General features: G+C 40.6%; 5 protein-coding genes across 5 annotated transcripts; all 5 read right to left on the bottom strand.

Moving 5' to 3' along the window:
* Window positions 1-5,516: 5,516 nt before the first annotated feature.
* Window positions 5,517-6,661, bottom strand: LOC133246863 (olfactory receptor-like protein OLF3). Its single transcript, XM_061415439.1, has one exon. It carries the CDS (start codon window positions 6,659-6,661, stop codon window positions 5,720-5,722), a length of 942 nt encoding a protein of 313 aa, XP_061271423.1. The 3' UTR covers window positions 5,517-5,719.
* A 19,356-nt stretch (window positions 6,662-26,017) lies between these two features.
* Window positions 26,018-26,953, bottom strand: LOC133246934 (olfactory receptor-like protein OLF3). Its single transcript, XM_061415478.1, has one exon. It carries the CDS (start codon window positions 26,951-26,953, stop codon window positions 26,018-26,020), a length of 936 nt encoding a protein of 311 aa, XP_061271462.1.
* An 8,752-nt stretch (window positions 26,954-35,705) lies between these two features.
* LOC133246862 (olfactory receptor-like protein OLF3) lies at window positions 35,706-36,659 on the bottom strand. Its single transcript, XM_061415438.1, has one exon. It carries the CDS (start codon window positions 36,657-36,659, stop codon window positions 35,706-35,708), a length of 954 nt encoding a protein of 317 aa, XP_061271422.1.
* Window positions 36,660-50,789: 14,130 nt separating this feature from the next.
* On the bottom strand, window positions 50,790-51,984 carry LOC133246861 (olfactory receptor-like protein OLF3). The gene has a single exon (XM_061415437.1). The coding sequence runs from the start codon at window positions 51,982-51,984 to the stop codon at window positions 51,031-51,033; it is 954 nt and encodes a 317-aa protein (XP_061271421.1). The 3' UTR covers window positions 50,790-51,030.
* An 18,248-nt stretch (window positions 51,985-70,232) lies between these two features.
* On the bottom strand, window positions 70,233-71,186 carry LOC133246860 (olfactory receptor-like protein OLF3). Its single transcript, XM_061415436.1, has one exon. The coding sequence runs from the start codon at window positions 71,184-71,186 to the stop codon at window positions 70,233-70,235; it is 954 nt and encodes a 317-aa protein (XP_061271420.1).
* Between the last annotated feature and the right edge of the window lie 903 nt (window positions 71,187-72,089).

Genomic DNA, 72,089 nt, shown 5'->3' with positions numbered 1-72,089 from the left:
GTTGCCTCACCAATTTAGGGAAAATGCCCCTTGTCAGCTCGGAAGTAGTTATGGAACGAGAACGATGCCCCTTTTCCCTAGGCAACATAATTCTCCTAAAAGAAAAGGCGGGGATGAGAGTCATTTCCTAGGCAGGTTGATAGGGAGTCTAGGGGTCCCCAAGGAGAGAGGGGTCTGGAATTCTCAAGGAGGAAGAAAGGACAAACCTTTTTTCTTTCTCCACAGTCCTTAGGATTATATAACAATAATGTATCCTGCCTAAGGACAGTCTTTGGATTCAACCTTCTGTTATCTTAAAATGTTAATCATGGGAGTAGACCTGGTCTTCACAAGGATGTATCTTGCCTGAGGACAGTGTTATCTTAAAATGTAAATTATGGGAGTAGGTCTGATGAGGTCTTTACAACCTCCAGATATTCTTTGGATTATATAACTTCATTATTAACACTAGCAAGCAGGTACTCTTTCTGCCCCCTTCTGATGCCTATGTCAGAAGCTTTTTCTATCTCCTTTATACTTTAATAAAACTTTATTACACACACACACAAAAAAAAAAAAAAAAAAACAGAATGATCTCTGTTCATTTCCAAGGCAAACCATTCAATATCATGGTGATCCAAGTCTATGCCCCAACCAGTAACACTGAAGAAGCTGAAGTTGAACGGTTCTATGAAGACCTACAAGACCTTTTAGAACTAACACCCAAAAAAGATGTCCTTTTCATTATAGGGGGCTGGAATGCAAAACTAGGAAGTCAAGAAACACCTGGAGTAACAGGCAAATTTGGCCTTGGAATATGGAATGAAGCAGGGCAAAGGCTAATAGAGTTTTGCCAAGAGAACACACTGGTCATAGCAAACACCCTCTTCCAACAAAACAAGAGAAGACTCTACACATGGACATCACTAGATGGTCAAAACCAAAATCAGATTGATTATATTCTTTGCATCCAAAGATGGAGAAGCTCTATACAGTCAGCAAAAACAAGACTGGGAGCTGACTGTGTCTCAGATCATGAGCTCCTTATTGTCAAATTCAGACTTAAATTGAAGAAAGTGGGAAAAACCACTAGACCATTCAGGTATGACCTAAATCAAATCCCTTGTGGAAGTGGAAGTGAGAAATAGACTTAAGGGCCTAGATCTGATAGATAGAGTGCCTGATGAACTATGGAATGAGGTTCGTGACATTGTACAGGAGACAGGGATCAAGACCATCCCCATGGAAAAGAAATGCAAAAAAGCAAAATGTCTGTCTGAGGAGGGCTTACAAATAGCTGTGAAAAGAAGAGAAGCAAAAAGCAAAGGAGAAAAGGAAAGATATTCCCATTTGAATGCAGAATTCCAAAGGATAGCAAAGAGAGATAAAAAAAAAGCCTTCCTCAGCGATCAATGCAAAGAAATAGAGGAAAACAACAGAATGGGAAAGACTAGGGATCTCTTCAAGAAAACTAGAGATACCAAGGGAACATTTCATGCAACGATGGGTACGATAAAGGACAGAAATGGTATGGACCTAACAGAAGCAGAAGATATTAGGAAGAGGTGGCAAGAATACACAGAAGAACTGTACAAAAAAGAGCTTCATGACCCAGATAATCACGATGGTGTGATCACTCACCTAGAACCAGACATCCTGGAATGTTAGGTCAAGTGGGCCTTAGGAAGCATCACTACAAACAGAACTAGTGGAGGTGATGGAATTCCAGTGGAGCTCTTTCAAATCCTGAAAGATGATGCTGTGAAAGTGCTGCACTCAATATGCCAGCAAATTTGGAAAACTCAGCAGTGGCCACAGGACTGGAAAAGGTCAGTTTTCATTCCAATCCCAAAGAAAGGCAATGCCAAAGAATGCTCAGACTGCCGCACAATTGCACTCATCTCACACGCTAGTAAAGTAATGCTCAAAATTCTCCAAGCCAGGCTTCAGCAATATGTGAACCATGAACTTCCTGATGTTCAAACTGGTTTTAGGAAAGGCAGAGGAACCAGAGACCAAATTTCCAACATCCACTGGATCATGGAAAAAGCAAGAGAGTTCCAGAAAAAAACATCTATTTCTGCTTTATTGACTATGCCAAAGCCTTTGACTGTGTGGATCACAATAAACTGTGGAAAATTCTGAAAGAGATGGGAATACCAGACCACCTGACCTGCCTCTTGAGAAACCTTTATGCAGGTCAGGAAGCAACAGTTAGAACTGGACATGGAACAACAGACTGGTTCCAAATAGGAAAAGGAGGACGTCAAGGCTGTATATTGTCACCCTGCTTATTTAACTTATATGCAGAGTACATCATGAGAAACGCTGGGCTGGAAGAAGCACAAGCTGGAATCAAGATTGCCGGGAAAATATCAGTAATCTCAGATATGCAGATGACATCACCTTTATGGCAGAAAGCGAAGAAGAACTAAAGAGCCTCTTGATAAAGGTGAAAGAGGAGAGTGAAAAAGTTGGCTTAAAGCTCAACATTCAGAAAACGAAGATCATGGCATCTGGTCCCATTACTTCATGGGAAATAGATGGGGAAACAGTGGAAACAGTGTCAGACTTTATTTTTTTGGGCTCCAAAATCACTGGAGGTGGTTTTTGCAGCCATGAAATTAAAAGACGCTTACTCCTTGGAAGGAATGTTATGACCAACCTAGATAGCATATTAAAAAGCAGAGATATTACTTTGCCAACAAAGGTCCATCTAGTCAAGGCTATGGTTTTTCCAGTGGTCATGTATGGATATGAGAGTTGGACTGTGAAGAAAGCTGAATCACTGAAGAATTGACGCTTTTGAACTGTGATGCTGGAGAAGACTCTTGAGAGCCCCTTGGACTGCAAGGAGATCCAACCAGTCCATCCTAAAGGAGATCAGTCTTGGGTGTTCATTGGAAGGACTGATGCTGAGGCTGAAACTCCAATACTTTGGCCACCTTATGCAAAGAGCTGACTCATTGGAAAAGACTCTGATGCTGGGAGGGATTGGGGGCAGGAGGAGAAGGGGACGACAGAGAATGAGATGGCTGGATGGCATCACCGACTCGATGCACATGAGTCTGAGTGAACTCCGGGAGTTGGTGATGGACAGGGAGGCCTGGTGTGCTGTGATTCATGGGGTCGCAATGAGTCGGACACGAATGAGTGACTGAACTGAACTGAACTGATACATAAATGTGGGCTCCCCCAGTGGCTCAGTAGTAAAGAATCCACCTGCAATGCTGGAGACCTAAGAGACGTGGGTTTGATCCCTGTGTCAGGAAGATCCCTTGGAGGAAGACATGGCAACCCACTCCTGTATTCCTGTCTGGAGTATCCCATGCACAGAGGAGCCTGGCCGGATACAGTCCGTAGGGTCACACAGAGTAGGACACAGCTGAAGCGATTTAGCTTGCCCACACGCACACTCACATACGTTACATATTATCTTTGCATCTTTCACCCTTGCCAAATTCCCTTATAAATTCCAAGATCTTTGTTGTCAATTCCTAGAGATTTTGTATGTAAATAATAATGCCTCCTGAGAACAAAGTGATTCTATTTGGTTTTTTTCTAATTTGCATTTCTTTTATTTCTTTTTCTGGCCTTATCCCTTTGGCCAGAATTTCCAGATAAGAAAACTGATGATCATGGACATTAAGCATTGTTCTCAATGAGAAAACGATTCCATTTTTTGCTAATAAATATTGATGTCAGCTGTAAGTTATTTGTATATACATTTTATTGGGTTAAGAAGTTTCCTTCTATACCTAGTTTGCAAAGATTTTTTTTATTAACATTAATACTTTTTGCCACCTATTGAAGTGCTAAACTGGTTTTCCCTTTTAGTCTATTGATACAGGGAAATATATACAGTGATTTATTTTAAGGTGTGGAACTAAATTAACTTATAAGCTATTATATTTTTGCAAAGTATTGGATTTTATTTGGCAATATTTTTAGAATTTTGTGTGGCTGTTCATGACTGTTATTGATCTGTGGTTTCCTTTCTATAATGTCTTGGCTTGGTTTGCTGTGAGGGTAATCCTGACTTCATTAAATAATGTGGCATTTACCCCTTTTCTATATTCTGGAAGAGTTTGAACTAGTATTAATACACACATATGAGAAGATACTTTATATCATGTGTTATCAGGGAAACACAAATTAAGTCAGTAATCAAATACCACTACACACTATTAGAACAGCCAAAATCCTAAACACTGGAGAATGCTGGAGAAATATGGAGCAATAGGAACTCTCATTCACTGTTGGTGGGAATGCCAAGTGGTACAGCCACTTTGGAAGACAGTTTGGTGGTTTTCTACAAAGCAAAGCATACTTTTACCATATGATCCAGCAATCACGTTACTTGGTATTTACCTAAAGGAGTCCTAAAGGAGTCAAAAATATGTCCACACAAAACCTGCACACAAATAAGCAGCTTTATTCATAATTACTGAAAATTAGAAGCAGACAAGAAGTCCTTCAGTAGGTGAATGAATAAACATGCAGACAATAGAATGTTACTCAGTTCCAAAAAGAAATGAATGACTAAGCCATGAAAAGACATGAAGGAACTTAAATGCAAATTACTAAGTGAAGGAAGCCAATATGAAAGGCTGTATACTGTATGATTCCAATTATAAGACATTCTAGACCCCTTCTCCCCAAGTTTGCAGTGACATATAATTGATGTGTACTATTTGGTATTTATATTTATAACTTTTTCCATTTATTGTAACTATATCAACAGAAAGACATAGTAAACAAATGGAATGAACTGGAGAATTAAAATTCAAAATAATCTAGGCAGGTTGGTGTGTGAAAATCAATAATGATTAGCAAAACAAAATGCACATACCTGTGTTTAAGTTTAAGAGAAAATGAGTACAGTGTGTGTGGAATCTTTGTAACCAGTTTATAGGAACCAGGTCTTTGAAAATTAGTTGAATAAAAGACTGTGGTAATGAATAACTTTGGAAATAGACAGTGGTGATGTTTGTACAAAATTGTGAATGTAATTAATGCCATTGAAGTACACACTTAAAAATGACTAAAATGACAAGTTTTATGTTATATATTATATGTTTTATCACAATAAAAAAGACTATAGTGAAGCCACAGATTTCTCATCTTCAAAGCAAATAAGATCCAGCATAATGATATGAACAAATATTCTGTCATATATTATTTACTTCAGAATATAATATCACAGTCCAGATTTAGGCATAGAGAGTATTGAAAGCTCCAAAATTGATGTTATTTTTTTTAAGGAGTTGAAAAAACCATTTGGAGGAAATAAAGCTGTTCTAAAAACAACTGGAGTATTGTCATATAGAAAGAGAAACAAACATTCTCTCTTCTAGTCCACAAAAGTGTAAGTAGACCTAATTGTCAGAATTCATCTATCCATTCAATCCACAGACCAGGTCTGCTTGATGAAGCCATGCATTATTCCTTTAAACATGGACAAGCTAATAAAATGTAAAAATGGGAGAAGAATCCTGAATACTACTAGATACTGAGATAAGATGATCTAAGAAAAGGCCCTTTCATGAATCACTGGTATGTAAATTACCTGGTATTAGCCTACAAAAGGAAATGCATTAATTATGTGGAGAAATTCTTCACTTGAAATCCAGGATCTGACTGTAATAGTCTTCTTTAGTGTAAATGTGGCAGTCCCCCCTTCACTTATCTGACCTTCTTTTTGATTTTGATGATAGATAACAAGAAGTTTTTATACTCTTTACCCTTTGTCTCTGAATTTGTCTAAAAGTTTACTGAGAGCAGCCATAACCTCTTTATTTCTCAAGCTGTAAATCAAGGGGTTCAGCATAGGGGCCACTACAGCATAGAAGAGAGCAACCATCTTCTCCCCTTCCACCGAGTAGGCGGACCGTGGCCCCAGGTAGGTGAAGATGGCAGTTCCAAAGCACATGGAAACCACAGTGAGGTGAGAGGCGCATGTCCCAAATGCTTTGCTACGTCCCTGAGCAGAATGAATGTGCAGAATGGCAGCAACGATACGACCATAGGAAAACAGAACCAGGAAAAAGGGAAGCATGATTACCAGAAATCCTGAGATGGCCACCATGACCTTGTTGAAAGAGATATCCACGCAGGCTAGCCGCAGCACTGCTAGGGTCTCACAAGCAAAGTGATTCATAACACTGTGACACAGGGGAAGCCGAAAGGTGATGACTGTCTCCAGCAGTGAATTCGTGAAACCAGCCCCCAAGCAGCCCACAGCCAGTCCCAGACACAGCGCTCCATGCATGATGACCGTGTAGTGCAGCGGGTAGCACACCGCCACATAGCGGTCATAGGCCATGGCCCCCAGCAATAGGAACTCAGATGCAGCCAATGCCAGGGACGTAGAGAGCTGGATCAGACAGCTGTAGAAGGGGATGGACTTCTGGACTGAGAGCAGGTGCGCCAGCATTTGAGGGACAATACTGCTTGAGTAACAGAGGTCCACAAGAGATAAAACACTAAGGAAGAAATACATGGGGGTGTGAAGCCTGCTGTCCAGTCTGATCAGAAGAAGGATGAGGGCGTTTCCCACAATGGTCACCAAGTACATGGCCAAGAACAAGACAAAGAGGGAGACTTGAGTCCCCCAGTCGCTGGATAGCCCCAGCGGAATGAACTCACTCACCCATGTCTGCGTTTTATTCCCCTGACCCATTGGTTTCTAAGAACTGAACTAAAGATGTCAAACTGACAAATTAAAGAAACTCAGAATTGGAAGATGGCTTTCATACCACATGGAGAACCTACCCTTTTGAACTTAAAGTTCTCCCTGAATGTCTCAGCCAGATCGTCATCCAGACTCTGCTTAACGTATCTGTAGAGGAAGAATCTAACAGTACCCAGTTGTGCAGCTGGAAATCAAGGGGAAAAAAAGGTTACATTCTTGAAATTCAATTTCTTAGAACATAAGTTTTCTCTCAAATATCTACTCTTAAATGGAGGAAGGAAATTAATGAAGTGTTTAGATTTAAAATTCTAGTTAACTTAGTAGTTATTAGAGGGGATCATTACTGTCTTTCTGGTGAGACAGTTTTTAGCCCACATGAAAGATCTTCTTCTGAATTCTACATGATGTTCAGTACCATTTAACTTTTTTGTTTTGTTTACTCTCTGGATGTCTCAGACACAACTGTACTCACCCCTCCTCAATGGAATGTATTCAGGAAATCCTGAATGTTTTAAGTAATATTCTCATACTTATTACCAAGGGATTTGGAATTTGTTTTCTATAATTTCCCTTTTAATCTGAGAGTGTCAGGTGGAAGGTCTCATCTTCACCTACCTCACACCAGTCGCCCAGGTGGACCTGTCTACCCACGATGGCCAACTTCAAGAATCAGGTGTTAAATGAAGACAAGGTATACCTACCTGTTGAAATGTATCTCTTATGCCCTCCAAGGGTAATTTAATAATGTGTTTAATGATGTCATGTTATCGTGTGTGCATGCTCAGTCACTGCAGTCATGTCCAACTCTTTGTGACCCTATGGACTATAGCCCACCAGGCTCCTCTGTCCATGGGATTCTCCAAGCAAGAATACTGGAGTGGGTTGCCATGGTTCATGGTTCAGGGGATCTTCCTGGCCCAGGGACTGAACCCGTGTCTCCTGCATTGCAGGTGGATTCTTTACCACTGAGACATCAGGGAAGCCCTTCATGTTATTACTTAATAACAATGTTTTCTCAAGGAAAGGACAACTCATTCATTCACCAATATAACAGGAATCACTCCTCACCAGTGAAGGCAGAAGGATATAAAATCACATCTTAATTATAGAACATGATAACAGAGACAGGAACAGTTTTTTTTTTAACCCCAAGACAAAACTTATTTTATGTTTACTACTTAAGGAAAGAAATGTATCCCTAAGTAAAATATGCAGGTGGGAGTTTGAAGTCTCTGAGATACTCCTGTGACAGTACCTGAAAATTGCACATGAGGGTCAGTATTCCAAAGGCTTATTTACTATTCATACAGCAGACGGGCAACAGATTACATTTATTAAACGTTTCCAGTTTTAGCATAAAAACTTTTAGGATGATTGTTACAGACTACACCACTTATAACACAGATGGCTGGAGGTCTTGCTATTATAGTTTATTTTCATATTGTTAACTATAATATATTCAGGATTTAGTATTGTTTTGAATAAGGTCCAAAATGTCAAGGAATTTATTAAAAAGAGAACTTTCAGAAAATGAATATCACACAGAAAGTACTAGAAATGATCATTGAACAAAGATACCACCTTCAAGTCTTTGCACTGAAAGCTTTCTGTCACTTACATCAGATTGATTGGAACAAGACACTCAGCTGCAACATTGGCAAAAAATGCACAATATTTAAAGATATAAGTAATATTCTTCACTGAAACACTTTTGCACAGCCAGAGTGCAAAAATCCAATGCAGTGGGAAAGATGGTAAAAGAAAAGCAATCATAATTGAATTTATTTTTATTTGCTGAACACTTACTCTGTACTAGTCATTACACTAAATACCTCCTATATCTACTAATATATGGGGCTTCCCAGGTGGTGCAAGTGGCAAAGAATCTGCCTGCCAATGCAGGAGACACAAGAGATACAGCTTACATCCCTGGGTCAGCAAGATCCCCTGGAGAAGGAAATGGCAACTCACTTCAGTACTCCTTGCCTGGGAAACCTCATAACGAGAGGAACCTGGAGGGTTACAGTCCATGGGGTGACAAAGAGTCAGACACAATGACTAAGCAACAGAAATATGTCTTCACAACAACACTGTGAGCTTTGGCTTATTAAGTCTGTTTTACAGATGGGAAAAAGAGCTGAAGTGACTAGACAATGGAGGAGTCAGCAGGTAAGTAGGATTATCTGATAAGCCGGGGCACCTCCATTATGCTGCTCCTATACATAGCAGACCCTGTGTATAGCACATGACAGTCATTTTTTAAAAGGCTATGGATACACCGAACATGAAAATCACGACACATATCAAGGAGACTATATGAGTTCCTACTTTCTATTTTTGAGCCCATTTACTTTAGAGTCCTAGTGGGCCAGCGTAGGTCCCTCTCATTTACCTGTGAAGTTGAGATCTGGCCTTCAAGCCACTCCAGCAATATAAGGAAGAGACACACAGCACATCTCCCCCAGTAGAGACTCTATTCTTGAAGTACGTGAAGACCTCTTTCATAAACTTGAAAAGGTGATCACGCTTCTACTCTGTGTCTGATATGGTGATGAACAGTGTCTCATAGTGGATCCATGACAGGAAGTCCTTTCTTCCTCTTCTAAGAGAAAACTAAGAGCTCTGAATATGAAAAATAAGGAAATAAAAATGATCCAGTATCAGAAATGAATAAATCAATTGCTTATTTTTTAAAATTAGCTTTCAAAGTTTCAAACCTAAGAATAGTTTTCTCTAGACAAAAGAATATCCTTAAAAAGTAAGAGGTGAGACAGGTCTGAGGGTATGAGTTTCATCTGATTGGGAAAATTTGTCCCGTCTGAGCTGACTCCCATGGGAAACTCAGAATCTCTTCTGTGCAGTGGTGAGTGCTTGTAAATTGAACCAACATATCCCCCACTGTTCATGTAAATGGTTACTATCACACTAATATAAAAAGTGGACTACATCCAGGTCACTTGGTAATCATTCCAAAGCCAGAGGTAAAAATTTGAGTAGCCATGTGGTTAAGCTAAAATCATTAAACAGGTAGAGGAGAGCCCAGAATTCTTTCCACTCATAGGATCACTTTCCATCATGGTCCCTTTAGAACCCACACATAAAGGCACTCAGTCATGCTTAAACTGTTCCCAAATTTCTTTTTAAACCTCCTTAGCTGTACGCTCACAAACATAATTTGAATAGCCAGAACATAATTTTTTGGATGAACTTCTACCAGAGGACAACTATATCAAGCCACTATACTCTGAGACTTGAAGAATACAGAAGAAGTCATGGATTTCAGGAAGCTGGTTTCACAGTTTATGTTGCGAAATAAGTGCTGAAGAAAGACTGGAAATGCCTGAGTTACCTCTGGAGAATGGAAGGGGCCATCCTGTGCCTCGGAAAGACGGCAGGACTGGGAGAGTTGTGGAGTTTGAAGCAAGTGCAGTTGGAACAGGTAACTTTCTATAACTTAGTGATAAAATCTCAAGGGGCCAATTATTTTTTGCTGATTAGATTTCTTTTAATTTTCCTCTCCCTCTGCCTGGTCACTTCTGCATCTAACACCCTAACCTACATTTCAACTTTGCAAATGAAAATTTTGTTTCCTTGTCTCTGGAGCATGAGAAAGAACTCACCAAAAGTTTCTCAGAAGTACATCTGAGTCTTCAGTGATACCAGCTTTGGATTGTACATGTATCCATGCTAAGTCACTTCGGTCGTGTTTGACTCTTTGTGAACCCCATGGATTGTAGCCCATGAGGGTCCTGTGTCCACGGGCTTCTCCAGGCAATACTGGAGTGGGTTGCCATTCCCTTCTCCAGGGGATCTTCCTGACCCGGGGATTGAACCCACGTCTCCTGAGGCTCCTGCATTGAGGCAGATTCTTTACCACTGAACCACCAGGGAAGCTGGATTGTTGGGATTTTTATCCCACATTTAGGACCATGGGTCCATGGGGTCGCAAAGAGTCAGACGTGACTGAACGACTGAACTGACTGAACTGTAGGACCATGGGAATTACATCAAAACTTCCCCCTTCCAATTCACCCATCACCATATCCCTTTGAGCAATAACTTCTAGATCAGCAACTCTGGGGACCACTGGGTGCTCTGTGGTACGTCACCTAATCTGAGGTCGGGCAAGAAGACATTTTTTATGCCAATACCTGACAGCTGTTACTTATTATTGGGCTGCTGTCCAGGCTTCCCATGTTGCTCACTGGTAGAGAATCTGCCTGCCAATGCAGGAGACACAAGAGACATGGATTTGATCCCTGAGTCAGGAAGATCCTCTGGAGTAGGAAATGGCAAACCACTCCAGTATTCTTGCCTGGAAAACTCCATGGACAGGGGAGCCTGGCGGGATACAGTCCAGGGGGTTCAATGAGTTGGACATGACCGAGCACACACACAGTCCGGATTTGTAATTCTACCATCACGTCCTGTAACCTTAGAACTTTTGCCTTTCACTTCACTTTAAGGAAGATGATCTTCCATATGTTGGTTTGTACTTAGGGATTTTTAGTATTCAGAATCTTTAATAAAACACCACTACCCTCTGTTAAAAATACTCTAGTGAGGATGCTAAGCATTGTGCAGCGAAACTTCTATTCCCCATTTCCCTTTCCCAAGGGTGGCAGGGGAGATTTCCACCATGTGCCTCATCTAAGTGAGCGTAACCAGTCTGTTCTCATCCTCTGCTCGGTTATGTGGCATTGCCCTGTAAAGGGCTTGAGAAAGATGAGCTATTTTTCCTGCTAAGGTGGTAATTTTTCCCAATATAATACATATTTTCCTAAATTAATTACACAATTATGATACACTAAATTCCCATGACAAAGGTTTCTTTTGAGTTTGTATGTTGATTTATTGACACGTCTTTTTCTACACCAATACTATAATTTTAATTGTAGTTGCCTTATGATATGCTTTGATATATTCTAGAGAAGCTACTCCTTTACTTTAACACACTTCAAACTTGAAAACTTAACTTAATTCAAATTAAATACCCAAATCTACAGAGAATATTGTATTTAATGGAGAATCTGCAGATTCCTGCCTTTAGATCAGGAACAAGAAAGAATACCAGCCATCATGGCTATTTTTTCATATGGCCTTAGAGGGTTTAGACTATGATACAAGACAAGGAAATAGATTAAGATGGATAAAAGATTATAAAAACTATCATTATTTATAGACAATATGACTATAAACCAGGAACATTTTTTCAACAATCTATAAAAGAGGACTAGATCAAGACCACCTTACAGAAATCAATAGCATTTTTGTATGCCAGCAATAACCAACTAAATAAGTAAAATAAAATACCCCATATAATAGTTGTGAAGTATTTAGGAATTATAAATTATAAAGTAATTAGGAATTTCTCAGCAGAGTATATACATGAATTCTATAGCACTCTCTGCCAATACTTTCAATCCTCCTGTGTTCTTTATCTCCTTTCCCCATTTTATTTTTCTCCATGGTAATTATGACACACTGTGTTGATTATTTATTTCCTATATTTACTGTCTATTTTTCTTTAAGTAAAACATAACAGTCAGACACAATTTAGAGACTAAACCCCACCACAATGTCCAAGAAGGCAGACATTTCTGTATGCTTTTCATTGTTGGATCCACAACACCCAGAAGATTGTCTGGCATATAACGTATGTTTAACAGATATTTATTTTAAAAATATGGAGAATATATGAAAACTCCAAATAAAACATTAAAGATTATCTGAACTAAAAATACATTTCATGCTTTGGATTGGACAATTTAATATTATAAAGATGTCAATGCTCCAAAATGAATCTCTAAGCTCAAAGTAAACCTAATCAAAATTTCAGGTAAATGTTTCTGCTGCTCCTGCTACTGCTAAGTTGCTTCAGTCGAGTCCGACTCTGTGCGACCCCAGAGACAGCAGCCCACCAGGCTCCCCCGTCCCTGGGATTCTCCAGGCAAGAACACTGGAGTGGGTTGCCATTTCCTTCTCCAATCCATGAAAGCGAAAAGTGAAAGTAAAGTCGCTCAGTCGTGTCTGACTCTTCGAGACCCCATGGACTGCAGCCCACCAGGCTCCTCCGCCCATGGGATTTTCCAGGCAAGAGTACTGGAGTGGGTTACCATTGCCTTCTCCCAAATGTTTCATGGAACTTTAAGAAATTACTCAAAATTTATATGGAATATGTCATGCTATAAATAGATAACTATAGAGAAAACATGTCAACATAACAAAGGCCATATATGACAAACTCACAGCTAACTTACTCAGTAATGAAAAGCTGAAAGTATTTCCTGTAAGATCAGCAACACAAGGGTGTCAACCATTGCCACTTTGATTCAACATAGTATTGGGCTTCCCCCATGGTTCAGCAGTAAAGAATCCACCTGCAATGCAAGAGATGTGGCTTCAATCCCTGGGTTGGGAAGCTCCCCTGGAGGAGAGCATGGCAACCTGCTCTAGAATTCTTGCCAGGAAAACCCCAAGGACGGAGGAGTCTGGTGGCCTGTGGTCCATGCATTCACAGAATCAGACACAACTGAAGCGACTGATCACACACATTGGAAGTAATAGCCGCAGTGATCAGACCAAAAAAAAAAAAAAATAAGAGCAAGAAAGAGAGATAAAAGGCACACAGGATGAAGGATAGAAGCAAAACTCTCACTATTTACAAACGGTATGATACTATATAGAAAACCCCTAAGCTCCCACTCTTCAACTATTAATACTAATAAATGAATTCAGTAAAGTTGCAGGATACAAAATAAAATATATAGAAATCTGTGACATTTCTATACACTAATAAAGAATTATCAGAAAGAGAAATTTAAAAACAATCGCATTTACTATTGCACCAAAAAGAAAAAAATATACCTGGGAATAAAAATACCAAGGAGACACTGATGAAAGAAGTTGCTGCTGCTGCTGCTGCTAAGTCGCTTCAGTTGTGTCCGACTCTGCGCAACCCCATAGATGGCAGCCCACCAGGCTCCCCCATCCCTGGGATTCTCCAGGCAAGAACACTGGAGTGGGTTGCCATTTCCTTCTCCAATGCATGAAAGTGAAAGTGAAGTCGTTCAGTCGTCTCCAACTCTTAGCGACCCCATGGACTGCAGCCTACCAGTCTCCGCCGTCCATGGGACTTTCCAGGCAAGAGTTCTGGAGTGGGGTGCCATCGCCTTCTCCAGAAAGAAGTTGAAGATGACACAAATAAATGGAAAGATATGCTGTACTCACTAATGAAGGGAATTATTGTTAAAATGCCTACACTACCAAAAGAAATCTACAGACTCTAGCTAGCGATAAACTAAAGAAATGCTGTGAACGGTGAAAGTAGAAAACTTAATTAAATAAAATAGAATGTTTTATGACCTAGATTTGAAGATTTTTTTTAGAAAAACAAAACTTCATAAGTTTAAATCATTGGACAAAGTATGATAAATTGGATAATATTAAAATGAAGACTTTTCATTCAACAAAGGACTCCATGAATAAAATTGACAGAGGTGACATATCAGAGGTATATATTTGCAATGGCTATAACAGAAAAGGATTCATCTCTATAATGTTCATACCAACAAGGAAATGGTAGAAAACAAAAGGAAAAGGAACACAGTGTATAGCAATAGAAATCCAAAAGGCTGACAATATGGTTCACTCAGAAAACATTTATTGTTTGGTAACTATGAAACAGACACTATGATATATTCTTGAACCAAACAAAGACCCCTATTCTTAAGGGGCTGATATTCTGAGGGCACTGGAAGGGTGACAGATAGACATTTAAAAATGAATTAATTGCAAATAGAATAGATAAGTTATTTAGGGCTTCCCTGGTGGCCCAGAGGTTAAAGTGTCTGCCTGCAATTCAGGAGACCCAGGTTCAATCCCTGGGTCGGGAAGATCCCCTGGAGAAGGAAATGGCAACCCACTCCAGTACTCTTGCCTGGAGAATCCCATGGAGGGAGGAGCCTAGTAGGCTACAGTCCATGGGGTCGCAAAGAGTCGGACACAACTGAGTGACTTCACTTTGGAAAAAATAAATACCAAGGTAAGAAGAAAGACTGCTCATGGGGTTCTCAAGGCAAGAATCCTGAAGTGGATTGCCATTCTCTTCTCCAGTGGACCACGTTTGGTCAGAACTCTCTGCCATGACCCATCCATCTTGGGTGGCCCTACACAGCATGGCTCATAGTTTCACCAAGTTAGACAAGGCTGTGGTCCATGTGATCAGTTTGGTTAGTTTTCTGTGATTGTGGTTTTCAGTCTATCTGCCCTCTGATGGATAAGGATGAGAGGCTTATGGAAACTTCCTGATGGAAGAGACTGGCTGAGGGGGAAACTGGGTCTTGTTCTGATGGGCGGGCCCATCAGTAAATCTTTAATCCAATTTTCTGTTGATGGGCAGGGCTGTGTTCCCTCCCTGTTATTTACCTGGGGCCTGGGACTAGATGTGATAGAGAGAGTACCTGATGAACTATGGACTGAGGTTCATGACATTGTACAGGAGACAGGGATCAAGACCATCCCCATGGAAAAGAAATACAAAAAAGCAAAATGGCTGTCTGAGGAGGCCTTATAAATAGCTGTGAAAAGAAGAGAAGTGAAAAGCAAAGGAGAAAAGGAAAGATATAAGCATCTGAATGCAGAGTTCCAAAGAATAGCAAGAAGAGATAAGAAAGCCTTCCTCAGTGATCAATGCAAGGAAATAGAGGAAAACAACAGAATGGGAAAGACTAGGGATCTCTTCAAGAAAACTAGAGATACCAAGGGAACATTTCATGCAAAGATGGGCTTGATAAAGGACAGAAATGGTATGGACCTAACAGAAGCAGAAGATATTAAGAAGAGGTGGCAAGAATACACAGAAGAACTGTACAAAAAAGATCTTCACGACCCAGATAATCATGATGGTGTGATCACTGACCTAGAGCCAGACATCCTGGAATGTGAAGTCAAGTGGGCCTTAGAAAGCATCACTACAAACAAAGCTAGTGGAGGTGATGGAATTCCAGTGGAGCTCTTTCAAATCCTGAAAGATGATGCTGTGAAAGTGCTGCACTCAATATGCCAGCAAATTTGGAACACTCAGCAGTGGCCACAGGACTGGAAAAGGTCCGTTTTCATTCCAATCCCAAAGAAAGGTAATGCCAAAGAATGATCAAACTACCACACAATTGCACTCATCTCACACGCTAGTAAAGTAATGCTCAAAATTCTCCAAGCCAGGCTTCAACAGTATGTGAACCGTGAACTTCCAGATGTTCAAGCTGGTTTTAGAAAAGGTAGAGGAACCAGAGATCAAATTGCCAACATTCAGTGGATCATGGAAAAAGCAAGAGAGTTCCAGAAAAACATCTATTTCTGCTTTATTGACTATGCCAAAGCCTTTGACTGTGTGGATCACAATAAACTGTGGAAAATTTTTCAAGAGATGGGAATACCAGACCACCTGACCTGCCTCTTGAGAAACCTATATGCAAGTCAGGAAGCAACAGTTAAAACTGGACATGGAACAACAAACTGGTTCCAAATAGGAAAAGGAGGACGTCAAGGCTGTATATTGTCACCCTGCTTATTTAACTTATATGCAGAGTACATCATGAGAAACACTGGGCTGGAAGAAGCACAAGCTGGAATCAAGATTGCCGGGAGAAATATCAATAACCTCAGATATGCAGATGACACCACCCTTATGGCAGAAAGTGAAGAGGAACTCAAAAGCCTCTTGATGAAAGTGAAAGAGGAGAGTGAAAAAGTTGGCTTAAAACTCAACATTTAGAAAATGAAGATCATGGCATCAGATCTGGGGACCAGATCTGAAATAGATGGGGAAACAGTGGAAACAGTGTCAGGCTTTATTTTGGGGGGCTCCAAAATCACTGCAGATGGTGACTGCAGCCATGAAATTAAAAGACGCTTACTCCTTGGAAGAAAAGTTATGTCCAACCTAGATAGCATATTGAAAAGCAGAGACATTACTTTGCCAACAAAGATTCATCTAGTCAAGGCTATGGTTTTTCCAGTGGTCATGTATGTGAAAGTTTGTTGAATCATGAAGACACCGGGATTCTTGGCCCCCGGAGGAGAAGAATTCAATCCAGGGCCAGTGACGAGGCTTGATTGCCAGAGCTTTTGTGTAATAAAGTTTTATTAAAGTATAAAGAAGATAGAAAAAGCTTATGACATAGGCATCAGAAGGGGGCAGAAAGAGTACCCACTTGCTAGTGTTAGCAATGAAGTTATATACTCTCCAATGAATCCAAAGAATGTCTGGAGGTTGTAAAGACCTCACCAGACCTACTCCCATAATTTACATTTTAAGATAACAGAATTAGCCAGAAGGTTTAATCCAGAGACTGTCCTCAGGCAGGATACATTATTGTTATATAATCCTAAGGAATGTAGAGAAGGAAAAAAAGTTTGTCCTTTCTTCCTCCTTGAGAATTCCAGACCCCTCTCTCCTTGGGGACCCCTAGACTCCTTATCAACCTACCTAGGAATTGACTCTCTCATATGGATGTGAGAGTTGGACTGTGAAGAAAGCTGAGCGCAAAAGAATTGATGCTTTTGAACTGTGGTGTTGGAGAAGACTCTTGAGAGTCCCTTGGACTGCAAGGAGATCCAACCAGTCCATTCTGAAGGAGATCAGCCCTGGGATTTCTTGGGAAGGAATGATGCTGAAGCTGAAACTCCAGTACTTTGGCCACCTCATGCGAAGAGTTGACTCATTGGAAAAGACTCTGATGCTGGGAGGGATTGGGGGCAGGAAGAGAAGGGGATGACAGAGGATGAGATGGCTGGATGGCATCACTGACTCAATGGACGTAAGTCTGAGTGAACTCCAGGAGTTGGTGATGGACAGGGAGGCCGGGCGTGCTGCAATTCATGGGGTCGCAAAGAGTGAGATACGACTGAGCGACTGAACTGAACTGAACTGAACTGAAACTATGGTGGAGGTAATGAAGATAATGGCGACTTCCCTCAAAAGGTCCCATGCATACACTGCCACACTGAGTGCCCCCAACCCTGCAGCAGGCCACCACTGACCCATGCCTCCACCAGAGACTCCTGGACACTCAGGCAAGTCTGGGTCAGTCTCTTATGGGGGCACTGTGCCTTTCTCCTGGGTCCTGGTACACACATGGTTCTGTTTGTGCCCCACAAGAGTCTGTTTGCCCAGCCCTGTGTAAGTTCTGGTGGTTCTATGGTGGAGTTAATGGTGACCTCCTCTAAGAGGGCTTATGCTACAGCCAGGTCTGCTGCACCCAGAGCCCCTGTGGCAGGCCACTGCTGACCCGTACCACTATAGGAGACACTCAGACACAGTTCTCGCTCAATCTGTGTGTTGGGCGTGTGTTTCGTGCCCTTCGCAGGTCTGAGAAGCTCAGGTAACTGAATGCTTGGGGACTGACTGTCCCACATGGGCCGTGCATCTTAATCACCTCCCCAGTCCTGAACACTCGGTTTCCCGGGCGCTCCACGAGAGAACCATCTCAGGTGTGCTGTATGTCTCCTCTGGAGAGCTGGCATCAGGCTGTGACCCTCCTGGCAGATGTCAACCATCCAGGATCTCAGGAAGATGTGGTTAGCAGCTGGGAGTCTGCTCACAGTTTCGTGGAAGATGCCATTTCTGGGGCTGAGATTGTATCAGCCCCTTGCCTTCTGGCTCTGGCTATCACAAGCCTGCCTCTCTGCCTCTGGGTGAGAGGGGAGCTGGCCAGCTCTCCTTTGGTATTTGCTCAATCCTTTGTTCTGTGAGTGGGCCAGGCTGTGCCTTAAGTTGTTAGGTTAGAGCCTTTCACGGGAAAAGTTCTCTTTTCTGCAGTTATGGTTAGGCATGTATTCTGTGGGTTTGTTGTTGTTTTTTTTTCTGTTATGTTGCTTTCTGAGATTCCAAAACTCCCCACACACCCGCCTGTGAGAGGGGTTCCTACCGTGTGAAATCTTCTCCTTCTTCACAACTCCCTCCCCAGGACAGGTCTCCATCCCTAACACTTTTGTCTCTCTTTTTCTTTTTTTTGTCTTTTATATTTTGTCCTGCCTCCTTTCAAAGAGAATGGGGTGCCTTTCTGGGTGCCCAGTGTCCTTCACCAGTGTTCAGAAGCTGTTTTGTGGAAGTTGTTCAGCATTCAAATGATCTTTTGATGAATTTGAGGGGGAGAAAGTGGTCTCCCTGTCCTATTCCTCCACCATCTTGGCATGGAAAAGATACCTGGAGTAACAGGCAAATTTGGCCTTGGAATACAAAATGAAGCAGGTCAAAGGATAACAGAGTTTTGCCAAGAGAATGCACTTGTCATAGCAAACACCCTCTTCCAATAACACAAGATAAGACTCTACACATGGACATCACGAGATGGTCAATACCAAAATCAGATTGATTATATTCTTTGCAGCAAATGATGGAGAAGCTCTATACAGTCAGCAAAAATAAGACTGGGAGCCGACTTTGGCTCAGATTGTGAACTCATTATTGCCAAATTCAGACTTAAATTGAAGAAAGTAGGGAAAACCACTGGACCATTCAGGTATGACCTAAATCAAATCCCTTACAATTATACAGTGGAAGTGACAAATAGATTCAAGGGATTAGATCTGATAGAGTGCCTGAAGAACTATGGATGGAGGTTCATGACATTGTACAGGAGGCAAGGATCAAGACCATCCCCAAGAGAAAGAAATGCAACAAGGCAAAATGATTGTCTGACAAGGCCTTACAAATACCTAAGAAAAGAGAAGCGAAAGGCAAAGGAGAAAAGGAAAGATATACCCATTTGAATGCAGAGTTCCAAAGAATAGCAGGGAGAGATAACAAAGCCTTCCTCAGTGATCATTGCAAAGAAATAGAGGAAAACAATTGAATGGGAAAGGCTAGAGATCTCTTCAAGAAAATTAGAGCTACCAAGGGAATATTTCATGCAAAGATGAGCACAATAAAGAACAGTAATGATATGGACCTAACAGAAGCAGAAGATATAAAGAAGAGGTGGCAAGAATACACAGAAGAGCTACACAAAAAAAAGATTTTCATGACCCAGATAACCACGATGGTGTGATCACTCACTGAGAGCCAAACATCCTGGAATGCGAAGTTAAGTGGGCCTTAGTAAACATCACGGCGAATAAAACCAGTGGAGGTGATGGAATTCCAGTTGAGCTATTTCAAATCCTAAAAGATGATGCTGCATCAATATGCCAGCAAACCTGAAAAATTCAGCAGTGGCCACAAGACTGGAAAAAGTCAGTTTTCATTTCAATCCCAAAGAAAGGCAATGCCAAAGAATGTTCAATCTACTACACAATTGCACTCATCTCACACGCTAGCAAAGTAATGCTCTAAATTCTCCAAGTCAGGCTCCAACAGTACATGAACCATGAACTTGCAGATGTTCAAGGTGGATTTAGAAAAGGCAGAGGAACCAGAGAGCAAATTGCCAACATCCAGTGGATCATCGCAAAAGCAAGAGAGTTCCAGGAAAACATCTACTTTTGCTTTATTGATTATGACAAAGCCTTTGACTGTGTGGCTCACAACAAACTGTGGAAAATTCTGAAAGAGATGGGAATACCAGACCACCTGACCTGCCTCCTGAGAAATCTGTATGCAGGTCAAGAAGCAACAGTTAAAACTGGACATGCAACAACAGGACTTGTTCCAAATCAGGAAAGGAGCATGTCAAGGTTGTATATTGTCACCCTGCTAACTTGACTTATATGCAGAGTACATCATGTAAAATGCTGGGCTGGATGAATCACAAGCTGGAATCAAGATTGCTGGGAGAAACATCAACCTCAGATATATAGATGACACCACCCTTATGGCAGAAAGCAAACAAGAACTAAAGAGCCTCCTGATGAAAGTGAAAAAGGAGAGTGAAAAAGTTGGCTTAAAACTCAACATTCAGAAAATTAAGATCATGATTCCCCATCAAATAGATGGGGAATCAATGGAAAGAGTGACAGACTTTATTTTGGGGCTCCAAAATCACTGCAGGTGGTTACTGCAGCCATGATATTAAAAGATGTTTGCTTCTTGGAAGAAAAGTTATAATCAACCTAGACAGCATATTAGAAAGAAGAGACATTACTTTACCAACAAAGGTCCATCTAGTCAAAGTTATGGTTTTTCCAGTAGTCATATATGGATATGAGATATATATATGGATATAAAGAAAGCTGAGTGCAGAAGAATTGATGCTTTTGAACTGTGGTGTTGGAGAAGACTCTTGAGAGTCCCTTGGACTGCAAGGCTATCCAACCAGTCCATCCTAAAGGAAACCAGTCCTGAATATTCACTGGAAGGACTGATGCTGAAGCTGAAGCTCCAATATTTTGGCCACCTGATGTGAAGAATTGACTCACTGGAAAAGACCCTGATGCTGGGAAAGATTCAAGGTGGGAGGAGAAGGGGACGACAGAGGATCAGACAGTTAGATGGCATCACTGATGTGATGGACATGAGTTTGAGTAGGCTCTGGGAGTTGGTGATGGACAGGGAAGCCTGGCGTGCTGCAGTCCATGGGGTCACAGAGTCAGACACGTCTGAGCAACTGAACTGAACTGAAGAAGAAATAGGAGTAGGGGGCAAGGAGAATGTTTGCAGGATCAAATAGGGCATTGATGATAGTTAAATGAAGAACTGGAGGAGATAAAGAAGTGCGTACCTGAGAAAGAGGCATTCCATGCAGACAGTATAGTTAGAAGAAAAGCCTGTGTTCATTGTAAATATTTGGGTTTTACTCTGAATAAGTGCAAGGTTGAAAGAGGAAGGACATGATTTGAGTTATGTTTTATTTATTTTTAATATAAATTTATTTATTTTAATTGGAGGCTAATTACTTTACAATATTGTATTGGTTTTGCCATACATTGACATGAATCCACCACGGGTGTACACATGTTCCCCATCCTGAAACCCCCTCCCACCTCCCTCCCCATCCCATCCCTCTGGGTCATCCCAGTGCACCAGCTCCAAGCATCCTGTATCATGCATCAAACCTGGACTGGCGATTCGTTTCACATATGATAATATACATGTTTCAATGCCATTCTCCCAAATCATCCCACCTTCACCCTCTCCCACAGAGTCCAAAAGACTGTTCAATACATCTGTGTCTCTCTTATGCTGTCTCTCATACAGGATTATCGTTACCATCTTTCTAAATTCCATATATATGTGTTAGTATACTATATTGGTGTTTTTCTTTCTGGCTTACTTCACTCTGTATAATAGGCTCCAGTTTCATCGACCTCATTAGAACTGATTCAAATGTATTCTTTTTAATGGCTGAGTAATACTCTTTTGTGTATATGTACCACAGCTTTCTTTATCCATTCATCTGCTGATGGACATCTAGGTTGCTTCCATGTCCTGGCTATTATAAACAGTGCTGTGATGAACATTGGGGTACACGTGTCTCTTTCACTTATGTTTTAAATGGATCACTCTGAATCCTGGGATATAAGAACAGAAGCAGGGAAACTTGATACAGGCAATTGCAGTAACTCGAGCAGGAGGAAGGGTGGCTCACACTGGGATGTGTGAGATGTGATGTTGAGGTGTGATCATATTATGTATATATTTTGAGAACAGAGACAACAGGCTACGCTTGCCCATTTAAAGCAGATATGAGAAAAAGACAGAAATGTCCTAATCACTGCAATGATGGAGTTATCATGAACTGAGCTGGGGAAGGCATGAATAGAATGGGGTGGGGTGAAGGTAGATGAAATCAGAAGTTCAGCATGTGAAGACATGTTCATATTGATTAATTATAAGAATAATGCAAAATAAAACAAATTTATACCTTCTAGGGTAGAAAAAATTTAAAACAAGCAGGCTGTGGATACATAAGAACCCTCCCACACTGAAGTAAGAGTGTGCTGCTGCTGCTAAGTCACTTCAGTCATGTCCAACTCTGTGCGACCCCAGAGACAGCAGCCCACCAGGCTCCCGCGTCCCTGGGATTCTCCAGGCAAGAACACTGGAGTGGGTTGCCATTTCCTTCTCCAATGCATGAAAGTGAAAAGTGAAAGTGAAGTTGCTCAGTCGTGTCTGACTCTTAGTGACCCCATAGACTGCAGCCTACCAGGCTCCTCTGTCCATGGGATTTTCCAGGCAAGAGTCCTGGAGTGGGGTGCCATTGCCTTCTCCGAAGTAAGAGTGTAGATAAAGCCAATCTGGAGAGCATTATCCATTACCAAGCTACTTGGTTCCTGTGTATATCCCCTAAATAAATCCCCATAGGTCTTTAAGTGCACATGTGTTATGGTGTAAATCATAGGGCCATATGTGGTGAGGGGGGGGTTGGGTACCACAACAAAGAATGGTAGCTAAAATATGGTATACACCATGGATTACTCTGTATATTAGTCTATTAGTCTATTGAAGTAATAGACTAGCAATAGAGGGTTTGGTTAAAAAAATAAATAAACTTAGACATTGTATTAGTTTATTGAGTAGTTAATATATTTCTAAATACATAAACATACTCTCAAACATCACTGCATGCATTAAACATACCAGAATAGTTGTCCACACAGCAAGGAAGAATTAAGAATAAAGAATGGGATAAAATAGAATTAATCAACTTCAGTTAATGAAAGAAGACTTGTATGGGTGATAATATTTCATCTACTGAGGAACAACACGGACCAGTTAACTCAGCACCTATTTTTAAAAGTCTTATTTACCACTATACTAAATTCTAATATGAATTATCTTTATATGTTTCATAAAAGGCAACCTCTAAAATAGTAAAGAAAGTTTCAAAGCAGGTATTTATTGGCACTGTTAAGGCACTGGGGAAAAAATGAGATAAAATACATAGTCCTTACATGAAGTTTATAGTTTAACTGGTGAACATAATATTTTGCCCTTTCTAAGGCAAACATTTGAATTTTCTCCTCTTAAAAAGTGGGAGATCAAAGTATCTTTACTCTTGAGATTTTACTCATAAATTTGAGCCCAGATATTCATGATACTAATTGATAGGATTGAGAATTTCCAGTGAAAGGTAGCATTTATTACTAAACCTATGAGTGCTTATTAGTAAATTATTAATACATTGGGTAAGTCTCAGATTTCACATAGAAAAATCTAACAGGTCTACAATTATTTTTTCATGAATTCATATGACTTGTAAAAAAATAAATTTTCCTTTTATAGAGACAGTCCTTTTCTTCCAACCCTGATAGACAAACGGTGTGCCCTGAGAACAATCATAGAGAGGAGGAGGGAATCAGGATGCAGATGAAGAAGCAGGCACACACAAGGCCATATCAGGCCCTGCACATGTGGAGTTTGGATTTTATTCTAAGCAGGAAAAAGATGTGACCTGATTTGTTTTCTAAGATAAAGAAGCCTTCTACAGGTCAAATGGCCCAGATCACTCAAATAAACTGTAGGGAAAAAACAGAGTTAGAGGGGCCCTGTAGAGTAAAGAGATTTCTAAGCATATCAAATTGAGAAAACTGGGCAAAATTCAACTACAGTGACTAGGGATGTTTGCTTGAGGAATAAAGCCGTAAGTAAATACAATACAGTAATTACTACAAAGGTCAAGAGAATAGTTACTTTTGGGAAAAAGGAGTTGTCATTAGGATACGTGGAGGGGCTGTTGCAGCAGTTAGCAGATCTTTTTTTGTTGTTGTTTTAACTTGAGCGGTGGTTACAAGAGGGTTTGTCTTATAATAATTCAATAAGTTATACATTCAGTATTGTGTTCTGCCTCTGTTTTTGCTTACAACATAAAGTAAAAAAGCAAACAATAATTTTAAAAATTAAAGTTGTTGTGTGCAGAACAGAATGTAAAAAGGAGAGGTGGAAACAGACCAGTTAATCACATATTTTGTTGGCAAGCAAATGAAATCTATTGCTGGGTAGAATGTAAAAGAAAGGAATCAGAAATTACTCTGATGTATGATGGTCCCTTTTACTAATACAGTGAAGGTGTTTGGTGGCAAGAGGAAAGGAATAGCTTGGGGCAGAGGAAGCAAGCATAATAGCTCTATTTTAACTATGGTAAGAATGAGATTTATATAATGTAAGTGAAGGAATCAATCAAACATTGATACATATGTTTGGAGATCACAAGAAAGGTCTTGTCTGGCCTGGAGCTAAAAAAATACATAAGAGATAGATATGTAGGTAGGTAGTTAGGTAGAGATAGATGCATGGATGGATGAATGAATAAATGCCATAGTTCTGGGTAAAGTAATTACTTTGAGCAGACATAGAACAGTGATCTCCTAGAGCCATAGCAAAAGGAAAAAAACTCATTTTGAGTAGTTGTATATATAGAGGTTTGCCTAACATGTGGCCCTACAATTGTGTAATCCTACTTTAAAAAAAATAGTTGAATATCTACTCTATGCCACCACTCTACTAGGCATTTTACATAGATAATCTATAATCTTCAAAATAACCACATCACTGGTTATGATCACTTGTTTTTATAATTGAGGAAACTAGAGGTTAGAGAGTTTTCAAAGCCACATGAAGTGTGGCTGTTCCCACCCTGAAATTTTTTACTATTTATATTGCATTTTGTGAGGGAACATGCAAGAAGAATTTGAAAGTAAAAAGGGGGATATGAAGTCTAGGAGGAGAGGTTATCCAGAAGACGGCAGCATAAGAATTAAAGGCTTTAAAAATTTTTGTCGTTGTTGTTGTTGTTTTGCTCAATCATGTTGACTCTTTTGTGACCCCATGGACTATAGCCCGCCAGGCTCCTCTGTCCATGGGATTTCCCAGGCAAGGATACTGGAGTGAGTTGCCATTTCCTCCTCCAGGGTATTGTCGTGACCCAGAGATCGAACCTACATCTCCTGTGCTGCAGGCAGATTGTTTACTGCAGTAGTGATCAGTTCAGTTCAATTCAGTCACTCAGTCATGTCCAACTGTTTGCGACCCCATGAATCGCAGCACACCAGGCCTCCCTGTCCGTCACCATCTCCCAGAGTTCACTCAAACTCACGTCCTTCGAGTCGGTGATGCCATCCAGCCATCTCATCCTCTGTCGTCCCCTTTACCTCCTGTCCCCAATCCCTCCCAGCATCAGAGTCTTTTCCAATGAGTCAGCTCTTCGCATGAGGTGGCCAAAGTACTAGAGTTTCAGCTTTAGCGTCATTCTTTCCAAACACCCAGGGCTGATCTCCTTTAGAATGGACTGGGTGGAATGATGCACACAGTCAAAATGTGGATGAATGTGGAAAGTCAGTCTAGAAAAGCTTGTTCACCATGATCTGCCTTATCAGCAAATCTGAGGAGAAAGGGCACATCCATCATTTTCTTTTTAATTAAAATGTCGTTTTATGGGCTGTTGGAAAGAGAAATTCTTTGAATCTTTACCTTTTTTCACTAAACTTCCCCAACACTCTTCTAAAAGCGCTCATCACTTCCTTGTTTCTCAAGCTATAGATTAAGGGATTCAGCATTGGGGTCACCACAGCACAGAACAAAGCAACCCTCTTCTCCTGTTCTGCGGAGGAGCCAGCCGTGGGTCTCAAGTATGTGAAGATGGCTGTGCCAAAGCACATGGAAACCACAGTGAGGTGAGAGGCACAGGTCCCAAACGCTTTGCGGCGTCCCTGGGCAGAGCGAATACGCAGAATGGTAGCGACTATATGACCGTAGGAGAAAAGAACAAGAAAACAGGGAAGCATGATGACCAGAAATCCTGAGACAGCCACCATGACCTTGTTGAAGGAGGTGTCCACACAGGCCAGCTTCAGCATAGCCAACATCTCACAGGCAAAGTGATTAACAACCTTATGGCACAGAGGTAGCTGAAAGGTGATGACTGTCTGCATCAGCGAATTCATGAAACCAGCAGCCAAGCAGCCTGCCACCAGCCCCAGGCACAGCTCTCCGTGCATGATGACCGTATAGTGCAAGGGGTGGCACACTGCCACGTAGCGGTCATAGGCCATGGCCCCCAGCAGGAAGAACTCTGTGCTGCCCATTGCCAAGGAGATAAGCAGCTGGAGCACACAGCTGTAGAATGGAATGGACTTCCGGGCTGACAGGAAGTGAACGAGCATCTGGGGGACCGTGCTGTTGGTATAACAGACGTCCACAAACGACAGGACACTGAGGAAAAAGTACATGGGTGTGTTTAGCCGGCTGTCCAGTCTGATAAGGAGTATTATCAGGAAGTTCCCCAGCACGGTCACCAGATACATGGCCAGGAAAAGGACAAAGAGGGAGACCTGGGTCTCCCAGAGGCTGGACAGCCCCAGAAGAATGAACTCACTCATCCCTGTCTGGTTTTCCCTGCCCATGGGCCTCTGAAGTCCAAACCCAAGTTATAAATCGAAAAAGACTAGATACTTAAGGTGCCAGAGGATCTTATGAAGTCATTTAGACAAAACAGCCATCCAATATTAAGTGGTGTGCGTTTTCAGATCATGTGTCTCCTTCTGGGTTTGCGACCACCGTAGAATGCACGATATGGCTCAGATCCAAGGAGAATAGAAAACTCTTCTCATTCCTTAAGTGGGAAGATTTTCATTAAAATGCTTAGATAATTGAGTTAAAATGTTAACTGTAAAATGTGATTTTTTCTTTAAAGCCAACTCCTAACTGTGGAGTTTGTTTACTTCTTTGTTAGATACCAGTTTTTCCCTTCTTATGATCTCAAAATCCATATTGAATGGAACCTAACAGGGATGAATGGTTTTATCACTTTTTTACTTCTGGATTCTTTGATTGTGAAAATGAGATATTAAATTTCCACCCTTTTAACATCACAAATTTTGGGTTATAAGTTAGAAGGTAGCAAATATAAAATAGTTTTTAGGAGCTAAAAATTGTCAAAAATTACATCTCCAGTTCAGTGAGATGGAAAACAAAGACCTGAGTAATCAGACTCAGTTTTGAGAAACCTTCACCTATTTGTCTTTTATCTGGTTGAGAGAATAAGCGGGAAGAATCTGTATTGTATTTCTCCTCCCTTGAAAGAACCACAGTGCGTGGGGTCAACAACAGAGGATGACTGTCAAGAAACAAAGATGCATTAACCATCTTCCTTAGAGATAAAAGCTCAGATAGTTGCACACGTGCTAGCCTATTAACTAAACGATAAGGGGAAACTGGTTGCACATTCTTTCCAATTCTATTTCTATATATTCTGGATAGGGATTTTTGTGGTTTGGAGACTACAAAATGTAATGGAAAAATTAAAGTTAACTCAGTGAAATGACTGATGATTACCTCTTTCCTTTAACCCTCTTTACTTTTATCTCCATCTGAAATACGTGACTGTCCCCTGTGCCTTAGAAAACTGTCTTTTCTCATCCTAATGCTATGCTCCCTCTTACTGTGCCTAACATGACCAGAAAGTAATAGCATACTCTGTTCAATACCGTCCTCAAACTTTCTAATCCTGCTGATGTACTAGTACTTCAGAAAGTACAAGAGCTTGAGTATTATCTCTGGAATGCTTAGTAATTTTCAATTCAGTTCAGTTCAGTTCAGTCGCTCAGTCGTGTCCGACTCTTTGCAACCCCATGAATCGCAGCATGCCAGGCCTCCCTGTCCATCACCAACTCCCGGAGTTCACTCAGACTCACGTCCATCGAGTCAGTGATGTCATCCAGCCATCTCATCCTCTGTCGTCCCCTTCTCCTCCTGCCCCCAATCCCTCCCAGCATCAGACTCTTCCAATGAGTCAACTCTTCACATGAGGTGGCCAAAGTACTGGAGTTTCAGCTTTGGCATCATTCCTTCCAAAGAACACCCAGGGCTGATCTCCTTTAGAAAGGACTGGTTGGATCTCCTTGCAGTCCAAGGGACTCTCAAGAGTCTTCTCCAACACCACAGTCCAAAAGCATCAATTCTTTGTCACTCAGCTTTCTTCACAGTCCAACTCTCGCATCCATACATGACCACTGGAAAAACCATAGCCTTGACTAGACGGACCTTTGTAATCTTACTTGGGCCTTATTCAAATCACAAGTGATTTCCAGAAACCTCACAGACCAAACAAAGCCCACTCTAGATTTTCCACATGCTCTGCCCTTCAAATTATTCTGTCCTTTGTGTAGAGAAAGTGAAATGTAAGCACAGCTATCCCAAGAAAATGTTACCTGCTTGCTGCCTGTGATCAGAGAGGGTCATTGAATATATGATGAAAATCATACTTTGTTTTGAGGGTATTCATGACAGTCAGGGCAGATAACCACAGATAAATAAGATGCCAAAGGTACCATCCAGCAGAGAAGGGTCTATGGAAATTTGCATTTGATAATCTTTCTAATGTCTATGAATGAAGCTTGATAAACCATTCTCACTTCAAGAGATAATTTATATAAGTTACAAGAGGAGGCAATAAAAGTACAAAATGTTCTTTTATTCTTTAGAATTTACTCTAGAGCTTCCGATTAGCAAGTCACTTTGTAATATTTCTATCAAAGAAAGAGGAAACCTACCTTTTTATCCCCAGTAAAAAGGGAAAAGTTGGAATATGAAATTATCACTGGTGAAGACCTCAGGTACCAGAGAGAGGTAAGCGACTTCAGAGGGGAAAATCAGAGAACTTTCAGTGGAATGTGACCATGTATATAACAGCATTTTAATAGACAATATTTCTAGAAAGGTACGTGAGGTAGTCTTTAATCCTGCTATAACACACAAAACAATTCATGTAACACAAGTTCTCTGGGAGAGGGCTAAAAGAAAAACAAAGCAAAACAATCCAGGAGGTACCTGATAATTATTCAAGGTATTCTCAGGAACCAAATAAGGAGACTTTGCTGAAAAATCTGATGATGATCTCTTGTGGTTTTGAGGCTTTCATCTCTTAAAAACAAATAATAGTTAAGGGCTTGACAAAGAAAATATAGTAATCCCTGTTCTTGGGTCAGTAATTCGCCTTAAAGGCTCAGCAAGTTATTGATACAAATAGAAACACTCATTGTTAGCATGTCATGTTTCTGTATCATCTTCATGCTTTTAAAGTGCCATGCCCTGGGGTGAATGAATTGCTTTGTCAATGAACTTGCATTTCCCAGTTCAACTATCATTACCTACTCTTGCCCCTCGGTATCCATGGGATTGGTTCCAGAACTCCAGTGAACACCAAAATCCATGGATGTTCAGCTCCCGTATATAAAGTGGTCTGTTATTGCATATAACTCACACACATGCTCCTGTACACTTTAAATCATCTCTAGATTACTTATAAAATCTAATACAAAGTAAATGTGATGTAAATAGTTGCCAGTATGTAGCAAATTCAAGTTTTGCTTTTGATAACTTTCTAGAATTATTTTTAATATTTTCAATACATGGTTGGTGAATCCACAGCTGTGGAACCTGTGAATTTGGGAGTCTAGCTGTAGCTTCTTCATCTGTCTAAACACAGCATACATTCAAATCTGTCCCAATTCATTGGAGTGAGGGAAGTAGGAAGAGTGATGGAATTAGGATATGATGTCAGTAGTAAAAAGAATAATTTTTTAATCAAAAATAAAGATTCAATAGCAAAACAAGTAAAATGAGTAAAACTTTCAAAAATATGATACATAAATAAAAGTTAAAAACAGACTTTCAAAAATAAGGTGGTGGTGTTATAAGTGACAATAACAATAAAACAACAGCATTCCTAAACCACCTTTCCTTCCTAGAACTGTGATTCAATCTCCCTAAAGAAATGTTCTTCTCAAAAAAGAAGCTGGCAGGAAAGCTTGAGATTTCTCCCAAATGTTAACTGGCTAAGTTGCTATCCCCACCTGATTCCTACTTCCTAATGCATACCTACACTTCTTGGAGCAACAGAAAGTTTAAAGCCAGTTATCCAGCTGAAGTTGCCACCTCTGACCATCATTGTTTAAGAATGAGCTGGTTAACACAAACCTGTCCTCTGGTCCAGATTTCCAGCAGTGTACAGGTACTGGGGGTGCAATGTGACACAGGGAACACAGCCTATAGTAACTTATGTTCAATGATTCCATGAATGCAGTAAAAGCCCTATTATAGGTACTTCATTTCTCAGAGGTATTCAAAGAAATTTCTCACCAGTTTGGCTATTGAAATGTATTTTCTTACAACAAATTGTTCAAATGTGACCTTTATCTCTATACTAACCAAACTCAACTCAACTGTCACATGAGCCTAGAAAGAAGCTGTGTGTTAAGGAAATCATTTCTTCTTGACCATAATCCTAAGAACCCAATGGAGAGCCTCTGATCATGACTGCCTTACCTCCAGGACAAGAGGCCAGCATTGCCCCAGGAAGAGTTGGGCTGGGCAAGATGTGGGATCTTCTTTTCCCTCAGAGACAAAATCTCTGCAGGCCAATTATGCTGTGCTTGTTAGGTTTCTGTTGTTTTTTCTCTTTTTCTATATGGTAATTCTCTCACCTTAAACTCTTACCTGCTTTTAAAGAATTTACAAGTGAGAATAATTTTTTAATGAGCCAGAAAAGAGAGGAGAATCTGAAGCCCTGGTTCTCCTGGAGACATTCTACTGCCTTTGGTGAAGTTTCACTTTAAGGAAGTTAAAATTTGCCCATGACTTTCTGTCCATGTACTCATGATTGAGACTATTTGAACCAAAGTGTCCAGTTATTCATGGACTGCTCAGATATCTTTGAGCAATATCTCTTCTAACAAGGTTCTGAAATTATACATGGGCTATAATCATATACTATCTTCAGAACTGATGCAGCTATTTCATGGGACCTGTCCCCATTTTGCCTTACTATTGGGGGGTTCCTTTTAACTGGGCATTGTCAAATTATGCATTTTTTATCTAAAAGTCTGCCCTCATTCTGAAAATACTTCAAAAGTTTACTACCCACTGAAAGAAAGAAATCTGATATCCATCCCATTGATAGACATTTAGTTTGTTTCTGCTTTGCTGCTGTTAAAAAGAACACTCAGATGGACATTCACATACACACACACTCATCTTTTGTCCCACAAATGTCCTCATTTCTGTTTCCCAGTGGTGCAATTGCTATATTACAGATTATGTGTGTGTCTAGCTTTAGCTAATATTGTCAGTTTTGTGAAAACAGATGTTCCAATTGTATGCCCACCAAATCTATATGAAATTTCTTTGCTCTAACCATTCTTTATCCTTAGTCATTTTACTAAGTACTTTACATATAATATTTCATTGAATCCTCTCAAACTTCTCACAAGGAGCTTATTATTCTTTGCAACTTACGAAAAAGAGAGCTGATTCTTAGAGAGGTTTTATAACTTGTCCAGGATCACACTTCTTATTTTGTTATCCTGCTATACTTTGATGAGGACTATGTAGAAGTCTCAAAGAAGTCAGGCAATAGCATGCATATAGCGATAATTTCCATAAAAAGGGGGAAAAAAATCTCAAGATAACAAGGATCAGATTTTGCTGAAAGTAGCTTAACCCAAATTTGATGCTAGAAGGACAACCAAACCACATCACTCTGGCAAGACACACAACCACTTGGTCATGTATATTTTATAGGATCTATATTTTATACAGCAGGATTAGGCTTCAAAAGCCTGAATTTTAGTGGGAAAAATAGGGGAGAGCTTGATGGTCCCAGATATCACAATAATGGACAGTACAGAGTAAAAGCGGAAGCTTGTGTCTCCAGAAGACCTATCACTGGGGTTAAATGCTGCTAGGGCTAAGAAGTAATATAAATCATTCAACTCACACTCAGCAGATATCTAAGAATGATGCTAATATGTGATTTGTGTCTTGCATTCACCCATTAGTTTGGAGTCCTTAGATTTGGGGCAGATGAACCTAAATGATGATAAGAAATGAGATGCTTTCTGAAATGCAAACCAAAGTAAGAACTACTTCAGTTTCTCTTCACCATCATGACCTCAGTCTACATGCTGAAAGAATCCCTTTTTCCTTTTTATATCAGTGCTCTTTATGTGTATACCTTGTGTTGCAATTTTGCAATTTTGTTCCATTTCCTTTATAATACTGTGGCAAACTATTGCCCATAGGTCAAACTTGGCCTGCCACTGTTTTTGTATGGTCCACGGGAAAAGAATTTTTTTATATTTTTAAATGGTTAAAAAAGAAGATTTTATGATGTAAAAATTATATATAATTCTAATTTCAGTGTCCCTATATTTAGATTTATTGGTACCAGCAACATTTATTCCTTTTTTATACATTATCTATGGCTATTTAGTGCTATTATGGGAGAGCTTGACCCAGAAAACCTTGAAAATTTTCTATCTGGCCTAATACAGAAAGAGTTTCCCAACCCCTGCCCTAGAAGACTGTATATTTCCTGAGGTAGTGGCTATATCTCACCAACTGAATCTTTGACTATGCTAAAGCCTTTCACTGTGTGGATCATAACAAACTGTGGAAAATTATTAAAGAGATGGAACTACTAGACCACCTTACCTGTCTCCTGATAAGCCTGTATGCAGGTCAAGAAGCAACAGTTAAAACAGACATGGAACAAGGGACTGGTTCCAAACTGGGAAAGGAGGATGGCGAGACTATATAGCATCACTCTCTTACTTAATTTCCATACAGAATACATCATGTGAAATGCCTGGCTGAATGGATCAGAATCTGGAATCTAGATTTCTGGGATAAATATAAACAACCTCAGATATGCAGACAATACCACTCTGATGGCAGAAAGTGAAGAGGAACTAAAAAGTCTTTTGATGAGGGTGAAAGAGGAAAGTGAAAAAGTTGGCTTGAAACTCAACATTCAAACAACTAACATTATGGCATCCAGTCCCATCACTTCATGGCAAATAGATGAGGAAACAGTAACAGATTTTATTTTCTTGGGCTCCAAAATCACTGTGAATGGTGACTGCAGTCTTGAAATTAAAAGATGCTTGTTCCTTGGAAGGGAAGCTGTGACAAACCTAGACAGAGTATTAAAAAGCAGAGACATCACTTTGCCAACAAAGGTGCATGTATCCAAAGCTATGGTTTTTCCAGTAGTCATGTATGGATGTGAGAGTTGGACATAACAAAGGCTGAACACTGAAGAATTGATGCTTTTGAATTGTGGTGTTAGAGAAGACAAGAGAAAGTCCCTTGGACTACGAGGAGATCAAACCAATCAATCCTAAAGGAAATCAACCCTGAATATTCATTGGAAGGACTGAGGCTAAAACTGAAGCTCCAATACTTTGGCCACCGGATGTGAAGGGTCAACTCATTCGAAAAGACCCTGATGTTGGGAGAGATGGAATGCAAAAGAAGAAGAGGACGACAGAGGACGAGATGGTTAGATAGCATCATCGACTCAACGGACGTGAATCTGAGCAAACTTCAGGAGATTGTGAAGGACAGGGAAGCCTGACTGCTGCGGCCCATGGGGTTGCAAAGAGTTAGACACAGGTTAGCCAGTGAACAACAACAAGTGGCCATATCTAAACACAACTTTGATACCACGCAATGCCTATAGCAGTGTCTTCGACAAAGTCAAGGTCCACAAAATGACCATATGTAACTTTGAGAGGGCTGAGAATAAAGTCGTTCAAATTAGAGGGAAAATGTGACCTTTGTGACCTTGTAATTGAAGATACTGAGATGAAACTTAAAGATACCTGAGGCAGAGAGTGGTGTCCACAAGTGAAAGAGGCACACTCGTCTGTCGCCCACTGTGGGCTGTACCTTCACCATTCTCACATCTCACACCTCCGCCTCTTCCTCCCTCCTCTGCACTCTCAGCCATGAGAGCTCCATCTTGTTTCACGGAGAAGAATAGGTGCCAGTGGAAATCCCTCAGCTTCTGATCACCACTGCCGAAACACAAATCAACCAAAAATCAATCAATTGACTTTACAATGAGACAAAAAAGAAAAGGAGAGCCTCTCTTTTAGACTCCTTGAAGACAGTGAGAAGACCCACCATTATTATATTCTTTGTCTCCTCTCTTACCTATCCCTTGTTTAATCATTTCTTTCCCCTTTTACCTTATTTAGGTTTATCCTTAGAGTCAAGATGCACTCACAGGCAATGCCAGCTCACAAGATTTACAGAGGGGATTTAAGTAGGGGGTTAAGATTTAAGTAGGGGTTTGTGTCTTTGTGTGTGAGGTGTGTGGAGGGGAGTACAAGAACACCTTTAATACGGAGACTTGAGAATAACATCTGTACAGCAGACTGACCTATCCTTATAGTACAAAATCCATATTAAAGCTGTATTATCTTTCATTGGCTTATTCAAGGAAACTACTTTCCTTAGATTAACTGTGTCTTAACATTGAATTCATTTATCTTGCTGTTTATTTGCTTATTTTTTTCCAAAAGTTCAAATAAAGGTTTGCTGAATTTTAAGAAATTACAATTTTACCTTTTGAAAGGTACCCAATATATACAATTGTTTCCTTACCAAATTATTCATGTTATTTAGCAGTAGTTGTCTCATATTTTTCTTAAATAATCTCAATCACAAATAATTCAATTATATCTTTATTGCAGTATAAAAAGAACTTTAGTTGATGTTTTTCCTCTCATTGATTTCCATTACTCACACAGAGACTGTACATCCACAATAGGTTGTGCAAAAAACATTTCAATCACAGTTGATAGCAACATGCTCCTTAAGATAGTGGCTCACACAATTAATAAATGTGACTATATATGGCACACTATGTTTTGAGTGTTCAAACATGAAAATGCATTTTGTTCCCAGTGGAAATGAGATGACCTCCTTAAAATGTGGTTGAATAATTCAGTATTCCAAGATAAAATCCAAGAATGGGTCCATAATTGCAACAATTTTTCATGTTGCTATCAAAACAATAAACATTTTCTTCAAGTATTCTAGGGTCATATGAATGGATACTGAGTGGATAACAGTGGGAAGTTCTATTACAGCACTGCTTACTGTCTCTGAACATCCTGCTGTGACATAAAAACACCCCCACATCCCACACCGAACCCAGTCACTCAGCCTCCTACCCAACACCACAAGCATGTGTTTTGTCATCTCCTTCCCGGTTGCCACGGCAATGCAGTTATAAGGCTTCCTATCTGAGATGGGTAAGAGAACACACAGGCAAAGCTCCTTTCTCTAAGTGATGCTCATGATTCATCAAGTTGCCAGTTTCGATGTTAATCCAAATAATTGTCCTAGTAGTTTCTGCCAAGCTCTCTTCACCTCCTTATTCCTTAGACTGTAAATCATGGGGTTCAGCGTGGGTGTCAAAATGGCATAGAAGAGAGAGATCAGCTTCTCCTGAAGCACAGAAGGGCTGGGATTGGGCTGGATGTAAGTGAAAATGGTCATGCCATAGCACAGGACAACCACTGTGAGGTGAGAGGCACAGGTGTGGAAGGCTTTCTTTCTCCCCTCTGTGGACTGGATCTTCAGGATGGTGAAAAGGATCCTGATGTAGGACAGGAGAACCAGGCAGAAAGGCGTCATCAGCAAGACAATGCTAGAAACCATTATTGAGATCTCATTGGAGGAGGTGTCCACACAGGCCAGCCTGACCACAGCTAGGATTTCACAGGATATGTGATCAATATACTTGTTCGTGCACACAGGCAACTGAAAGGTGATGGTGGTCTGCACGAGAGAGTTGACAGAGCCACTGACCCAGGATGTGATGGCCAGCCTAGCACAGAGACCTCCGTGCATGATGACCGAGTATCTCAGGGGGTCGCACACAGCCACATAGCGGTCATAGGCCATCACGGCCAGGAGAACAAACTCAATCCCACCCAGGCCCAGGGAGAAGAATAACTGGGCTGCACAGCTCACGTAGGGGATCCCTTTATGCTCCGCAAGAAAATGCACCAGCATCTGAGGAACGATGCTTGTGGCATAGGAGACATCAACAAGGGAGAGGTTGGTGAGAAAGAAATACATGGGAGTGTGGAGTCGGCTGTCCAGTCTGATCAGAAGAACAATGAGGACGTTACCTAGCACTATCACCAGGTACATAACCAAGAACAGGACAAAGAGAGCAACTTGAGCGTCCCAGTCACTGGACAGGCCAAGGAGAATGAATTCTCTCACCCAAGTCTGGTTATCTGCTCCCATTAAAAGATGTGAGGTTATTAATCTGCAGAGACTCAGAAATAATAGAAGCTGTTGAATCAAAGAACCATTTTTGTTGTTCAGTTGCTAAGTCATGTCTGATTTTTTGCAATCCCATGGACTGCAACACACCAGGCTTTCCTGCCTTCACTATCTCCTGGAGCTGCTCAAATTGATGTCCATTGATTTGATGATGCTATTTAACCATATCATCCCTCAGATGCACCCTTCTGCTTTTGCCTTCAATATTCAGTCAAAGAATCATAAAAATAATTTTTTATCAATACATACTGTATGAAATTAACCAGCCTGAGCTGTTTCAGATCATTTATGGGTCAAGATGACAGGCTTTATACTGATATATATTGTATCTACTCTGTATCAGAGACAGCCCAGTGCTTTTATAAGAACATGATGTGGTCTCTAGGAGATTCAGTTAAAGTCTGAAGATAACCACAGAGCAATTTTAAGAACTTCATATCTTAGCCAGCTTACAACAGATTCTAGGATATGGAAAGGATGGTAGGTAACAATGATGGATAAAATGATAAACAATGAAGAAAAACTTGGTTGGAATTTTTTTTTTAAAGCATGCATTAGACCTGTCACCTAGACCCATGCTGATAAACTGGATAAATCTATTATAAAAGGAAATATTGGAAATAGAGAGAAACTTACAGAAAGGTCTGGAATCAGTGAACCTAGGTTTGAAACTTAATTTAGCAGCAATGTGATCTTGGTTTAGTGACAAACTTCTATTTATGAAACAGACTTATGCAACTCACAATACATTTAAGCTCAAATGAAGGAAATTTCTGGAGAGAGTACTTGTGAATTTTTACTGGTAGTAGTTCTATAGTAGTATGACCAGTAGTAGTAACATGACCTCCGCCTGGGGGTAAATAAAGTAACAGATGTGACTTTCCTCAGATCTCCTCTATAGATTCAGACATAGATGTTTTAAAGAATAAAACTGTAGGCAACAGTTAATGAATCTTAGGGCTTAGTGGGATATTCTGAGGACTTTTTCTTCCTTTTGGTGTGACTAGACTCTGGTCTCTTAGCCTTTAGTGGAATGAGACAGATAAGAGAATTGTAGTTGGGCCTTGTTTTATTTTTTCTCTTCAACTTACTATTATTGATAATCTACCATTTTTATATTGGCTCAAAAGAAAACAAGGAAAGTTATGAACGTTTAGGCTTTCTCAATATAAGAAAGAAAGGAAAGCATATGGCTATGGACCCTTTCTTACTGTTCAAGGCAGAGAAGGTATGGATTCTTGTAGATACACATTAGAAAAGAGTTTCCATTTTGTTTTCTTTTCTTAGCAGCACTTTTTCAGTAGCTCTAATATGTTTTAAGGTCAATTTTGAACAACAGAAATAGTTTTTTACTGTGTCTGAAGCACTGACTCATTCTTACTGTACCTCCACACCTGTATATTTTTAATTTCCTTTCCTCTCAGTGGACAAAACAAGAGAAAACAGGAGACAAAGGCAGCGAGAGAGATTGAGAGGAAAGGCAGAGCTGCTTGCCTCATATCTGAACCCACATAGATGTCAAACTGGGTTTCTGAGCAGAAACATGAAGAAAAGTGTTCATGCTTCCACTCTTAAAGGACAAAACAAGCAGTTCAATAAATGCCCTTCTTATTCATGATTTAGACACATAGATTTTTACAAACATCTTTCCTGATGTCCTTCTCACAACCTGATCGCCCCTTTAAACAATTCCTTCATTTCTGCTACATCAGGATACTTTCATTACCACCCCTCACTTTGCTTTCCTCAGTCATGACCCGTCTGAGAAAATATCTACTTCCTGGAAACCAGTGTGGAACAATGACCATAGTTGAGTGTCAGCTTTATTCAGCTCTTTCTCCTATATAAGTTTGTCTGTGTTCTCCTCTCAGTATTTGCTACAACTCCAGCTACTTAAACATTTCTGCCAGGTACCTTATGCTCCTTTGTTGTTGTGTAGTCGCTAAATCATCTCTGACTTTTTTGGAGCCCTAAGAACTGTAGCCTGCCAGGCTCCTCTGTCCATGAGATTTCCCAGGCAAGAATACTGGAATAGGTTGCCATTTCCTCCTCCATGGGATATTCCTGATCCAGGGATCAAACCTGCATCTCCTGCATCAGCAACAGATTCTTTACCATTGAGCCACCAGGGAAGCCCCAATGCTCCTTTAATAGACAATAAAACCAGAGAAAGAATGTCAACAAGATGGCAGAATAAGATATTCCTAGCTTTCTTTCTTCCCATGGATACATTAAATAAACATCTATACACAGATCAATTCCCTCTGACAAAAATTCAGAAACTAGTTGAGAGGCTCCTATACATTGAATAATTGAGAAAACATACACATTAAAACAAGCAGAAGAATCTGAGACATGTTCATGCCCATGAACGCCACCACTGACACATTGCCTTACAAATGGGAGGAATCCCACAACTCCCAGCATTCCCTGGATCACACATTAGGAACACCAACTTTGATGGCTGCCACCTGAGGGACAGGCTCCCAAATCACCTGACTCAGATCTGGGGCCTCAGCACTCAACAGTACCACATATGTTTAGTTGCTCAGTTGTGTCTGACTCTGCAATCCCATGAACTGTAGCCCTCCAGGCTCCTCTGTCCATGGGATTTCCCAGGTAAGAATACTGGAGTGGGTTTCCATGCCCTCCTCCAGGGGATCTTGCTGACCCAGGGATCGAACCCACATCTCCCACATTGCAGGCAAATTCTTTTACCATCTGAGCTACCAGGGAAGCCCTCCATGGAAAGGACTAACTGTGTATTTTCCCAGTTGCTGTGTTAAGGTCAAGGTTCTAATTACCCTGCATCTGTGAGCCTGTAGGGCAGGTAATTAGTAGTCCTCAGAGAGACTGAAGAAATGAGCACTTTCTGTGCCTTGCCTCTACAGAATACTTCCAAATTCATTTTATCAGGCTAGCACGATACTGATACCAAAGTCAAACAATGATACCATGAGGTAAGACCAACATCTTCAAAGAACATAGATGCAAAAATTCTTAATAAACAGCAAACAAACAAAATTCAAAAATACATGAAAAGGATTATATACAACAATCAAGTGGGATTTATCTATGGAACGCAAGGATAGTTCAACATATCCAAATCAATCAAGATGACACATCACACCGGTAGAATGAAAAATGCAGAGAAAGCACCTGGCAAAGTTTAATAGTCATTCATGATTAAAACTCCCAACAAAACAGATATAAAAGGAAATTTGCTGAACACAATAAAGGCCATCTATAAAAAGCCCACAGCTAATGTCATAAACAATGTGAAAGAACTGAAAGTTTTTTCTCTAAGATTCAGAACAAGGCAAGGATGTCCATTCTCATCTCTATTCAATACTAGAAATATTAACAGAGCAATCAGATAAGAAAAAGGAATAAAAGGTATCCTAACCAGAAAGAAGTAAAATTATCTCTGTTTGAAAATGACATAATCTTATGCAGAAAACCCTAGACTCTACCAATACACTGCTATAAGTAAAATGAGTTCAGTAAATTGCAGGATGCAAATCAACAAAAATTACTGGCATTGTTGCAACATCACTCCATCCAAAAGGAAATCAAAGGAAAAAAATCCTACATCAAAAAGAATACTTAGGAATAAATTTAACCAAGAAGAAAAATGATGTGTGTGCTAAAGATTATAAATATTGAAGAAAGACGTTAAATAAGACATACCTAAATTGAAAGATATCTCATGTTCATGTCTTAGAAGAATTAATATTGTTAAAATGTCAATACCACCCAAAGCAATATGAAGATCCAAGTCAATGCCTACAAAATTGGTAAACTATATACCTAATAAAGCATTGATATCCAAAATATACAAAGAACTCCCACAAATAAACAGAAAGGACAGCAAACAGCCTGGTTTTTTAAAATGGCAGAAGTCGAGTAGAGATTTTTCCACAGAAGACATATTTATGAGGATGAATAAGTCTAGAGATCTAACATATAAATAGCTGACAGATATATTTAAAGATATTTTAACATCACCAATTATCATGGAAATCAAAATCACAATGAGCTATAACCTCACACCTGTTAGGATAGCTATTACCAAAGGGAAAAAAAAAGGTAAGTGTTAGCAATGATGTTAAGAAAAGGGAACCCTTTTACACCATTGATGGGTATGTAAATTGGTATGGCCAATATGGAAAACAGTATGGAGACTCTTCAAAAAATAGAACTATCATAACATCTAGCAATTCCACTTTTGTACATAGCCAAAGGAAATGAAATCAGTACCTCAGAGTTATCTGTACTCCCAAAATCACTGCACCGTCATTCATGATAGATAAGAGATGGAAACAAATTTAGTATTTACACATACAAAAATGGAATATTTTTCAGCCTTAAAAGGAAAAAGATATTGTCATTTGTAACAACATAGGTGAACCTGGAAAACATTATGCTAAGTGAAATAAGCCAGGCACAGAAAGAGAAAAACTGCATGACCTCACTTATAACGTGGAATCTCAACATCAAAGACAGAAAGTAGAAAGGTGGTTGGTTACCAAGAGCCGGGAGGTCGAGGAAATGGGTAATGTTGGTCAAATATACAGAGGTGCATAATTTAGGGTGAAAAAGTCTAGAGATCTAAAGTAGACCGTAATGACTGCAGTTATTAATATGGCATTTAATACTTGGAATTTGCTAAGAAATTCGATTTTAGGTGCTCATCACAAACAAACAAGGAATTATGTGAGAGAACAATAAGAACAATATGTTAATTATCTTGATCATGGTAATCACTTCACTATATGTGTGTGTGTGTATAAATAATCATGTTGTATACATAAAATAATACAAATTTTACTTTAAAAATAAAACGAATAAATCTTATGTGTATCCTTTGGGTAATATGTTCATATGTTCAAACTTCAATACCTCTCGGTGTTTTGAGTTTCTTGTTTACTCAAAAATAAGCAAGCTCTGCTGCCTGCTCAGAACACTGTAGTGAGCAGCGACACACCTCTGTAGTTCCTCTCCTTAAACATGAGCACCGTGAGGGAAGGACTTGCTCATGTTTGTGTTTTATGTATTGAGGTGGATGTAGGGTGGTTACTGTGGCCGTAACTAATAGAATACAGTATGTGATATTACCCAATAGGTGTCATTGAAATAGTCGATGAAAATTCATCTCCTGAAAGCGCTGCCACTAATGCCTGAGATCTATTACTTTTATGTTTAGCATTTTCCTCTTAATGAAATGGTTAGATAAAACTAATTAGGAGTTTTAAAATACAAAGTATCTAATCTTAGTGTGAACTAGTATATCAGCTTATGTGCATGCGTGCTCAGTCGCTTCAGCTGTGTCCAACTCTTTGCAGCCCCATGGAATGTATCCCACCAGGCTTCTCAGTCCATGGAACTCTCCAGGCAAGAATACTGGAGTGGAGAGTCATTCCCTTTTTCAGGGCATCTTCCCAACCCAGGGTTTGAACTTGGATCTCCCACATTGCAGGTGGATTCTTTACCATCTGAGCCACCAGAGAAGCCCATTTAACAATTTTAATTGCATTTAGTTTCTATTGCTACTATGTGGAACAATACTCCAAAATACTTGATTTTCCTTTGTAAGGAAGAATCCAGGGCTTGACACGTGGGTACTTTTTCCTTTTCCACATTTATTGTCACATTTTATTAACCTGCCCTGATCAGTGTATTACACATTTAAAACTATCTAACAACACTTTCTACTTGTACCCGCTGACAGTTTCATAAATAATCTTGCTCCTTTTCCACTCATTAGAAAAAAGTATTAATTTGAAAAACTTAGCAGGTATATATACTACAGAAGAACTCCTCAGTGTAATACCATCCAGAATTATATTTCAGAATAACAATCCCTTCCATTAATCATGCCAATTCAAAGACTATGTGGATGGATAAACCTCAAAAATCCAATCTCCAACAGTGTGAAGGCTTATAGGTGAGCCCGCGACCCTTATGATCTCCACATTACCCATTCACTGTAGAGACGATACCTTCAGCTAAGGGATGGAAAGCCAACACCTTTTTTTCTCTCCTAAAAGTGTTTGTATGTCATCTTTTGTAAGAATCCAAATAGAAGTCCTAAATGTAGAAGCAGAGCACATGAAGGGGGGCCCACAACCTAAAGATAGGTTTTCTTTCATGCTGGTCAGAATAAATGAGAATCATACCTTTTGGCAGTTGAGTTGTCAATAGAAATGGCACTTCAATTTAAAGAAAGAGTCATCTGACCTGTAGGTGAACACTTGGTTGCTGTATACACTAAGTGCATCTATCATGAGCAGAAATATTTGCATCAACCTATTGTTTGGAAACAAAAGATCCCAAGGTCACTTAGATGGATGAAGTTTCAAATATGGTTTAATACCCTGAGAGGGAAACTAGTTTTTCTTCTTCATGGTTTTATTATCTATTTCACATCTAGATTTTTTTGTTGCCTGACTTTTCATGTAAGCTGAGTCCAATTATTGAGACACTGTCCAATATGTGAAAACCTGAAGTTCACCTTTGATGATATATGTTACCATGATTTCATTTGTAAATGCTCACTTTCTTTGTATTTCTCACCCCCTATAGGTAAGACCAGGGTATTCTTTTGTAGTGTAATTCCCTAAACCTGGAAGCTTTCCACAGTATAATCCCTACAACTTATTCTGTAGAGTCAGGAGACCTCATTTCTAGTGCCACTTCATAGTCTTCCTGTTTATGAACATAAGCAATCCATTTAATAATTTTACATTTCAAATTCCTCTCACAGAAAGGAAAATCCAAATACTATGAGAAAAAGACACTTTAAAGCTATGTCCAGAGATGTAATATACTCCTCCTATTTGTTCAAGAATATCAATATCTAATAATCATTTACATCTGGGCTTCTTTAATAACTGTTTCCCTGAAAAAAAGATGCAGAATGTATCCATAGGAATTCCAATCGTTAATTATTAATCATCTTCACTGTTCCCCTCTGTTTCATATTTTCTCTTTCTCTCTGCCAGTACTAAAGTTTAAAATTGAGAAACTCATACAACAAAAATATAATTAAGCCTCCAACATCTGGAAAGCAGTATTATTTTACCACCTTCGCTATTTTACACAGGGTGAGAAGATTCCAACATTCATGGTTTATATTTTCAACTCAAAGTCTTTGACAAGTCACATCAGTTCTATTTCTACCTCTCCTGAAAAACCTCTGCTTACAACCATCTTCTCTTAGTACCTCTATTAACAAACATTCATTAGTACCAGAAAAAAATGGTCATGTGTTCTTCGGTTCAGGTTTACGTTGCTTTCTGAAGACTGCTCTTCTTCAAAAAAGTGATGGACCATAGGGATTAATTTTCTTGGTTTCTGGGCTAAGATCACCTGTGACTAGTTTAGTTTGTGAGGGAAATTCATGAGAAGAAGCTCACAGGTGCCCCAGAATTGGCTCAGACACAAACCTAATGAGGTGTGACACTGGCTGAATTAGAAATGTAGGCAGAGTGCCTTTGGGATCTGTAAGCATTAGAGCATTAATTGTTGCCTCCACTCCCAACCCTCAAGGGCAGGGCCTTGATGCCACACTTCTTCTCTCTGTGGAAGATGGTACTCCATCCTCCTCAGACTACAACAAACTACTGAAGCCTTAGGTCATTCTAAGAAGCTGGAGATGGCAGCTTTTTGAGGATAGGATAATCTTGTACAGCCCAATCATGATATTTAGCTCTCAATATATGCCAAAGAATGCTCAAACTACTGCACAATTGCACTCATCTCACACGCTAGTAAAGTAACGCTCAAAATTCTCCAAGCCAGGCTTCAGCAATACATGAACCATGAACTTCCAGATGTTCAAGCTGGTTTCAGAAAAGGTAGAGGAAACAGAGATCAAATTGCCAACATCTACAGGATCATCAAAAAAGCAATAGAGTTCCAGAAAAACATCTATTTCTGCTTTATTGACTATGCCAAAGCCTTTGACTGTGTGGATCACAATAAACTGTGGAAAATTCTGAAAGAGATGGGAATACCAGACCACCTGACTTGCCTCTTGAGAAACCTGTATGCAGGTCAGAAAGCAACAGTTAGAACTGGACGTGGGACAATAGATTGGTTCCAAATAGGAAAAGGAGTACATTAAGGCTATAAATTGTCACCCTGCTTATTTAACTTATATGCAGACTACATCATAAGAAACACTGGGCTGGATGAAACAAAGCTGGAATAAAGATTGCCAGGAGAAATATCAATAACCTTAGAGGTTATACATAAAGGTATACGCATGGCATATACACCCTTATGGCTGACAGCGAAGAAGAACTACAGAGCCTCTTGATGAAAGTGAAAGAGGAGAGTGAAAAGTTGGCTTAAAGCTCAACATTCAGAAAACGAAGATCATGGCATCCGGTCCTATCACTTAATGGCAGATAGATGGGGAAACAGTAGAAATGGTGGCTGACTTTATTTTGGGGGGCTCCAAAATCACTGCAGATGGTGACTGCAGCCATGAAATTAAAAGACGCTTACTCCTTGGAAATCCCTGAAGATGGTGATTGCAGCAATGAAATTAAAAGAAGCTTACTCCTTGGAAGGAAAGTTATGACCAACCTAGACAGCATATTCAAAAGCAGAGACATTACTTTGCCAAAAGGTCCGTCTAGCCAAGGCTATAGTTTTTCCAATGGTCATGTATGGATGTGAGAGTTGGACCGTGAAGAAAGCTGAGCGCCAAAGAATTGATGCATTTGAACTGTGGTGTTGGAGAAGACTCTTGAGAGTCCCTTGGACTGCAAGGAGATCCAACCAGTCTATCCTAAAGGAGATCAGTCCTGGGTGTTCATTGGAAGGACTGATGTTGAAGCTTAAACTCCAATACTTTGGCCACCTAATGCAAAGAGTGGACTCATTGGAAAAGACCCTGATGCTGGGAAAGATTGAGGGCAGGAGGAGAAGGGGACAACAGAGGATGAGATGGTTGGATGGCATCACTGACTCAATGGACATGGGTTTGGGTGGACTCCAGGAGTTGGTGATGGACAGGGAGGCCTGGCGTGCTGCCGTTCATGGGGTTGTAAAGAGTTGGACATGACTGAGCGACTGAACTGAACTGAACTCCTTGGAAGGAAAGTTATGACCAACCTAGACAGCATATTAAAAAGTAGAGACATTACTTTGCCAACAAAGGTCCATCTAGTCAAGGCTATGGTTTTATCAGTGGTCATGTATGGATGTGAGAGTTGGACTATAAAGAAAGCTGAGCGCTGAAGAACTGATGCTTTTGAACTGTAGTGTTGGAGAAGACTCTTAAGAGTCCCTTGGATTGCATGGAGATCAAACCAGTCCATCCTAAAGGAGATCAGTCCTGAGTGTTCATTGGAAGGACTGATGTTGAAGCTGAAACTCCAATACTTTGGCCACCTAATGCAAAGAGCTGACTCATTTGTAAAGATCCTGATGCTGGGAAAGATTGAAGGCAGGAGGAGAAGGGGAAAACAGAGGATGAGATGGTTGGATGGCATCACTGACTCAATGGACATGAGTTTGAGTAAACTCCGGGAGTTGGTGATGGACAGGGAGGCCTGGCATGCTGCAGTCCATGGGGTCTCAAAGAGTCAGACACCACTGAATGACTGAACTGAACTGAACTGAACACCTTTCCTCATGAACAATGACTAGACCTGCATCCAAACTTGGGTGAAATTAAAAAAGCTATTCCCTTTGGCTCCACGTTGCCTTCATCTCTCCTTCTGAAAATAGAGTTGTGCTTCCCTCCCCTGAGATATGTGCCAAGAATCTAATGGACTCCTGTGAGCAATGCAAGGACAGAGGGACAGCCAAGTACATATTTTGCATTGGTTTTCAACTTTTAGAAACAGTAATGCCATACAGAAAGATTTAAGACTCAAAATAAGGTCCCAGAAAGGGAGTGAAGAAAACCTTATGATTTATAGGGGGAAAGGGGGAAAGGAAAAATTTCAATTGAAATCCTCCACACAGAAGTATGAACTTCTATACCTCTTCAAATCTTTAATTTTTATGAAGAGATTCAATGTAATTTTGATAGAATACAGTCACATTAACATTCTCTAATATATTCTGTAGGCATTGCACATCTTTTAAGTGAATTATTTATTCATTTATCTCCCAGATAATATTCTTAGCATCATTAACACATTTACTCATTTACCCCTCTGTAACCATCTCAATACTCACTCACTTGCTCATGTGCTCATTCAACCATCTATGCAACCCATCAGTCATCCACGTTATAACCCTTCTATAACCCTTGTTGTCGTTTTTGTTGTTTAGTTGCTAAGTCATGTCTGACTTTTTTGTGACCCCATGGACTGTAGCCCATCCAGCTCCCCTATCCTTCACCATCTCCCAGAGTTTGCTCAAATTCATCTGTCCAAATTCATTCATGTGAGTCAGTGATGCGCCATCTCATCCCCTGTTGCCCCCTTCTCCTCCTGTCTTCGGTCTTTCCCAGCATCAGGGTCTTTTCCAATGAGTCGGCTCTTCACATCAGGTGGCCAGAGCATTGGAGCTTCTGCTTCAGTATCAGTTCTTCCAATGAATATTCAGGACTGATTTCCTTTAGGACTGGCTGGCTTGATCTCCTTTAAGTCCAAAGGACTGTCTCTTGTCTTTTCCAGCATCACAATTTCTTTATTCTTCAGTGTGCAGCCTTCTTTATAGTCCAACTCTCATATCCCTATATGACTACTGGAAAAATAGCTTTGACTATATGTACCTTTGTTGGCAAAGTGATGGCTCTGCTTTTTAATACGTTGTCTAGGTTTGTCATCCGTTTCCTTCCAAGGAGCAATTGTCTTTTAATTTCATGGCTTCAGTCACCATCCTCAGTGTTTTTGGAGCCAAAGAAAAGAAAATATGTCACTGCTTCCACCTTTTTCCCCATCTATTTGCTATGAAGTGATGTAACAGGATGCTATGATCTTAGTTTTTCTAATGTTGGGTTTCAGTCCAGCTTTTTCACTCTCCTCTTTCACCCTCATCAAGAGGCTCTTTAGTTTCTCTTCATTTTCTGCTTTTAGAGCAGTATATACCCACTCCAGTGTTCTTGCCTGGAGAATCCCAGGGATGGGGGAGCCTGGTGGACTGCCGTCTATGGGGTCGCACAGAGTCAGACACGACTGAAGTGACTTACCAGCAGCAGAGCAGTATATGCATATCTGAGTTTGTTTAAATTTCTCTCAGCAATCTTGATTCCAGCTTGTGATTCATCCAGCCATTTCACATGATGTACTCTGCATAAAACGTAAATAAGAGGATGACTATATATGCCCTTGTCATACTCCTTTCCCAATTTTAAAACAGTCAGTTTTTCCATGGCTGGTTTTAACTGTTGCTTCTTGACCTGCATACAGGTTTCTCAGGAGGCAGGTAAGGTGATCTGGTATTACCATCTCTTTAGAATTTTCTACAGTTTGTTAGGATCCACACAGTCAAAGGCTTTCATGAAGTCAATGAAGCAGATGTTTTTCTGGAATTCCTTGGCTTTGTTTATGATCCAGCAAATGTTGGCAGTTTGATCTCTGGTTCCTCTGCCTTTTCTAAATCCAGCTTGTGCATGTGCAAGATCTCTGCATATCTTAACTTCAGAGTCCCCTAATGTCCCAGTAGTATCACTGGAACAGCCCCTTCACTGGTCTCCTTGTCTCTAATCTTTTCTTCCTCTGACTCATTTGCCACAGTGATAATTCAAAAATGTGAATTTTATCAACCCAAGCTCCTACTTCAAAATCTTTACTAGCTTCCTGTTGCTTTCAGGATAAACTTCAAAATAGTTTAGCATTTCATGGCCTCTAAGACCTGACTTCTCCCTGCTTCACCCTCACTATTTTTTCGGTCTGCTCTGCCCTGAAAGCCAGGCTCCAGGATAGTTTTGAACACTCATGATCTCTTCCAGCTCAGCACTTTTTACAAGTTGCCCCTTGGCTCAGGTTGATCATTATTTAGATAACTTGTTCTCACTTTTCTGGTCTCCATCCAGACATTTTCTGATCCTGTCATATAGAAGATTTCTATAATCACCCCTGAAGCCTTATTCTTTCTGTGACACTCAGTGCATTTTATCTGTTTCATTATCTGCCATCCCAACTCTGTGGCCATATCCCTGTCAGGATTGTTCCGTATTAACTGTTGTCTCTCAAGAACCATTCATGCTACTAACACACAGTAGACTCTCCACTGATATTTCTGAATTAACAACAAGCCTGGTAACAATGACTACTTTTAGGAATGCCTGATTATATTCCAAAATGTGTGTTTCCCTGCTGGCTCAGACAGTAAAGAATATGCCTGCAATGTAGGAAAGCTGGGTTCAACCCCTGGGTCAGGAAGATCTCCTGGAGAAGGAATTAACTACCCAATCCAGTGTTCTTGCCTGGAGAATTCCATGGACATAGGGGTCTGGTGGGCTATACTTCATGGGGTTGTAAAGAGTCAGATGAAATTAAAAGACACTTGCTCCTTGGAAGTAAAACTATGACAAACCTAGACAGCATATTAAAAAGCAGAGACATCACTTTGCTGACAAAGGACCATATAGTCAAATCTATGGCTCTTCCAGTAATCAGGTATGGATGTGACAGTTGAACCACAAAGAAGGCTGAGCACTGAAGAACTGATGCTTCCGAACTGTGGTGCTAGAGAAGACTTTTGAAAGTCCCTTGGACAGCAAGGAGATCAAACTAGTCAATCCTAAAGGAAATTAACCCTGAATATTCATTGCAAGGAGTGATGCTGAAGCTGAAGCTCCAACAGTTTGACTACCTGATACCAAGAGCCAACTCATTGGAAAGGACCCTGATACTGGGAAAGACTGAGGGCAGGAGGATAAGGGGGCACACAGGATGAGATGGTTGGATGGCATCACTGACTCAATGGGCATGAGTTTGAGCAAACTCAGGGAGATAGTAAAGACAGGGAAGCCTGGTGTGCTTCAGAACATGGAGTCACAGAGAGTTGGACATGACTTAGTGACTGAACAACATTGCAAATTTTAGCATTGATAGTTTTAGGTAAACTTAATACATCAAATGGATTTTGGATTATATGAAACTTCAGTTTGTTTAAACACAGAGACTGTGGGACAACGTGTTCACAAATGGGAAAACTGCCCCTCAACTGATATGAAGAAAAGACAATGGAAGAAAGGACTTTGAGATGTCTTCAAGGGGGTGAGGCCATGAGCTTCCATCATAATCTTTCTCCCCATTTCCTTTTCATTATCCCATGTACAATTACTTCTTCTGCCTCTTTCTCCTTATTTAGGCTGTCTCTCAGAGGTGAGGTCTATTCCAGACTATTCTAACCTCTGCAAATTTACAAAGAACAACTAGGGCCTACAGTGTGTGAGGAGGAGGGATGGGAGAAGGGGTTTATAAGGAGACTGGAGGCTGACATGGGCACAGCTGACTCAACTATCTTGATTCCCAAAATACATATTAACGTTGTCTTATCTTTTACTGCCTTTGCCTCAGGAATCTGTCCTTCCTTAGGTTAACTACATCTTTTGTTTTATGTATATGATTTCATATATTATATACTTATTTGTTTCTAAAATCGCAAAAAAAGAAATTATAGATGTTTCAGAAGTTGGATTGGTTAAACTTTTAAATGGTACCCTGTATATATGCAGTAAAATTTCTCTCAAACTGCACAGTATCAAAAAAAGAGCTTGAAACATAGCTTTCCGTGAACAGTAATAGCTTGGCATAGAAACACCTTCATTTATATCAGTGTAAAACAAGACCTTTAATTGATCCTCCCACTGAGTACCTCCAGCACTCAAAGGCTTTATGTCCGTATGTCATAAGTCCAGCACTAAACATTTTAACCAGTCTTTAAAGCAATACTCACCTAAGAACAATGACTCCCACAATTATTGGCACATACATTATTTTAAATAAGTCTAAAATGTGAAAATGGTTTTGTTTCCAATGGAAACAAAATAACCTTGTACAGTGTAAGAACCACTGGTCCAAAGTAAGATTTATGAATAGACTCATGATTACAAGCAATATGACCAATCAAGATAGCAAATGACATTTTAAAAAATATTATCAGTTCACATGAATGGAGACCAAGCCAGTAGTAGAAGTTCTATTACCGTAGTGCTTAATTTCTCTGAACATCCTGCTGTGACATAAAATGTTCCTGCATTAAATGCCTTAACCTAACTCCTCAGCTGCCTACCCAGCATAATCAGCACACATTTTGTCATCACATTCCTGGTTGCCAGGGTAATGCTTCATAGCAGAGTTAGTGGGAGAACACACAGGCAAAGCTCTCTTCTCCAAATGATGCTCATTATTCATTAAGCTGCTAGTTTCGATGTTAATCCAGATAATTGTCCTAGAAGCTTCTGCCAGGCCCCCTTCACCTCCTTATTCCTTAGACTGTAAATCATGGGGTTCAGCATGGGTGTCAAAATGGCGTAGAAGAGAGAGATCAGCTTCTCCTGAAGCACAGAAGGGCTGGGATTGGGCTGGATGTAAGTGAAAATGGCCATACCATAGCACAGGACAACCACTGTGAGGTGAGAGGCACAGGTGTGGAAGGCTTTCTTTCTCCCCTCTGTGGACTGGATCTTCAGGATGGTGAAAAGGATCCTGATGTAGGACAGGAGAACCAGGCAGAAAGGTGTCATCAGCAAGACAATGCTAGAAACCATGATGGCCACCTCGTTGGAGGAGGTGTCCACACAGGCCAGCCTGACCACAGCTAAGAGTTCACAGGATATGTGATCAATATACTTGTTCGTGCACATAGGCAACTGGAAGGTGATGGTGGTCTGCACGAGAGAGTTGACAGAGCCACTGACCCAGGATGTGATGGCCAGCCTAGCACAGAGCCCTCTGTGCATGATGACCGAGTATCTCAGGGGGTCGCACACAGCCACATAGCGGTCATAGGCCATCACGGCCAGGAGAACAAACTCAATCCCACCCAGGCCCAGGGAGAAGAATAACTGGGCTGCACAGCTCACGTAGGGGATCCCTTTATGTTCCACAAGAAAATGCACCAGCATCTGAGGAACGATGCTTGTGGCATAGGAGACATCAACAAAGGAGAGGTTGGTGAGAAAGAAATACATGGGAGTGTGGAGTCGGCTGTCCAGTCTGATCAGAAGAACAATGAGGACGTTCCCCAGCAGGGTCAGCAGGTAAGTGACTGAGAACAGGACGAAGAGAGTGACCTGAGTGGCCCAGTCACTGGACAGGCCAAGGAGAATGAATCCTCTCACCCAAGTCTGGTTATCTGCTCCCATGAAAAAAATGTAAGGATTAGTCTGCAGAGAGAGTCAGAAATAACAGAGTCTATTGAATTACAGAACCCTAAAAATCACTTCTATCAATATATACTGTATGAATTTGGGCACTCCTAGTCAGATGTTTCGGATTGCCCATGGGCCAAGATGACAGGCTGCCTCCTGATGTACGTGGTACCCATTCTGCAGCAGAGAACAGGCCAGTACCTTCATAGGACTTAATGTGGTCCTTGAGAGACCCAGTTAAAGCCTGAAGATGGTGTAGTACGATTTTAGGAGCTCCACATCTTTGCCAGCTTACCTCAGATTCTAGGACATGGGCAGGACAGTAGGTGACAATAAGTCTATCTTTAAACAGTGAAGAAAGGCTGGTGGGAAAGTTACAAAACTTACCTTAAATATGTCACCTAGGCCCATCATGGTATAATGATGGACTTATACATTTCTATTATAAAAGGAAACGTTGAAAAGAAGCAGGTGCTTGTGAAAATATCTGAAATCAGAGAATCTAGGTTTGACACCTGATTTTATTTATCAACTCTGTGATTTTTTGGTTCAGTGGCAAATTTTGTTTATGAGACTCACCAGTACATTTAAGCTCAAATGTAGGTAACTTATAGAGAAAGTACTTTGTAAACCGCTACTTGTAGTAGTACTACAGTAGCGTGAGTATTAGTTGTGGCACGATCTCTGCCTTGGGGTAAATAAAGTAGCAAGTATGATTTTCTCATGAACCCACCAGCCCTCCCCCACCAACAATTCAGACACAGATAATACTAGAGGCAATTTTTAATAGCACTGAGGGCTTAGGAACAGTGTGTCCCTTTGAGAACCTGGGGACCATTTGTCTGACAGGCTTGTCTGTTTAGCCTCAGTGGGATACAATGGGATAGATGATTGTAATTGTATCTTGTTCTTTTCATTTTTCTCCTTTCAACTTGTAGCTGGTAAAGATCTACTGTTTTATATCAGCTCAAAATTAAGGAGATGAGAATATGGATGGTTGACTTTTTATTTACAAGAGAGAAAGGGAAGCAAATGCCCAGCAACCTTTCTGTATTGTCAAAGGCAGAGAAGCAGGTATGAATTCGTGTAAACGTACAGAGGAATGAGGTTGACTTTTTGCTTTCTTTTATCCAGAAAGTGCTTTTTTCAGTAGAATTATATGCTATAATATCAATTTTGAATATTAATAAGAAGGCATTTACATTTTTAAGAATATTTTTATAGGACTGATTCACTTGTATTATTTCTCCACACCTGCCCAATTCACTAACTTTCCTTTTCTTTCAGTGCACAAAATAAAGCAGGAGATAAGGCATTAAGAGGGCTTGAGGGCAGAAACAGAGCTGCTTGTGTTATCGGCAAACCCTTAGGGGTTGGGGCAGGGTCTCTGAGCAGAAAACTGAACACTGTCTGAGCTTCAACTCTCTTACCTGTGTGAAAATTAATAAAGGAAAACCCTAACTAAGGAAGTTCAGATAGGAAGTCTCAAGCAGACCAGCAACATAAATTAGAGGATGAATCATCAATTACTAGGGCCCAGAGAAGAATTACCAATAGGAAAGAATCATCAATTGCGAACCTCAACAGGAAAAGATATACAAAATATACACATTGCATCTCCTTTTAGAAACCGACTACCCCAGCAACTCAGCCAGGGAGATACTGTCATCGCCCTGAATTCTCAAGTCTCTCCAAAAGACTTTGGTTCAAAACAATTCTTCCCAACACCCTCCTTTTTCTCTATAAGCTTCCTCTTCTTTGTTTGTGGTACGTAACAATGGCTTTTGCTACAGCATGCCCTGAATTCCAACTCCTCTTGCTCTTCCCAAATAAACCCATTTTGCTGGTAAAATAACTGCTTTGAGACTGAAAAGCTGTTAAAGGACAAAACAAAGCAAGTAGGTTTAGAAATGGCCATATGTTTCACGATTCAGATTTATACATTTTCCAGAATGTCTACACACCTGCTATCCTCTACTGCTCTGTCAAGACACTTTCCACACCATCCCTCCCTTTGCTTCTCTTCATCATGGTCAGGCTGAAAAGAAACATCTACTTGCCTCAAAAAAGGCTGTCAAATATAATTCTGAAACTGCAAGAAAATATTTAACTTAAAAAAAATTGTGAACTGTTGTTGACTATATAGCAGACCTTCAGCAGAAAGTAGACATTTCTTTTTTTATTTTATTTTTTAATATAAATTTATTTATTTTAATTGGAGGTTAATTACCTCTTTTTCTACTAATTTGGCAAATTTCTATAAAGTCTCATCTTGGCTAGATGCTGGTGTTTCAAGATGAGTATTACACTTATCTGTGTTCAAGACCTAAGCCATCTGTAGAGGAAATGACACAAAACACGTCATCCTCACATCATTTTCCCCTCTGGGGTCTGTGCAAACCACCTGGAGAACAGGCCAGCCAGTGACTCCCTGTGCTCCTCTAACTCATCCAGCACATCTCTCTACTATAGCTTGTGTCTCCTTACAAACACAAATGAGGGACTGGGTTGCCTCTCAGCACAGGTGTGAGCTTCAGAGTCTAATAGTTTCTGTTTTGAATTCATTCTCTTCCACTTCCTGAAGCAAGCAACTTGCCCTCTCTGAGTCTCATAATTCTCATCTATACAGCGTGGGTAATATTGGCCTACCGAAAGGATCACTGGTGAAGTTAAGGAGCTGAAGATCCAGCATTGCTATCAGATCAGATCAGTCACTCAGTTGTGTCCGACTCTTTGCGACCCCATGAATCGCAGCATGCCAGGCCTCCCTGTCCATCACCAACTCCCGGAGTTCACTCAGACTCACGTCCATTGAGTCGGTGATGCCATCCAGCCATCTCATCCTCTATCGTCCCCTTCTCTTCCCACCCCCAATCCCTCCCAGCATCAGAGTCTTTTCCAATGAGTCAACTCTTCACATGAGGTGGCCAAAGTACTGGAGTTTCAGCTTTAGCATCATTCCTTCCAAAGAACTCCCAGGGCTGATCTCCTTCAGAATGGACTGGTTGGATTTCCTTGCAGTCCAAGGGACTCTCAAGAGTCTTCCCCAACAGCACAGTTCAAAAGCATCAATTCTTCAGTGCTCAGCCTTCTTCACAGTCCAACTCTCACATCCATACATGACCACAGGAAAAACCATAGCCTTGACTAGATGAACCTTTGTTGGCAAAGTAATGTCTCTGCTTTTGAATATGCTCTCTAGGTTGGTCAAAACTTTCCTTCCAAGGAGTAAGCATCTTTTAATTTCATGGCTGCAGTCACCATCTGTAGTCATTTTGGAGCCCAGAAAAATAAAGTCTGACACTGTTTCCACTGTTTCCCCATCTATTTCCCATGAAGTGGTGGGACCGGATGCCATGATCTTAATTTTCTGAATGTTGAGCTTTAGGACAAATACCCACTACTTGTTTATGATAATTGATAGAAGCTTTGATTCCAGGCTTTCTCTCTCACATGATCTTATTCTGTCATTCAGCCTCTCTTTTGATCATTCTGGGGTCTTTCCTACTTCTGATAAGCTCCTTTTCAACTTCATTATAAAAAATAAACAAACCTTTCAACATGGAGAGAGGAATCTTCACTATTTTCCATTTTAATTCTTTCTTTCACATCCAGCTTTCACACCAAGTTCTCAAATGATTGGTGTCCACTTGCCGGGTTCATTTCCTCAAAACATTCATTCTTTAACACATGGAAATAGAGTTTTCACCTTAATTAATTCATGGAAACACTCATGGCCTTCTAGGCATCAAACCCAGAGACTTTCATTTCTTTTTCATTGCTAACTTTGAAGAACGTTAACTAATTCCTCTTTCTGACTTTTAACTCTTTCGCTTCTGATCTGATTTTCCTCCAATCTGTTATTTCTCATCTGCACACTTGGGTAAATCTCCTAAATTCTCCTACCCCAGTACTCTAAGAATGTTTCAAGTTTCTTGCTTTCAATTTATACTCTTCTTTCTAGTTTTCCTTTCTGGAAGAGTTTGTGATTTCTGGGGCTTCCCCAGGGACTCAGACATTAAAGAATTTGCCTACAATGCAGGAGACCTGGTCCTATCCGTGTGTTAAGAAGATCCTCCGGAAGAGGGCATGCAGCCCACTCCAGTATTCTTGCCTAGAGAATCCCGTGGACAGAGGAGCCTGGTGAGTTGCAGTCCATTGGGTCGCAAAGAGGCAGCTGAATGGCTAACACTTTCACTTTCACATGCAGCTCACCCTTAGTTCCACATTTATCTCCTAGCATGTGTCTCAGTCACTTCAGTCATGCCCAACTCTTTCTCATGTACTACCTTGTCCACCCCATGGACTGTAGCCCACCAAGCTCCTCCGTCCATGGGATTTCCCAGGCAAGGGTACTGGAGTGGGTTGCATTCCCTTCTCCAGAGGATCTTCCTGACCCAGGGATGGAACCCAGGTCTCCTGCATTGCAGGCAGATTCTTTACCACTGACCCACTGGGGAAGCCCCTTTATCATCTAGACTTCCCTCCAAAGCTCCAGATGCTTTTCCCAACAGTTTAACAAATGTTTCACGAATGTCTCACCAACGTCTTGATTCCTCTCCCCACATGCTGTATTCATGTCCTTCCTGACTTCACGTCTAACAATGGAACTAAAGTGCACCCACTCTTCCAACATATCATGATTGATTTTTTTCCTCCTCCTCACTACTCCATAGAATAAATCCTCATTTATTTAATCCTCAAATAAATCTTTGTTTTAATTACACATCTTCCAGCCTTCACTTAGTGTTCATTCACACTTATGTTTGCCCTCATCAATCTCACTTTATGAAGTGTAACAGCTTCTTTGTAAATTTCCCTGATGTAAGCTCTACCCACTCTACATATCCTACAGACTGCCTCCACATCAATGATGCAAAATACAAATTTATTCACGTCATTTTCATAGACAAACAGATCTATGATGCCTAAATGTGCACGGAATTAAGTTCATCCTGAGTAGAATCCCACACAATCCACAATCTTACCCTGTCTTATTCCTAAATTTCATTAGCTTATTAAAATAGCTGAAATATCTCTCATTCATATGTTACCTGATTATTTTTAACCCAAGACTACTATTCATTTTTAAACACCATGTCTTATTTCAAACTTATTAATATCCAAATGCACCTTTTATCCACAATCAGTGTAGCCCCTTCTGGGACTCATTATAGATAAAGAAAATAGAAATAACATCAGCATTTGGAAAGCCAAATTAAGGAGGAAATGTGTTCATTGGATGCTTCTAACACTTCCTGAGGTTTATACAGTCTCCATATTACTTTGTGGTCAGCTCCAATGGATTAGAGCTGAGTGTAGATCCTGGCCCACGGGGAGAATGAACTAGTGCCTGAGAACGTCCTTCATCCCTCACCACTCCTATCAGGAAGCCAAAACATGGTCTTCTTAGCCCAGAGTAATTTGTGGAATATGTAGCTCTCTAAACACGTTTTTCATTGAGATCAAATAACTAAGAGAACAATCTGGGAATATTTGTCCATTTGCCTGTGTAAACAGAACAACAAAACCTCATAGTGCAGGGCTGGGCACACGACTGATATTCAAAACCAGAGTTAAACAGTGACCACAGTTCAGAGCCTGATCTATCTGGCTCTTCCTCCTGTAAAAGTTGTTTCCTTCTCAGTATTGTTTTAATTTTGGCTAATTCACATCTATTCCAGGTTCATAAAAGTGAAGTCGCTCAGTTGTGTCCGACCCTTTGCGACCCATGGACTGCAGCCTCCCAGGCTCCTCCGTCCATGGGATTTTCCAGGCAAGAGTACTGGAGTGGGTTGCCATTTCCTTCTCCAGGGCATCTTCCCAACTCAGGGATTGAACCCGGGTCTCCCACATTGCAGGCAGATGCTTTACCCTCTAAGCCAAATGCCCCTTTAATAAAAAACAAAATCCTATTTTACATCTTTTGTGTCATATCATGCTCATACTCAACAAATCTCAAATCATATCTCTTCCTTTGTTTTGAGCTTTGCCATACTTATTAGGGTGAAAAGATTTCAGCATTCATAGTTTATATCTTCAATCCTCTAATCAGGTCAGTTCTATTTCTGACCCTATGGAAGCCTCTGTCTCCACGTGACCCACTGAGGATATGTTAGAACTCTCACTCATTGATTAGTGCCAAAACAAGCACGTCTCCTTCCATCTAGGTTTCTGTTGCTCTCTGAAGAGTACTTTCCCCAACAAGGTGATAGACCAGAGATTGGAGGGGTCGACACTCCTTGGCTCCTGTGCTAAGATCACCTGGGACAAGTTTAGTTTATGGGCGAAACTGCTGGGAAGTTCACAGATGCACCAGAATTGGCTCAGACACAAAATAATGAGGTATAGCAGTGGCTAAATTAGCAATGTGGGCAAACAGATTCCCCCCAGGAGCCTTATGCTTTAGTTGTTAATTGCTGCCTCCACTCCAAAACCTCAAGGGCAGGACCTTGGGGCTATGCTTCTTCTCCCTGTGCAATCCAGTCCTCCTCAGATTGCAATCCACTGAAGCCTTAGGTCATCTAAAAACTCACTGAAGCCAGTATTCTGATATTTTAGGATATTCTCCTACAGCCCAAACTGACTTTCTGTACTCAATCTCCTATCCTGGTGATCAGTGGCTAGGCCTGCGTCCACCTGGTGAAAAGCCAGTTAGCCTCTTCTACTCCATGACGACCTAATTTCTCCTTCTGGAGACAGGAGAGCTATTTTCATTCCCCTGAGATATATGCTGAGTTGGCTAAGCTGCCGTGAACACTGCATTTTGAGTGGACCTGAGTACACTGGTCATGATAACTGCAAAGTATAGAGAGACTTAAAACTCCAAATAAAATACACAACAATAGTTTTATGGTCTACATGGGAAAAAAAGGAAAAAGAGTATCCAAGTCCTTAAAACAGAGCTTACTTTCTAAACCTTTCCAAATTTTTGATAATCTATAAAAAGACTCAATGTAATTCTGACAGAATGCAGTCACATTATCATTCTCTGATATATTCTTTAGACATCATGCATCTGTTAAGTGAACCATTTATCCATTTATTGATTCATCTACCAAGTCATATACCCAGTAATTCTTAACACCACCATTAACATAGCCATTTGTTTACCCAGCTGTCTATAACCAGCTTGATATTCACTTGTCCATTTGCTTAACTGCTAGTCCAACCATTTATGCATTCCCTCCCTCACATGCCTGGAGAAGGCAATGGCATCCCACTCCAGTACTCTTGCCTGGAAAATCCCATGGACGGAGGAGCCTGCTGCAGTCCACGGAGTTGCTAAGAGTCGGGTACGACTGAGCGACTTCACTTTCACTTTTCACTTTCACACATTGGAGAAGGAAATGGCAACCCACTCCAGTGTTCTTGCCTGGAGAATCCCAGAGGCCGGGGAGCCTGGTGGGCTGCCGTCTATGGGGTTGCACAGAGCCGGACACGACTGAAGTGACTTAGCAGCAGCAGCAGCCCTCACAAGCCACTTCATCTCTTTACCTAATATACATAAATTATTTGCCAGATCTTTTACTCACTCCGTGCATCATCCTTCTGCTCATCCACCTTCCATCATGTCCCCACGGCTTCTCTTTTACAGCATCCAGTGACTCTGAGAAAGATTATGTGATGTCCCAGGCAATAGAAAGGGAAAGTAGAGAGGCTTCTCAGTCCTCACTTGATTGTCTACACTCCAACAAAATTGACAGGTTGCATATTTTTTTTTCAGGAAAGTTGGAAAAATTCCATTACTGTGAGAGTTCTGAGTGCAGTATCCAGACCTTCATATCACCCCCATTTTTCTCCCCTCGTATGCAGACAACAGAGGTGAACTCCCAAATGCCAAGCTTCTAACAAAGACTCTCAGCTCTCTCAGCTCATGGGGTTATAGTCATACATGACTGAGTACAACAACAAAACTGAGTTAAGGAGCCTCCCAGGTGTTTCTGATAGAGTGAAACACTTTTCAGGTGTTTCTCAGAGATTAAAATTTAAGAACTACTGGATCTGTTCACTCTGTAGATCACTGTCACATTAATCTTTCACTACAGCACTTTATACTCTACAACTACTCACCTCACAACATTTGATCTAAAGTTTCCAATGAATTTAATCCCAGATCTCAATCATCTGAGAGAAAAAAATTTTTAAGTCAAACACAATCTAAGAGTTTTCCTGCTTCTCTCCCATGTGAGCCCCCATGATTCTAAAATTCTTGCTATTCCCCAAATGGGAAATGCTCTCTCTTCTAAGTGGAAAGTTTATTTCATAGTATCTACCTAGAAGTTGAAATAGTTCCTTCAAGAAGCATTTGTGACAGACACACTAATATATTATCATTGTTTAGGCTTGGGTTTGTAAGAAAGGCATGAACATAAATTATTTGCTCCAAATAATTTGATTAAGGTGCTTTGAGAAAACTGCTTTGTCTGCTTTAAAATTCCTTAGTTTGAAAATCATCATTTACCATTGTTCCTGTAAATTATCATCCACCTCCCCCACTTTTTACTTTATCTGTTAAAAATCCTGTTAAAAATTGAAAATATTAATACTCTGTTGCAGGATGTTCATAATAGGAAGGCTGTGTCTGTTGCAGGGAGGAGGGGCAGATATAATATACGAGAACTGTCAGTACTTTCTACTCAACTTTGTTGTGCATTTTAAAATGCTCTAAAAAAGAGTCTACTTAGATAAAGTAAAGTAACTGAGCTTGTTCTAGCTTTCACTTAGGTTGTAGAAAGCTGGAAAGAACATTGACTCTTTCCTAAAACAAGAGAAGTTTCGATAATCTACAAAATCATATCTTTGAAATCATCAGTAAAATGAGATTGCAGGGCAAACAAACAGCATGAAATCTAGGGAAAGATAGGTCCATCCAGAAAGAGATAGGATGTGAGCTCTTCCTTACCTGGATGAGACCATGGAAGGAAAATAGGGCACCCCTCCCCCCAACTAGCCAGTGAAAATTGCTTTACCAAACTGCTGAAGTTCGTGTGGGGTACTGTGAGCATAGAATGGCTGAGAATCATGGCAAAAAGAGAAGTTCCCACAAATTCTCAATATTTTCTCCATAAACTTAGAACTGTCCTCCCAAGAATATTTGGGGAAAAGTAGAAACCAGAGAAAACTTTCTTCCTATGGTAGGTCAAGGAGAAGGCAGCTGCAGCCTCTGCAGTGAGCAGAAAGAGCTCTCCAACCACCAAATCATCTCCATTATGGAACAAAAGCCTGAAGCCACCGGGGGAAGGACTACAATCCCTGTTTTCCTCAGAGACAGTTGAAGATTCATTAAAGAGGAAACCAGAAAAATAAATAAATAAATTCCCATGTTGGGGGTCCTTGGGACAGGAAGCTACTCTGTGTTCAGATCATGAGCCATCTATCTTCTTACTCTGTAGAAGTGGCAAGACTACTGATATCTTACAATGAACAATGTTAGATTTCGTGATCTCTGGAGAAGAAGATTTAGCTTCGGAACCAGGAACCAGGCTTGATCATTCAAGAGCTTTTGTGTAGCAGTTTTATTAAAGTAAGAAGAGGGACAGAGAAAGTTTCTAACATAGACATCAGAAGGGGGACGGAGAATGCCCCCCTTGCTAGTATTAGAAAGGGAGTTACACACTTTTTTAAATTGGTTATTACAGTTAATCAAAAGAATGTCTCAAGATTGTAAAAACTTTACCAGACCCACTCCCACAATTTACGGTTTAGGATAACAGGTTTAGAACTTAACAATAGAAAGATCCTAAAAGACCCATTCCTATAATATCTCTCTTGAATCTTGAAGTTGCCCTGTCTTGTCCAACTCTTTGCAATCCCATGGACTATAGCCTACAAGGCTCCCCCATTCATGGAATTTTCCAGGCAAGAGTACTGGAGTGGGTTGCCATTTCCTTTTCCAGAGGATCTTCCCAACCCAGGGATCAAACCCAGGTTTCCCACACTGCAGTCAGATGCTTTACTGTCTGAGCCACCAGGGAAGCCCTCCCATAATGTACATTCTAAAATACCAGGATTAGTCAGAAGGTTCTTGTTAAGGAGAAACAAGTCCTCAAGCAAGATACATCGTTATATTGACTAAGACAAAGCAATGTAGAAAAGAAAGTTTGTCCTTTTCTCGTTGAGAGCCCCAGACCCCTTTTGCCTTCTCTAGGACTCCAGACCCCTTTCTCCTCCTCAGGAACCCTGGACTTCTTCTCAAGCTACCTAGGAATTGACTCGGAGAAGGCAATGGCACCCCACTCCAGTACTCTTGCCTGGAAAATCCCATGGATGGAGGAGCCTGGTAGGCTGCACTCCATGGGGTCGCTAAGAGTTGGGCATGTCTGAGCGACTTCACTTTCACTTTTCACTTTCATGCATTGGAGAAGGAAATGGCAACCCACTTCAGTATTCTTGCCTGGAGAATCCCGGGGACAGAGGAGCCTAGTGGGCTGCCGTCTATGGGGTCGCACAGAGTCACGACTGAAGCGACTTAGCAGCAGCAGCAGGAATTGACTCTCTCACCGTTAAGAAAGCCCCAACCCTGAGACACGGGGACAAAGGATGTGCCTAAGTCTGAGACAGATCCTGGACAACAGAGAGTTGCCCCTCCGTCACCAAACTAGCAACAACTGAGAAACAAGTAACAGCAGTGTACCACAGGTTAGACATGGGGAAGACATTCTGGATGGGCAGTCTTATAGGGTAACTTAAGGCAAAGGGAGGAACAGGGACACTTGGAAAAACCCTCCAGTGACTGAATGTTCCACAAGCTTAAAACTCAACATTCAAAAAACTAAGATCATGGCATCTGATCCCATGACTTCACAGCAAATAGACGGAGAAACAATGGAAACAGTGACAGACTTCATCTTCTTGGGCTCTAAAATCACTGCGATGGTGACTGCAGCCATGAAATTAAAGATGCTTGCTCCTTGGAAGAAGAGCTATGACCAACCTAGACAGCAAATTAAAAAGCAGAGATATTATTTTGCCAACAAAGGTCCATCTAGTCAAAGCTATGGTTTTTTCCAGTAGTCATGTATGGATGTGAGAATTGGATTATAAAGAAAGTTGAACGCTGAAGAATTGATGCTTGAACTGTGGTGTTGGAGAAGCCTCTTGAGAGTCCCTTGGACTGCAAGGAGATCCAACCAGTCCATCCTAAAGGAAATCAGTCCCAAGTATTCATTGGAAGGACTGATGCTGAAGCTGAAACTCCAATATTTTGGCCACCTGATGTGAAGAACTGACTCACTGGAAAAGACCTTGATGCTGGGAAAGGTTGAAGGCAGGAGGAGAAGGGGTTGACAGAGGATGAGATGGCTAGATGGTATCACCGACTAGATGGACATGAGTTTGAGCAAGCTGTGGGAGTTGGTGATGGACAAGGAAGACTGGTGTGCTGCAGTCCATCGAGTCACAAAGAGTTGGACATGACTGACTGACTAAACTGAACTGAATAATAGAAAAAATTGAATTTGTTGTTGTGCTAAGTTTAACCTTAACAACACAAAACTCAAACTCAGCTCTACCCATGACTACATTGATTCCCACAGTCTTCACAACACAAGACTTCAGGATAAACAGTAGAGATGTGTCCATTTCAAAGTATAATACTATTTATCTCATTGTACACACAAAATGCCCAGGTGCCAATCAAAATTAAAGGTCAGAGAAAAAGACAAGGAAAATCATACTGTACTGAACAAAGAAATTTAAAAACCAGAATTAGATATACTTGGATTATAGGAACTACCACACAGGGGTTAAAGTAACTCTCATGAAGAAGTAAAGGGTCTAGTGGAACACATGGATGTTTTCATAAACGCTTGAGTAATTTCAGTAGAGAATTGAAAACTATGTGGAGGAATTAAATGGAATGCTAAACAGAAGAGACACAGTCACAGAAACAAAGATTCCTTATGCATAGCCTTCAGAGAGCCACGAAACAATCAGTAAGGGTAAAGATAAACCAGAAAAATCAGCAAAACTGAAGCACAAAGAGAAAAAAATATACAATGATAAAAAGAGTCCAGAGCCTCCCAGGGCTGTAAGATAAGAAAACACTCTAACATACGTGAAATTGGAAAATCCCAACAGAAAACAGAGACAGAAGTACAAGAAAATACTAAAGAGATAATGGCTGGGGGGGGAAAAAATGGATGAAATCAAAGCACAAATCCAAGAAACTCAGCCGAATAGGATAACTAAAAAAATAAAAACATAAACACATGACATTTTAATTGTATACAAGCCAAAAATAGAGTGAAATCACTGAAGGTAGCCAGAGATAAAAGATACCCCACATAGAGAAGACAAAGATCTAAATTAAAATGGAATTCTTCTCAGAAACTGTGCAAGGCAGAAAATACATGAATGACATCTTCAGAGCCCGGGAGGGGTGGTGTGGAGGATGTCAACAAAGAATTTTATATGAAGAACAAATACATTTTGAATGAAGGAAAAAATGTAGTTACTTTAAGACAAACAAAATGAATGAGTACATTTCTAGCAGTCCTAGGTCACAAGGAATGTTGATGGAATTCTTCAGACTTTCTTGAAGACATTATTACCATTATAAACCAGGAAATGTAAAAAATGGAATTGTATATTGCATCATATCAGAAAGTGTGGGAGCTACTGAAGATTACTAGGGTCATGTGGAAAAATTTTGTCCAATCTGAAAAGATTCTATGATATGCTGAGTATTGACTGACCCCCTGAAGATGTCTTTGTCCTGATTCTCAGAATGTGTGAATATGCTGCCTTTTACGTTAAAACTTACACGTGTTTTAAATTAAGGATCTTAAAGTGGAGACTATCCCAGATAATCTTAGTGGTCCCATGTAGTAAGAAGCATCCTTAAGAGAGCACAGTGATGGGAGCAGAGACATAAGAAAAGGTGTAAAAAATGGAGGCAGAGGGTCAGACTCAGAGAGGTTTTCTGGGCTGCTGACAGTGAAGCTGGGAAAAGGGGCGGCAAGCAAAGAAGTGGAGGCTGGTGAAGGCAAGAGGGGCATGGGATGAGGAGTGGAGAAGACTCTCAAGTATATCAACCAGACAAAGAAATGAGGAGCAGCATCTTCAGAAATTCTCCTTCTTGAACTGTCATGCATATATTTGACATGTGTATACTTGTATTTTTCACTAATTTTCTCCTTTCATCACACCCCCCTACCATTTTATATAGTGTGTTTTCATGGTGGTAAATTTTGCACTTTACTCCACAATTTATAGAACATGCATATATAGGATTATGACATGTTAGAGGAGGTGGTGGATCCACAGAAAACTCTAATCGAAGAAAACAGGAAATATTCCTCTGAAATGTCTTTTATCATGTGATTTTACTTTTCTCTTTGTCCATTGCCACAACCTGAGTACAGATTCATTTTATGTCTCAGTAGGGTCACTAGAGCAGGCCCCTAGATGGTCTCCTGGTCTCTCATCTTTTCTCCTTTGACTCTTTTGCAAAAATGATGATTCAAAAATGTAAATTTTATCAAGCCATGTCTCTGCTTAAAAACCTCTACTAGCTGCCATTGCTCTCAATAAAGTTGAAAGTCAATGTGGCATCGGTGCCCTCCATACTCTGACCCCTCATGACCTGCTGCACCCTCACTACGGCTTCAATCTTCTCTGCCCTGCAGGTGAGGCTTTGGGACATTTCTGAACTTCCATGCTCTCCCAGTTCTGAGACTCTCACAGGTTGTCTGCATCTTTGTATGGATTGTTGTCCTCTGAGTAACTTTTCCTCACTTATCTGGTCTCTAACTGGACCTGTTCTGGTCCTTTCATACAGAAGACTCCTGAAATCACCCCTGGAGACTTGCTTTCTCTGTGACACTTACTACACTGTATTTGTTTCATCATCTGTCATCTTTGCTCTAGGACCATGTTACTGCCAGAAATGCATCATGTTGATTATTGTGTCTCAAAAACAGTTCATGATCATACACACAGTATACACTTCATTCAGTTCAGTAGTTCAGTCACTCAGTCGTGTGCGACTCTTTGCCACCCTATGAACTGCAGCACGCCAGGCCTCCCTGTCCATCACCAACTCCCGGAGTTCACTCAAACTCATGTCCATTGAGTCAGTGATGCCATCCAGCCATCTCACCCTCTGTCGTCCCCTTATCCTCCTGCCCCCAATCCCTCCCAGCATCAGAGTCTTTTCCAATGAGTCAACTCTTCCAATGAGGTGGCCAAAGTACTGGAGTTTCAGCTTCAGCATCAGTCCTTCCAAAGAACACCCAGGGCTGATTTCCTTTAGAATGGACTGGTTGGATCTCCTTGCAGTCCAGGGGACTCTCGAGAGTCTTCTCCAACACCACAGTTCAAAAGCATCAATTCTTCGGTACTCAGCTTTCTTCACAGTCCAACTCACATCCATACATGACCACTGGAAAAACCATAGCCTTGACAAGATGGACCTTTGTTGGCAAAGTAATGTCTTTGCTTTTGAATATGCTGTCTAGGTTGCTCATAACTTTCCTTCCAAGGAGTAAGCGTCTTTTAATTTCATGGCTGCAATCACCATCTGCAGTGATTTTGGAGCCCAAAAAACTTAAGTCTGACACTGTTTCCACTATTTCCCCATCTATTTGCCATGGAGTGATGGGACCAGATGCCATGATCTTCATTTTCTGAATATTGAGCTTTAAAAGCCAACTTTTTCACTCTCCTCTTTCACTTTCATCAAGAGGCTTTTGAGTTCCTCTTCACTTTCTGCCATAAGGGTGGTGTCATCTGCATATCTGAGGTTATTGATATTTCTCCTAGTAATCTTGATTCCAGCTTGTGTTTCTTCCAGTCCAGTGTTTCTCATGATGTACTCTGCATATAAGTTAAATAAGCAGGGTGACAATATACAGGTAACAATATACAGTACCTTGATGTACTCCTTTTCCTATTTGGAACCAGTCTGTTGTTCCATGTCCACTTCTAACTGTTGCTTCCTGAGCTGCATATAGGTTTCTCAAGAGGCAGGTCAGGTGGTCTGGTATTCCCATGTCTTGAAGAATTTTCCACAGGTTATTGTGATCCACACAGTCAAAGGCTTTGGCATAGTCAATAAAGCAGAAATAGATGTTTTTCTGGAACTCTCTTGCTTTTTCCATGTCCCAGTGGATGTTGGCAATTTGATCTCTGGTTCCTCTGCCTTTTCTAAAACCAGCTTGAACATCTGGAAGTTCACGGTTCGCGTATTGCTGAAGCCTGGCTTGGAGAATTTTGAACATTACTTTACTGGTGTGTGAGATGAGTGCAATTGTGCGGTAGTTGGAGCATTCTTTGGCATTGCCTTTCTTTGGGATTGGAATGAAAATGGACCTTTTCTAGTCCTGTGGCCACTGCTGAGTTTTCCAAATTTGCTGGCATACTGAGTGCAGCACTTTCCCAGCATTATCTTTCAGGATTTGAAAGAGCTCCACTGGAATTCCATCACCTCCACTAGCTTTGTTCGTAGTGATGCTTTCTAAGGCCCACTTGACTTCACATTCCAGGATGTTTGGCTCTAGGTGAGTGATCACACCATCCTGATTATCTTGGCCATGAAGCTCTTTTTTGTACAGTTCTTCTGTGTATTCTTGCCACCTCTTCTTAATATCTTCTGCTTCTGTTAGGTCCATACCATTTCTGTCCTTTATCGAGCCCATCTTTGCATGAAATGTTCCCTTGGTATCTCTAATTTTCTTGAAGAGATCTCTAGTCTTTCCCATTCTGTTGTTTTCTTCTATTTCTTTGCATTGATCGCTGAGGAAGGCTTTCTTATCTTTCCTTGCTATTCTTTGGAACTCTGCATTCAGATGCTTATATCTTTCCTTTTCTCCTTTGCTTTTCACTTCTTTTCTTTTCACAGCTATTTGTAAGCCCTCCTCAGACAGTCATTTTGCTTTTTTGCATTTCTTTTTCTTGGGGATGGTCTTGATCCCTGTATCCTGTACAATGCCACGAACTTCCATCCAGAGATCATCAGGCACTCTATCTATCAGATCTAGGCCCTTAAATCTATTTCTCACTTCCACTGTATAATCATAAGGGATTTGATTTAGGTCATACCTGAATGGTCTAGTGGTTCTCCCCACTTTCTTCAATTTCAGTCTGAATTTGGCAATAAAGAGTTCATGATCTGAGCCACAGTCAGCTCCCAGTCTTGTTTTTGCTGACTGTATAGAGCTTCTCCATCTCTGAATGCAAAGAATATAATCAGTCTGATTTCGGTGTTGACTATCTGGTGATGTCCATGTGCAGAGTCTTCTCTTGTGTTGTTGGAAGAGGGTGTTTGTTATGACCAGTGCATTCTCTTAGCAAATCTCTATCAGCCTTTACCCTGTTTCATTCCGTACTCCAAGGCCAAATTTGCCTGTTACTCCAGGTGTTTCTTGACTTCCTACTTTTGCATTCCAGTCCCCTATAATGAAAAGGACATCTTTTTTGGGTGTTAGTTCTAAAAGGTCTTGTAGGTCTTCATAGAACTGTTCAACTTCAGCTTCTTCAGTGTTACTGGTAGGGGCATAGGCTTGGATTACTGTGATATTGAATGGTTTGCCTTGGAAACGAAAGAGATCATTCTGTCATTTTTGAGATTGCATCCAAGTACTGCATTTCAGACTCTTTTGTTGACCATGATGGCTACTCCATTTCTTCTATTAACATTCCTTAATTAACAGCAAGAGAGCTTTAGCCCACTAATATTGACATGTTTGGAGATGCTTGCCTAAAACACATTTATAGGCCTAAATTACTTTATGTAAAATTCTATATTAAATGGGCCTTCAACTCTGCTCGAGCACTGGGATTTGTCCACAAGTGGAAGAACTGCTTATCACCTGACTTAAAGAAGAGACAAGGGAAGAAAGGACTTTGAGATGTCTTCAAGGAAGTGTGAAGATGAGCTGCTACCATATTCTTTCTCCCCTTCCCCTTCTTTATTTCTTATATAATTACTTCTTCCCCACCTTTATTTTATTTAGGCTTTCTGTCAGAAGTGAGGTCTACTCCAGACTATTCTAAACCCAGCAGATTTATAATTAGAGCCCTGCAGTGTGTGAGGAGGAGCGATGGGAGAAAGGGTTTATACTGAGACTGGAGGATGACATGGGCACAGTTGACTCAACTATCTTGATTCCCAAACTAAATGTGTCTTACTTTATATTAGTTGTGTTTGAAGAAACTGTCTTTTCATAGATAAACTACATCTTTGGTATCTTACACGATATTTCAAATATTACATGCTAATTTTATATCTAAACCTAGAGAAAGAATTAGATTCTTTTGTTCAGAGATTGGACAGTTTTAATATATGAATGGTACCCCTTAGGCTTCCCTGGTGGCTCAGATGGTAAAGCGTCTGCCTACAATGCGGGAGACCCAGGTTCGATCCCTGGTTCAGGAAGATCCTCTGGAGAAGGAAATGGCAACCCACTCCAGTACTCCTGCCTGGAAAATCCCATGGACAGAGGAACCTGGTGGGCTACAGTCCATGGGGTCGCAAAGAGTCGGACATGACTGAGCGACTTCACTTGGCTTTGCTTTCACCCCTTAGGTATGCATTAAAATTCCTCTTAAATTGTTTGTATAATATCAAGGAGAGGTTAAAACTTAGCATCTCCTTGGTCAGTAATAGCCATGTGTACAAACACCTTTACTTACATCCTTTCTGTGTAAAAGACCTTTCGTTGATTCTTCCACTCAGTTACCCCCAGCACTCAGACAAGGCTTTATGTCCACATGTCAGAGGCTCTGCATAAAACATTTTAATCAGCCTTGATGACAACATTCACCTCAGAATAGCGATTTACAAAATTTCTACATGTGGACACATACTCCATGCGTTATTTTCAGTAAGTCTAAAATGTGAAAATGCTTTTGTTCCAAATGGAAACATAATAACCTTCTACAAAATTTAGATGAATAAGAACAACTGGTCCAAAGCAAGATCTATTAATAGATCCATGATTACAAAAATATGATATTTCACAATAACAAATTACTTTTTCCATTAATTTTGGGTTAAGTGAATGGAGATTAAGTGTGGGAAGTTCTATCACAGCAGTGCTTAATTTCTCTGAACATCCTGCTGTGACATAAAAACACCCTTACATCCCACACTTCAACCGAACCACTCAGCCTCCCACCCAGCATCACCAGTACATGTTCCGTCATCACCTTCCTGGTTGCCAGGGCAATGCAGTTAATTCTTCATATCAGAATTAAGTGACAGGCAAAGCTCTTTTTCTCTAAGTAATGCTCATAATTCAAGTTCTCAATTTTGACATTAATCCAGGTAATTGTCCTAGAAGCTTCTGCCAGGCCCCCTTCACCTCCTTGTTCCTTAGACTGTAAATCATGGGATTCAGCACAGGCATCAAAATGGCATAGAAGACAGAGATCAGCTTCTCCTGAAGCACAGAAGGGCTGGAATTGGGCTGGATGTAAGTGAAAATGGTCATGCCATAGCACAAGAAAACCACTGTGAGGTGAGAGGCACAGGTGTGGAAGGCTTTCTTTCTCCCCTCTGTGGACTGGATCTTCAGGATGGTGGAGATGATCCTGATGTAGGACAGGAGAACCAGGCAGAAAGGTGTCATCAGCAACACAATACTAGAAACCATGATGGCCACCTCATTGGAGGAGGTGTCCACACAGGCCAGCCTGACCACAGCTAGGATTTCACAGGATATATGATCAATATACTTGTTCGTGCACATAGGCAACTGAAAGGTGATGGTGGTCTGCACGAGAGAGTTGACAGAGCCACTGACCCAGGATGTGATGGCCAGCCTAGCACAGAGCCCTCCGTGCATGATGACCGAGTATCTCAGGGGGTCGCACACAGCCACATAGCGGTCATAGGCCATCATGGCCAGGAGAACAAACTCAATCCCACCCAGGCCCAGGGAGAAGAATAACTGGGCTGCACAGCTCACGTAGGGGATCCCTTTATGCTCCGCAAGAAAATGTACCAGCATCTGAGGAACGATGCTTGTGGCATAGGAGACATCAACAAAGGAGAGGTTGGTGAGAAAGAAATACATGGGAGTGTGGAGTCGGCTGTCCAGTCTGATCAGAAGAACAATGAGGACGTTCCCCAGCAGGGTCAGCAGGTAAGTGACTGAGAACAAGACGAAGAGAGTGACCTGAGTGTCCCAGTCACTGGACAGGCCGAGGAGAATGAATTCTCTCACCCAAGTCTGGTTATTTGCTCCCATTAAAAAAATGTGAGGTTATTAATCTGCAGAAAGAGACAAAAATTGTAGAAGCTGTTGAATTAACTATAAGAATAACTTCTTAAAAGAATGCATACTGTATTCAACCTTCCAGCCTTAGCCAGATGTTTTAGAGTGTTTTCGGCCAAGATGTCAGGCCTGATTCTGGTATGCATTATATCTACTTCATGCAAGTAATGCAAACCATTGCCTTCTAAAGTATAGAGTGGTCTGAGGGAGTTCTTCATAGCCTGGCAATAATGCAGTGCAGTTTTATATCCTTCCAATTTACACTAGTTTCCAGGACAAGAGAGGATGGTAAGTGACAATGAGAGGTAAGTTGATAAACAATGTTGATAACCCTACATAAATCTGCTACAACAAACATGAGGAAATGAATAAATAACCTACCAAAAAAAAAAAAAAGATTCAGAAGTGGCACATGGATAGTACAAAGAAGGCTAGTGTCTCATGGAGAGATCTGAAGTTAAATCTTGTTTTCATGAACTTACCAGATGTGTGATTGGGTTAGAGATTTAAACTTTTATGTAGAGAATGTGATCATATTTTATAATTAGTATGTGTATTTAAGGTCAAATGTAAATAATTCATGAGGAAGTTACTTTTTGAACTATTACTGGTGGCAGGACTTTAACAGAATAGGTACTGGTTGTAATCTAAGCTCCTCCCTTGGAGAGAAACAAACGTACTTCCCTCACTGCATTTCACCTTACACTCATCATTAGCTGGTTGTCCTAAAATACAAATATAATTATACCTCTTTCACGCACAAACAAATCTTGTAATGTATAACTGCTTACAGAATTAAGAACATCATGGGCATGGAGTGTCTGAATACTTGTTCATTAGAACCTGACATGTTTTTTATTTATTAATTTTAGCATT

Source organism: Bos javanicus, chromosome 4 (genome assembly GCF_032452875.1).
Source record: "Bos javanicus breed banteng chromosome 4, ARS-OSU_banteng_1.0, whole genome shotgun sequence".
Taxonomy (NCBI): domain Eukaryota; kingdom Metazoa; phylum Chordata; class Mammalia; order Artiodactyla; family Bovidae; genus Bos; species Bos javanicus.
The sequence above is the reverse complement of the archived record's forward strand: the minus strand, read 5'-3'. Positions and strand labels throughout refer to the sequence as shown.

Excerpts from the sequence above, each read along its gene's own strand:
- LOC133246861 (XM_061415437.1), bottom strand. The coding sequence starts at position 51,984 with ATGGGAGCAGATAACCAGACTTGGGTGAGAGGATTCATTCTCCTTGGC.
- LOC133246863 (XM_061415439.1), bottom strand. The coding sequence starts at position 6,661 with ATGGGTCAGGGGAATAAAACGCAGACATGGGTGAGTGAGTTCATTCCG.
- LOC133246934 (XM_061415478.1), bottom strand. The coding sequence starts at position 26,953 with ATGGGCAGGGAAAACCAGACAGGGATGAGTGAGTTCATTCTTCTGGGG.
- LOC133246860 (XM_061415436.1), bottom strand. The coding sequence starts at position 71,186 with ATGGGAGCAAATAACCAGACTTGGGTGAGAGAATTCATTCTCCTCGGC.
- LOC133246862 (XM_061415438.1), bottom strand. The coding sequence starts at position 36,659 with ATGGGAGCAGATAACCAGACTTGGGTGAGAGAATTCATTCTCCTTGGC.